This window comes from Pygocentrus nattereri, chromosome 1, assembly GCF_015220715.1.
Source record: "Pygocentrus nattereri isolate fPygNat1 chromosome 1, fPygNat1.pri, whole genome shotgun sequence".
Taxonomy (NCBI): Eukaryota; Metazoa; Chordata; class Actinopteri; order Characiformes; family Serrasalmidae; genus Pygocentrus; species Pygocentrus nattereri.
This window is the reverse complement of record NC_051211.1, coordinates 45,746,446-45,818,534: the sequence shown is the minus strand read 5'-3', so window position 1 is coordinate 45,818,534 and position 72,089 is coordinate 45,746,446. Positions and strand designations below refer to the sequence as shown.

General features: G+C 39.5%; 2 protein-coding genes across 2 annotated transcripts; both read left to right on the top strand.

Annotated features, from left to right (window-relative positions):
* Window positions 1-16,214: 16,214 nt before the first annotated feature.
* LOC119263745 (deleted in malignant brain tumors 1 protein-like) lies at window positions 16,215-45,462 on the top strand (the record flags this gene model as incomplete). Its single annotated transcript, XM_037540262.1, has 7 exons — window positions 16,215-16,331; window positions 25,695-26,003; window positions 32,969-33,271; window positions 33,399-33,712; window positions 33,816-34,149; window positions 38,050-38,358; window positions 45,401-45,462. Coding segments are annotated over exons 2-7 (1,533 nt in total), but the record flags the coding sequence as incomplete, so codon positions are not given.
* Window positions 45,463-45,586: 124 nt separating this feature from the next.
* LOC119263735 (scavenger receptor cysteine-rich type 1 protein M130-like) lies at window positions 45,587-66,264 on the top strand. Its single transcript, XM_037540245.1, has 18 exons — window positions 45,587-45,703; window positions 45,970-46,269; window positions 47,480-47,794; window positions 47,915-48,229; window positions 48,424-48,747; window positions 49,349-49,654; window positions 49,784-49,855; window positions 50,134-50,448; window positions 52,495-52,554; window positions 52,649-52,792; window positions 52,920-53,009; window positions 58,376-58,438; window positions 60,909-60,971; window positions 61,077-61,154; window positions 62,080-62,142; window positions 62,243-62,305; window positions 62,384-62,446; window positions 65,043-66,264. Exons 2-17 carry the CDS (start codon window positions 46,068-46,070, stop codon window positions 62,425-62,427), a joined length of 2,517 nt encoding a protein of 838 aa, XP_037396142.1. The 5' UTR covers window positions 45,587-45,703; window positions 45,970-46,067; the 3' UTR covers window positions 62,428-62,446; window positions 65,043-66,264.
* The last annotated feature ends 5,825 nt before the right edge of the window (window positions 66,265-72,089 follow it).

Below are 72,089 nucleotides of genomic sequence, written 5' to 3'. Positions count from 1 at the left end.
TTTTGATACTTTCAGTGAAACAATTCATAGCAAAGTTTTGTTTTAATGAACAGGCACAATATTTTACATCAATTCAAACCTCAAAATACTTCAAGCCCACTTTTGCCTGGTTCCACTTTTTACGGCTTACATAGTAAGAAGAGAGTTTGATACATTCTCTCTTATGCTTTTTGCATTTTATAATGATCAGTGATTATTACGCTGGTAATGTGAGATTATTTCCACAGAGGAATAATAATGACTAAATGTTGAATTCTGTATCTTGAGTTTTATATGATTGAAGTGTGAGTGGAATTTATTACTGTGGAGTGAGAGATGATTCTGTACTCCTCTCTTCTCTGATCTGATCATTATGCACATCAAGATACATCGAGTGTAATGATACACTGTATGAAGATGAGATTGTTTTATTAATATGTAAGATTTTTTCCCCTTTTTTCCTTTTTCATTTATTTGCTATTTGTAATGTTAACTGTTCTTTGACTAAATTAGATACAGACTATTAGACTCTGTAGATTTTAATTACAAAATCATTTCTACATCGCATAATTAGTCATAAGCAATGTTTAGAAACACAGAAACAAAATGCTGTGTATAAAAGTGATTTGTTGATCTTTTTAAGTTTCTTTCATAATATAAACACATCTGAGACTAAGTCTGAGACAAACTGCTTCATAAGCTTGTTTGAGTCATTTTATCATAAGAAGCCAGCGGTCCACACACAGGTAATGTCATGTTTAGATCATGTGACTGCAGGGTAGCAGCTCACTGTAGAAGAAAAACATTTGTATGCTCATTGGTGAAAGCTGTGCTATAGTCACTTTACCAAAGGTAACAAAGCAGCACCCGCCTGGTGTGTTGTGTGTTGCTGAATATCGGCCTTGTGTGGTAACACTTTACAATAAGGGTACATTAATTAACCGTACTTAAGATAATAAACATTACTAAATCATTAAGTAATGGTAGGAAAAAAAGTGTCATTTCAGATTTTATTAAACAGTTCATAATTACTTCTAAAGGGTTAAACAATATCTAAATTAATCATTAATATTATTAATGATAAATAGCATACTCTTATTTTTAGTATTTTATGATCATTACTAAATGGTTAAGTAATGTCTTAATCATTAATTAATGCTGTTAGTGGAAAATTGCATACGCTTAGATTTTAAGCATTTTATAATCATTAATTAATGACTAAAAATGTCCTAATTAAACATTACCTAATGTTATTAATGATAAATAACATGATTATGTTTTATAATCATTACTAAATGATTAAGTAGTGTCTTAATTAGTCACTAAACAATGACAGAAATGTGAAGGAACATTATTTTAGATCATATTAAGTGGTTTTCTAACCATAACAAAAATGCTTAAATAATGTGTCTATTAATCATTTACTAATCATACTAATGATGGCAAACACTAATTCAGATATTATTAAGTAGTTTATTAATGTGTTAATTGTGACTGAAGAATTGGGACACTGAGAACTAATCACTACAGAACTATTTTTATGTACAAACTATATTTGTATCAAAATATCAAATAAATTATGTGTCAATAACTTTTCATCATTTAACATTTTACGCAATGTTACTCGATCTTTGATCAAAAAATTATTAGGACAAACATTAGCATTAAAACATTACATAGTCATTCACTAAATTACTTAAATATTAATAAAGATGGGTGTCAGATGTAGAATTCTTCAGTTGCCAAAACTGCTCTTAAAGTATTCTTGCCCTGTTCTAACTAATCAGTGCCCAGTTTCCCAAAAGAATCTTAATGTTAAGGTCACATAACTGGTAGAGGGAGTGTGCCATGTGATGCATTCAACAAACATCATTTAACAAAAATTCATGTGCACAATTCAGCTCATTAATAAGCTCATCCTGATGAAGGTATGGTGGAGCAGGAAGTTTCCACAGTCTGCAGGACCAGGACCAGGGCTGGGAACTACTGGCATAAGACAATGACCATCCACTTACTTGACCATCCTCCAAATGAAGACTTCTTGGTAAAGGCTGAGATCTGTGGACTGACTCTATGGTCTTCATGTAGAGGCTTGCCTTTTCTGTTCTCACTGTGTAATGTTGATGTAATGTTACCACATTACTTTTAATGTGATAGTTTTCAATTTTGTACATAACAAAGCCTGAATTAATTCTCTTTAAATGCATTACTTAAGCATTGTTAATAATTATTTAATGTTCTTAAAGATGAAAACATAGCTACCTTTACTAACACTTAAGAACTGCATAAAAGCATTACGCAATGGATAGTTAACCCTTAGTTAATGTGCTACATAATCCTCACTGTAAACAAAAAAAGTGTGAAATAACACTTCATTAATGCCTAAGAGTGCTTAATAAATATTACTTAAGATTAGTTAGTTTTGCTTAACAAAACTAACTAACAAGCCTTCAGAGGTGTGCTCACCAATTATGGCTACACCCACTTCCCTGTCAACCACAGCCTGTAACAAGCAGGCATACACAGAACTTGGAGAAAGTGTGGCCCATACACAGAGGGATGGTTTGGCGGCTGAGAGGGAACAGGACAGAGGCCCTACTGAAAGAGCATCTCTCTGTAATCGAATTGACCTATTGGCTAAACCACCACAAAGATGGGCCTTTCAGGAGACTCATGAAGGACAATCGGAAAATGTACCCACTGCAAAAAGCAATACTCTATAGCATATGTGTCAAACTCAATTATATTGCAATTATATCTGGCCCGCGAGATCATTTTATATTATTGTTACTAATGGCCCGGCAATATGAAGCGCTGGTAACACAATAAACTACATATCCCATAAAGGCAGCTGAAGCGCTGCATTCGGAAAAAGTTGATTCTGAAAACAGAGCCTTTCAAACAATGGGAGGCTGAGTATCTGTTTACTGACATTGCTGGTAAACCTGTTTGTCTCATTTGTGGCGCTATTGTGGCTGTATCCAAAGAATTTAATCCAAGACGGCACTATGAGACAAAACATCAGGATAACCTGAAAGACCAGAATGCAGAGCAAAAGATACAGAAAGTAGAAGAGTTAAAAAAGAAGCTGACATTTCAGCAGACGTTTTTTTACCCGTGCAAAATCACAAAGTGAAGCTGCTGTGAAAGCAAGTTTTGAATTTTGGCCCCCTGTGCAATTGAGTTTGACACCCCTGCTCTATAGCCATTGTGAATATCTCCTGAAATTGTCTTCAGTTGCATAATTTCAGTAAAAGGACTAAATTTTGCTGTGTATTACTATCAAAAAGGTGAAGATGTTAAAATATTCTGAACTAATTAATGATATCCAACCTAGCCTAATGATAACAGTTACACTGTTATGATAACATTATGATGAATTGCACAGAATTTAAAAAATGCTCAATAGCTCTGATGTTGTTTCAGCTTAATAATAGTTAAGTAATACTTGTTCAACATTGTTAACCATGTCTGAAGTCTTTCTTAAGAAATAGATAATATATGAATAAAAATAAGCAATGCTCACTCTGGTTCTTAAGCCATTGAGTGTTAAGATGAATATGTTGCAAACTTTACACAAAGGGTAACAAATACAAATAATTGTTGCGGTCTATGCAATATTAATTTTATTATTGCTCAAACCTTTAGATGAGGGTATGAGGTAACCTGGATTTATGTGAAGTCCACAGACCAGGGCAAGAAAGAAAGACGCTCGCATCGAGGATGCTTCGATAAAATGGAGTTTATTGGCTAAATATTAAACTACCTTGGACTACATTCAATGATAGATGAAAGAAAATAGAACAAAACACAACAAAAAGGATAAAAGTTAAAAGGACAACATAGCTCGCGTGAAGTGGTTCATTTAAATGATATGAGGCAGGGTGGTTCTCGGGAAGACGCGGGAAACTTAAACTTGAAAGAGTCTCTGTAAAGAACTAACCTAAGTCTGGACAGGAGTAACTACCTATGCCTGAGTTAGATGTACCTGTCAAACGCTGTCTTATTAAATAAATTCGCGTCAGAGCTCTGACTGTCAATTGATGGAACCGGCTTACATGAGAATCAGCTGACTTCCAAAGGGCCATCTTTGAGGCCCGGAGCTCAAGCGTTGCTTTGTCTCCTCGCTGGTCGCAGATGCTGTGTCGCCGTGCGGGCACGCGCCTTCCCGTCAGTGATTGGTGAAGGTGTCTTGTGGCCATCTGAGGGTGGCATCTAGTGGCTAACTTAACTAACTACCTCTCTTTAGCAGACAAGAAACATCTACCTTCCTTCTCTGAGGGTGGTCTAAACTTAAGGTCTGTAGACGGACTGATCTAAGCATATCTGATCTTGGAGCATCCCAATTCTGGCCTGCCTCTCTGACTAAGGAATTCAGCTATCTTCTGGTTGAGAACGTTGACTCCTGCTCAGTCTGTCTCTCTGTCTCTTTTTCTGTCTCTCTGTCTCTCAAAAGTTCTGTGCCCTGGATTTTGCTTCAACTGCTGACCCTTCCCCTTGGGGTGGAATCAGAGTGCTGATAGGTTTTCCTAACCTAACACTTAATTACCTATTTATTGTTTCCAACCCTGATTGGTTGTGCATAATTTTAGGAATGCCTTCCCCAGAATCACTGCCTTCTTTGTTTCAGTTAGTTTAAACAAAGGAACATTCTTATATCATCAAATTGGTTTAACTTTCAGAATCAGTGAATGAACAGAATATTCAGATATGTTTGTAAGGGAGAGTTTAACCCTCAGTACCTGATACACAACACATGTTAAAGAACATGGGTAATGCTTTTCCTATACAATAGACTGTATAAATGTTGAAGAAATAAAATTGACCACGAAAGGAAAGGACCAAAGGAAATAAAAGAAAACTACATTAAGGATACATATTGGTCACTAGTCTAACTCATTACAATTAGATAGTTGTCGCTGTTGGTTATTAAAGTTGACAGTTGACACTCCGTATTTCTAGCACAATAGTAGAAAGGGATATAGGTACTATTTAGATAATACACATAATACTAATAAACAAGTATTGTTGCTTAGAGATTATATAAATGTTAATATTCAAAGCAGACAACATCCAAATCCCTTGGATTCTTTATAAGCACATAGTGGTGGTGTGGTGTGCCTCATTTTCACCACTTGGGGTGTTGTGGTTCCATATCTAAATTGTCAATGAAATCTAAAAAGGCTAGCTTTGTTATAGATTCTCATAGCAACCCATTTCATGATATTTCTGGATTGAATGGTCGAAATTCTGTATTGGTGCAGTCTAAAGAATGATTTCCGTTAATTCATAGCATAGTTAAAGTTTGGGAAGATCTGCAGCTGGATTCCAGGCCAGGATTTATGGCCTGGTATGGTATGCCATATGGAGCAAAGGGAGTTGCAGGCCTCCCACTGTGTCTATATTCCCAGGGTAACATCCTTTTAAGTCATAAAACTTGTAGGCACCCTAATCCTGTTTTGATGACATCTGCTTGACCTTTGAAAAAGTCCTGAGCTCAAAGTTCAGGAATGTGGAGTCCTCCTAAGCAGTGTGATTCTGGCTCCCCTAGATTGGGGGTGTCCGCTACATAATTAAGTGCTGTATGTGTTTAAGTAATGCTTATTAAACATTATTATCAGGTTTCTAAATGTTTTTTTTTTGTTTACAGTGAGGATTATGTAGCACATTAACTAAGGGTTAACTATCCATTGCGTAATGCTTTTATGCATTTATTAGGTGTTAGTAAAGGTAGCTATGTTTTCATCTTTAAGAACATTAAATAATTATTAACAATGCATAAGTAATGCATGTAAAGATAATTATTTCAGGCTTTGTTAGATACAAAATTCAAAACTCCATCCATCCATCCATCCATCCATTATCTTCCGATTCTCCGGGGTTCGGGTCGCGGGGGCAGCATCCTAAGCAATGAAGCCCAGACCTCCCTTTCCCCAGCCACTTCCACCAGCTCTCCAAGGGGGATTCCGAGGCGCTCCCAGGCCAGCTGGGCGATATAGTCACGCCAGTGTCCTAGGTCTTCCCCGGGGTCTCCTCCCCGGTGGACTTGCCTGTGACACCTCCCGAGGGAAGCGTCCAGGAGGCATCCTAATCAGATGCCCGAACCACTTCAGCTGGCTCCTCTCGACGTGAAGAAGCAGCGGCTCTACTCCGAGTCCCTCCCGGATGACTGAACTTCTCACCCTATCTCTAAGGGAGAGTCCAGACACCCTGCGGAGGAAACTCATTTCGGCCGCTTGTATTCGCGATCTTATTCTTTCGGTCATTACCCAAAGCTCATGACCATAGGTGAGGGTGGGAACGTAGATCGACCGGTAAATCGAGAGCCTTGCCTTATGGCTCAGCTCTTTCTTTACCACAACAGACCGGTAAAGAGCCCGCATCACTGCTGACCCAGCACCAATCCGCCTGTCAATCTCCCGCTCCCTTGTACCATCACTCGTGAACAAGACCCCGAGATACTTGAACTCCTCCACTTGAGGCAAGAGCCTATCCCCGACCCAGAGAGGGCTCTCCACCCTTTTCCGCCTGAGAAGCATGGTCTCGGATTTAGAGGTACTGATTCTCATCCCAGCCGCTTCACACTCGGCTGCAAACCGATCCAGCGAAAGCTGAAGTTCGCGGCCTGATGTCCCCAGTAGGACCACATCATCTGCAAACAGCAGCGATATGACCTTGAGGTCACCAAACCGAACATCCCTTGACTGCGCCTAGAAATTCTATCCATAAAAATTATGAATAGAATCGGTGACAAAGGGCAGCCCTGACAGAGTCCAACTCTCACTCGGAACGAGTCTGACTTACTGCCGGCTATGCGAACCAAACTCCAGCTTTGTTTGTACAAGGCCTGAATGGCTCGTAGCAAAGAGCCATGTACCCCGTACTCCCGAAGCACCTCCCACAGAATACCCCGGGGAACACAGTCGAATGCCTTCTCCAGATCCACAAAGCACATGTGGACTGGTTGGGCAAACTCCCATGAACCCTCCAGAATCCTGGAGCGGGTGAAGAGTTGGTCCAGTGATCCACGACCAGGGCGGAACCCGCACTGCTACTCCTGGATCCGAGGTTCGACTATAAGCCGGACACTCTTCTCCAGTACCCTTGCATAGACCTTGCCAGGGAGGCTGAGGAGTGTGATTCCCCTGTAGTTGGAACACACCCTCCGGTCCCCTTTTTTAAAAAGAGGCACCACCACCCCAGTCTGCCAATCCAGTTGCACCGCCCCCGATGTCCACGCAATGTTGAAAAGGCGTGTCAGCCAAGACAGCCCCACAACATCCAGAGCCTTGAGGAACTCAGGGCGGATCTCATCCACCCCTGGAGCCTTGCCACCAAGGAGCTTCTTAACTACCTTAGTGACTTCGGCCTCAGTAATGGACAAGCCTATTCCCATGTCCCCAGACTCAGCCTCCTCACTGGAGAACGTGTCGGTGGGATTGAGAAGGTCCTCAAAGTATTCCTTCCACCGCCCAATGACGTCTTTAGTCGAAGTCAGCAGCACACCATCTCCACTATATACAGTGCTAGTGGCACACTGCTTTCCCCTTCTGAGTGGCCTGATGGTTTGCCAGTATCTTTTCGGAGCCGACTTAAAGTCACTTTCCAATGCCTCACCAAACTCGTCCCATACACGAGTTTTTGCCTTGGCGACGACTGAAGCAACAGATCGCTTGGCCTGTCGATACCTGCCAGCTGCCTCTGGTGTCCCACAGGCCAACCATGCCCGGTAGGACTCCTTCTTCAGCTTGACGGCATCTCTCACCTGGGGTGTCCACCACCGGGTTCGAGGATTACCGCCCCGACAGGCACCAACTACCTTACGGCCACAGCTACAGTCAGCCGCTTCAGCAATGGAGGAACGGAACATGGCCCATTCTGAGTCAATTTCCCCCACCTCCCCCAATATCTGGTCAAAGTTCTGATGGAGGTGTGAGTTGAAGATCAATCTGACAGGTTCTTCTGCTAGACGTTCCCAGCAAACCCTCACTATACGTTTGGGCTTGCCTGGTCTGACCGGCATCTTCCCCCACCACCTGACCCAACTCACCACCAGGTGGTGATCAGTTGACAGCTCAGCTCCTCTCTTTACCCGAGTGTCCAAAACACATGGCCGCAAGTCCGATGACACGACTACAAAGTCAATCATTGAACTGCGGCCTAGGGTGTCCTGGTGCCATGTGCACTTATGGACATCCTTGTGTTCAAACATGGTGTTCGTGATGGACAAACTGTGGTTTGCACAGAAGTCCAAAAACTGAACACCACTCGGGTTCAGATCAGAGAGGCCATTCCTCCCAATCACACCCCTCCAGGTCTCACTGTCATTGCCCACGTGAGCGTTGAAGTCCCCCAGTAGGACAATAGAGTCTCCAGGAGGAGCACTTTCAAGCACCCTTCCCAAGGACTCTAAGAAGGCTGGGTACTCTGAACTGCTGTTCGGTGCATAAGCACAGACAGCAGTCAGGACCCGTTCCCCAACCCGAAGGCATAGGGAAGCTACCCTCTCGTCCACCGGAGAAAACCCCAACATACAGGCACCGAGTCGAGGGGCTATGAGAAAGCCCACACCTGCCCGCCGCCTCTCACCATGGGCAACTCCAGAAAAGAATAAAGTCCAGCCCCTCTCAAGGAGATTGGACCCAGAGCCCAAGCTGTGTGTTGAGGTGAGCCCAACTATATCTAGCCGGTATCTCTCAACCTCACGCACCAACTCAGGCTCCTTCCCCGCCAGTGAGGTAACGTTCCAAGTTCCAAAAGCCAGTTTCAGCAACTGAGGATCAGAACGCCAAGGCCCACGCCTTCGGACACTGCCCGATCCACAACGCACTGAACCCCTACTACTGCCCCTCCCATTGGTGGTGGGTCGATGGGAGGGGGGACTCATGTAACTCCTTCGGGTTGGACCCGGCCGGGCACCATGAGTAAATGCCCGGCCACCAGACGCTCGCTGGCGAGCCCCTCCCCCAGGCCTGGCTCCAGGGTGGGGCCCCGGTAACCCTGTTCCGGGCAGGGTACACGAGTCCTGTTTTTGTGTTTTCATAGGGGTTATTATGGATCACACTTTGTCTGACCTGTCACCTAGGACCAGTTTGCCATGGGAGACCCTACCAGGAGCTTTTGCTCCAGACAACATAGCTCTTAGGATCATTCAAGCACGCAAACCCCTCCACCACGATAAGGTGGTGATCCATGGAGAGGAAAATTAAAAACTAATACATTAAAATTAATGTGGTAACTTTACATCAACATTACACAGTGAGAACAGAAAAGGCAAGCCTCTACATGAAGACCATAGAGTCAGTCCACAGATCTCAGCCTTTACCAAGAAGTCTTCATTTGGAGGATGGTCAAGTAAGTGGATGGTCATTGTCTTCTGCCAGTACTTCCCAGCCCTGGTCCTGGTGTATCTCCTGTCCTGCACATTGTGGACTCTTCCTGCTCCACCATACCCTCCTCAGGATGAGCTTATTAATGAGCTGAGTTTTGTTTCGCACATGAATTAATGTTAAATGTTAGCACGAGCATCACACGCACACTCCCTCTACCAGTTATGTGACCTTAACATTAAGATTCTTTTGAGAAACTGGGCACTGATTAGCAGTTGTGGCAACTGAGAAATTCTACATCTGACAGCCATCTTTATATTACAATATTTAGGTAATTAACTGAATGACTATGTAACTATGTTTTAATGCTAAAGTTTGTCCTAATGATTTTTGATGAAAGATCGAGTAACATTACTTAAAATGTTAATTGTTGAAAAGTTATTGATAATTTATTTAATATTTTGCTAAAAATATGATTTGTACATGAAAATAGTTGATTAGTTCTTACTGTCACAATTCTTGAATCACATTAATTAACACATTAATAAACTACTTAATAATATCTGAATTAATGTCAGCTATCATTAGTATCATTAGTAAATGGTTAATTGAGACATTATTTAAGTATGACATTAGTTCATAACATTAGTTAATGATTAATTAAGACATTACTTAACCCTTTAGAAGTAATTATAAACTGTTTAGTAAAATCTGAAAAGATGCTTATTCTTTTTTCTACCATTACATAATGATTTAGTAATGTTTATTACTGTCTTAAGTACGGTTAATTAATGTATCCTTATTGTAAAGTGTTACTGGATAGACTGATTACACTGTGAGAACATACATTTTAGAGTATGATCTAAGGGGTGAATGTAGAAATGTACTGCTCTGTAATGTGTTTAGTGTTGAATAAACTTCACTTCTCCAGACATACGGCTGGTCCCCTTGTAATATTAGGGTTTGGATTCTTCAATATAATCAAGCTTTTGGCTCAGAAAGATATAGATGCACTTTGTAGTTCTATAACTCCAGACTACTCAGACTTTCACCCTGTTCTTCAGAGGTCAGGACCCCCATGGACCCTCACAGAGCAGGTACTATTAGTGTGGTGGATCGTTCTCAGTACTGCAGTAACACCGATGACTACCTTGTCAGTCCACCTTGTAGATGTAAAGTCAGAGACTTATTTCATGACTCCACCCCTGATTGTCTCGACCTGTGTTTGCACCTGTCCCTCGTTACTCTTATGTATTTAAGCCCTGCGTTTTCCCCTGTCTGGTTACTGGTCTTTGTTTGAATCTCTGTTTGCTTTGATGGTGTTATATGCTGTATTGGTTGTGTTGTTTGTGTTGTTTGTACTAGTCTTTGTATTGTTCTGCTTGTTGGATTCTGGTGTCTGTCATGTCTGTCCCCCGATCAATCCGTGTTGGCTCATTGACCTTGGACCGTTTTGACCGTGACCCTGGATTTGCCCATGATAAAAGTCACTTATCTCAGCACGAGCGTCCGCCTCCATGCTCCCCGTCACACATATTAATTGTTCAGATAGGCAGCTTGCAGTGGCTTTCAATTAATTTTGACAAGAACAGAATGTGTGGGAATGTGTTTGCTCTGGAGTGTCCACATGTATTAGCAGAATATATTTCCATCTAACAGCTAAATATAACTGAATTATTTTGACATTGAAAGATAAGGGAGATATGGGGATCTTGTGCAGCGAATCTGTCTAAAAGTGCTTCTCATATTCTCCTCATCAGAGACAGTGCTCAGGTAAGAACTCACATTTACAAAGTAATATTACTAAGTAATATTAATTACAAGTGTTAGCCCCCCTCCCCCTTTTTTTACATTTTGAGTGTTGCTTTTGTATCTACAGACATATCTGTGCCTTCTACTACTGCACCTACAATTACAAACACCATCTCCATCACCACAAGTAATATTTCGTCGTTTTGGATATTTTCTGAACAGATTGTTCAGTGCTATTCATAGCTTCTACACAGTTTTTTTCATTTGCAGTTGGTCAGCCAGCAAAGAGAAAAGTCACTCCTCCACAAATTCTTTCAACTACTGTCCTGTCCATCTATCCAGTGTCTCTCCTGGTTCTGGGAGTGGTGCTCTTCTTAACCTTAGTGCTTCTGGTTGTGCTGTTTTACCAGAACAGAGTGCTCAGGAGAGGTAGAGAGAGTCAGAGATCATCTACAATCCACTTTCTGTACATTTTCTAAACATCATTAGTTCTTCAATCTGTCATCAGTCTTCTCTTCCATTGAACAGGCTCCATGTTTCTCTCTGTCTCCCTCACAGTAGGAGGCATAAGACTATGAAGAGATCAACCGCAGACACATCAATAAAAATTACTCGGCTGAGTGATATATGGAGTGTTCTGCAAGAAGTTAACTTAAAATACACTTACATACCTATATGTAATTGAACAAACCACAATGTGTGTGTGTGTGTGTGTGTGTGTGTGGAGCATGGCAACAGTTATGTTCCCGTGTGACAGGATATATAAAAAACAGAAGGATGAAGCAGTGGCTGTGTGTTCAAGCTCCCAATTCCATTTACTTTGTTGAATACAGTCTTTAAAAGTTTTGGTCTTTCATTTGTCCTTTGTTCAATTTCACAGCTAAGCTCTTCATATAAAAGCTTACAGCTACATCTTCACATTATGAATACTCAGTAGAAAACTCCATCCATCCATCCATTTTCCAAGCCGCTTCTCCGTCAGGGTCGCGGGGGGGTGCTGGAGCCTATCCCAGCAGTCTTCGGGCGAAAGGCACGATACACCCTGGACAGGTCGCCAGTCCATCACAGGGCAGACACACAGACACAGACAGCCACTCACACACTCACACCTAGGGGCAATTTAGCATGTCCAATCGGCCTGACTGCATGTCTTTGGACTGTGGGAGGAAACCGGAGAACCCGGAGGAAACCCACGCAGACACGGGGAGAACATGCAAACTCCACACAGAGAGGACCCTGGTCACCCGGCCGGGGAATCGAACCCAGGCCCTCCTCGCTGTGAGGCGACAGCGCTACCCACCACGCCACCGTGCCGCCCCAGTAGAAAACTCATTCTAGTTCTTCACATAAGTGCAGTTAGACATGTATAATTGTAACGCGAGACCAGGGTAGAATCCAATCGCAGGTTTATTGAGGATAAGGTTAAACAAATCCAAAAAACGTACAAACAGAGGGGGATCCAATAATCGTAGTCGGGGTACACAGAAGAAAGATCATCCAGAGGCATACAAACAAAAGGGAAATCCTAAATCGTGGTCAGGTTCAAACAAGCAAGGTCATACACAAAAAATACAGAGAAAGGACAAACGCTTCGAAATGACTATGGGAAGACAAGACGTCGCGAGGTGAGTTCAGAGCAGCGTGCTTAAATACTGAGCTAATTACAGATGAGATGTAGGTGAGTGAGTGCTAGAACTGGGGCGAGAGTGACCTCCTGTGGGCAGGAGGGGTAACTGCAGGGCCAATAGTGACAATAATAAACATGTTTTGTGGATCCTTAAGCTCTGTTCAACATTCTGCTCAGACTACTTTTCCCATTGCATTAGCTCATCTCTGCGGTGACTGCACTACATTCATTGGACTTGACCAAAATGCTGAACCCACACACAGTTAAATGTAAGCAAAAAGTAAACACAATCAAAATTACTAAAATTGCTCTTTTTGTCCATAACCAGTAAGCATTACACCAATGAAGTCAAACTGCCAGTGTAAACTAGTTTACAGCTGCAAGACAGTCAGTCAATGCTAACAGTAACTTGCTGGGGCTTACTGAACAGGGCCAAATGACTAAATATTAGCGGAGACTCGAAGCTTGTCTACAGGAGCCAACAGGCTAACAGTAGCAGAGGCTATAACTTGTTTATGAGAGCCAACAGGCTAAATATGGATATATAGCTGGATATGCTAGCGGAAGTTAAAGCTAGCAGAGGCTACTGTTTATTTATAAGAGCTAACAAGCTAAAGATCTCAGTATACTTCTTGCAGAGACAATATTTGCCTGGCTTCAGTGAACGTATGATGTAATTGCAGAGAAAACAACCAGAGACATCGCACAGAGGCTTCGGTCACATGGCAGCTGGATGAACTCTTCAGACGAAGACGCTACACGGCAAAGCCTGTAATTGGTCAGTAAAAAAAGAGGCATGCCAAGAAACAAAGATGGATGACTTTGAGGAGCTTCTTTTCGCAAGACATAACACACCCTAACTAAACCCTGAGCTGGGCATAAAATATACTAAATGCATGCACACATTGTAACTGAAGAACAACAATGTAACAACATTAAATAACAACGTAAACAGTCTGTTTAGCAGGTGGGGGATGCCCAAAGCTACAACACATACAACCCCAAAAGTCCCTCTCTGAACAAAACATTTTATAAATTACATTATTTATATTTTTTATCTCAATGGTTGATCCATATGTACAATATTTTCTCTTTTTCGGACCGTTCTCTGTAAACCCTTGAGATGGTTGTGGGTGAGAATCCCAGTAGATCAGCAGTTTCTGAAATACTCAGACCAGCCCGTCTGGCAACAACAACCATGCTACATTCAAAGTCCCTTAAATCCCCTTTCTTCCCCATTCTGATGCTCGGTCTGCACTTCAGCAAGTTGTCTTGACCACCTCTACATGCCTAAATGCATGGAGTTGAGGCCAAGTGATTGGCTGATTAGCTATTTGTATTAACAAGCAATTGTACAGGTGTACCTAATGAAGTGGTCAGTGAGTGTATATCAGTGTTCATTCTATATATATCAATGTTCATTGTATATATATCAACATTCATTCAGTACATCTCAATGGAACAAAGATTGATATATATGGAATGAACACACACACACACACACACACACATATATATATATATATATATATATATATATATATACAGACAGTATATATATACAGTATATATATATATATATATATTAGTATACACATACATATAGTATAGTTTTGTCCTTCTATTAATATTAAGACTGAATCAATTAAATGAGAGTTTAGTGTATATTAGATGAAATGTGCAGTTAAAGTAGATCTACATGCAGTGTAGTGTGTTAATTCTGCTGATAAGCATCTATCAGGCAGCTGAAGCTAAACTAATTCCTGTAAAACTTCCATATTTGGACATACATAGAAACCACACAGCTGCAGGTGCATGCCTGTGTGTATGAGAGTGTGTGTGTAAATTATCAATGAGTGTGTGTGTGTGTATGTGTGTGTGTGTGTGTGTGTGTGTGTGTGTGTGTGTGTGTGTGTGTGTGTGTGTGTGTGTGTGTGTGTGTGTGTGTGTGTTAGTGTAAGCTGCTGCGAGTGTCTTTTCTCAAATACACACCTCTAGAGACGGAGGTGGAGTTCTGTTCATCAGCACTGACACTCTTTTGATAAATATGGAGAAAGAAAAAAACGCCTCCTCTGATTTGTCTCTGAAAATGTTTGATGATTTCCTCTCCTCTTTCTAATAAGGTCATAGTGAGTGTGATTGGCGGCTGTAGGGAGCCTCTCTCTCCCTCTCTCTCTCTCTCTCTCTCTCTCTCTCTCAGTTTCTTCAGTCTCTCTGGGGGAGTGGAGGTGAAGCTTGTTCTGCTGCTGAGTTGAACGGACTGTGTGCAGGTCAGAGGGAGATGGACAGCTGTGTGGCTCTCATTCTTCTGTCCTCCACAATCTCACTCACCACAGCTGGTAAGTACATGTACTTGCTTAGATGAAAACATTTCATATTTCATAAATTCACTACTAAACTACTGCGCTTAGAGAAACATTACAATAAGAAAAAATATTACAATCAGCAGCTGTCTTCAGTCAATTGTAGTGTTTATTTAGACCTTTGCTGTTTATGTTCATTTTTTTATCTTTCTATATGTTGTGCAGTGGGTATGAGGTTGGTGGATGGTGGGAGACGCTGTGCTGGGAGAGTGGAGCTTCTTGTTAGAGAACAGTGGGGAACGGTGTGTGAAAATGGCTGGGCTATGATATATTCTGAAGAAATGTGTGGAGAGCTGGGCTGTGGAGAGGCTGTAGATGCACTGGGTGATGCTCATTTTGGACCAGGATCAGGAATATTCTGGCTCATTAACAGGCCCTGTAAAACATCAGAGTCTACAGGGAATACATGTAGAACATCAGGACATAATGAATGTGATCATTCTAAAGATGTTGGAGTAATCTGTTCAGGTAATATAACTAATTATGAACATGTATTTTAACACATCTTATTCATTGCTTAACTGTAATGTATTTTTAAAATGTTTATATAATTTTTACATTTTGAACATTTTACTGACACTAATGAAACTGGACATTATTACTGGGATATGAGTGATGAGTGGTATCTAAAATACTGGAATGTGCAGAGACTGTCATGGAAGATGAAAGCATTAAAAACTGTTTAAGAGATTTACAATTTACAATTACAATTGCAGTGAAATAATTCAGAATTTAATGTGCAAATGATACAACTCAGAACACCACAGATCTCTGTTTAAAAATTATTGTAATATTAAGTATTAGTAGGCTGCTTTTTGTAAAACACAGACACTGAAACAGGAATAAAAATTGCTTCAAGAATAAAGAGTTTCATGTTCAATCAGTTATATATTTGTTATACTTGTTGCTATCTTAAAGAGTACATTATTACAATGAATTTAAATTATGCAATTCATGTTGTCTGCTTCCTTGTGTTAGAAGTCAGGCTGGTTGGTGGTTCTCGCTGCTCTGGGAGAGTGGAGGTGCTTCATGGAGAGACCTGGTCCACAGTGTGTGATGCTGACTTTGACCAGCAGGATGCAGAGGTTGTGTGTCGAGAGCTGGGCTGTGGGCCTCCTGTGGAGGTGCTGGGAGCAGCTGCTTTTGGCGGAGGGGAGGGTCAGGTGTGGTCAGAGGAGCTTCAGTGTAGAGGCAACGAATCTCAGATTTACTTCTGTCCAACATCATCTTCACTCAAACACAACTGCTCCCATGACAGTGATGTGGGACTGGAGTGTGCTGGTAAGAGCTGCATTTACTTTAACAAATATCATCTTCCTTTTTCTTCTCTAAGCTTTGACAAAGCATTTACAGTTTTTCTAAATGGCTGAACAATTTTTATTTTCTGAATTTCTGAATATTTTCTGAATTTTTTATCAATTTTTGTTGATAAAACTATAACCACAAGCCCAATATGCACACTTTCATGAAAGAATAAAATATTCAAGTCAAAAGCATTTTATCTTCCATCTAATTCAAGGATTTCTCACAGACTGTGTACAAATGCCATGGAATACACACACACACACACACACACACACACAAACTACTGAGGAATATGACACATATTAATTCACAATGCTTCTATAAAACTATATGAAAATATGGTTCCATGTTAACTAGTGTGATAAATACCAGGTATATTTCATCTTTTAATGATTTAGAATTTAGTCAAGTACAGAGTAAAAAAGTACCTTTTTCCAGTATTAATTGGTACATGCACTGGTAAGTCCTCTACCAGTAAACGTGCCAGCTAACATGGTACATACCACCAGGTATATACTGCGAAGAACTCTGTAATATGATGGAAACAGGGCTACAAAATAAAGAGTAACTTTGTACATAGTATTTACACAGTAACTAGGTAGGACTAGGTAGAAACATTTAAAACAACACACAGGAGTAAGGAAAAATAGAAATGTACTACTCGCAGTGGCCTCTAGCAGGTCATGGGGTGTGTACATCAGCATGAAAGGATTGTGAACCAGGAGGGTCATGGCAGGCGCACATCCTCTGGAACAGGGACTCATTGTCAGGGTTGAAAGTATTGAAAAACCCTACTTAAGTACAAGTACTATTATACACGTACACATTTACTAAACCACTTATCTTTCTGGGTTGCGGGGGGAGCTGGAGCCTATGACAGGTTGGAAGGCAGGATACACCCTGGACAGTTCGTCTGTCCATCACAGGGCAAACAGACAGACATATACATTCACATTCACAATCACACATACATTCACACCTATGGGCAATTTAGCATGTCCATTTGGCCTGACTGAAGGTCTGAGAAGAAACTGGAGCACCCGGAAGAACCCCATGCAGACACAGCAAGAACATGCAAAATCCACACAGAAAGGACCCTGGTTGCCCAGCCAGGAATGAAACCCAGGCCCCTCTTGCCATGAGGAGACAGCACTACCCACGTTGCCCAAGTACTGTTACCATAGTGACAATTTATTCAGGTATAGGTAAAAGTAAATAAGTAATTTACTTTTACTAATTTACATCTGAGTACCTTTAGGCAGGGAATATAATTGTACCATAACCCTTTAAAATTATATTTTCCAAGCTTTATTGACTCCACACATCGTAGAATGATAATTCCATGAACTCTCACTCTACCTCTGCCTTCACATGTATATGACCACAGAGTGAGACCCCATTCTTAATCCATAGGGTTTAATATGATGTTGGGCCACCCTTTGCAGCTATAACAGCTTCAACTTTTCTGGGAAGGCTTTCCACAAGGGAATTTTTGCCCATTTTTTCAGACGTGCATTTGTGAGGTGTGCACTGGTGTGCAGTCATGTTGGGACAGGAAGGGGCCGTCCCCAAACTGTTCCTGCAAAGTTAGAACTGACTGAAAATTGTCCAAAATCTCTTGGTCTGCTGAAGCATTAATAGTTCCTTTCACTGGAGCCCAACTCCTGAAAAACAACCCCACACCATAATCCTCCCTCCACCAAACTTTACACTTAGCACAATGCAGTCAGACAAGTACCGTTCACCGCCAAACCCAGACTCATCCATCAGATTGCCAGACGGTGAAGCGTGCTTTGTTACTCCAGAGAACAAGTCTCCAACAAGTCCAGTGGCGGCACTTTACACCACTGCATTCAACGCTTTGCATTGCACTTGGTGATGTAAGGCTTGGATGCAGCTGCTCGGCTATGGAAACCCATTCCATGAAGCTCTCAGCTTCCAGAAGCGTCCCCTGACCCCACTCTGTCAATTTACGTGGCCTACCACTTCGTGGCTGAGTTGCTGTTATTCCCAATCACTTCCACTTTGTTATAGTACCACTGTTGGTTGACAGTGGAATATTTAGTAGTCAGGAGATTTCACGACTGGACTTGTTGCACAGGTGGCATCCTATCACAGTACCACACTGGAATTCACTGATTTCCTGAGAGCGACCCATTCTTTCACTAATGTTTGTAGAAGCAGTCTACATGCCTAGGTGCTTAGTTTTATACACCTGTGGCCATGAAAGAGAATGAAACAACCAAATCCAATGATTTGGATTGGTGAATTAATACTTTTGGCAATATAATGTATATACAGAGAGATTCACTCAAAAGAGGGCACGAAAATTCTGTTGTAATTCTCGTTAGGATGAAGAAATCTGAACTAAAAACATTCACTACATACATATATGTAATTGACTGCATTACATGCGATGCTGATAGACGGTTTGGCTGATGCTAGCAGAGCTTAGTGCTAACAGTTCCAGTAACTCCAGGCAGAATTTAAACTTTATGTGGGAGAGTTTCCCTCGTTTCCCACACTCAGTCAGGATAGTCCACTCTGGGGGTACTCTGATTGACAACCTGGCTCTTGACTTGACGAGAAAATATAAATCTAACGTGTTTTACTTTACTTTTTCTACCCGTAGCTGCTGCGTTTACCTCCTTCCCCTTCCTCTCTCTTTTTCCCATCTCCCTCCACACACACACACACACACACACACACACACACACACACACACACACACACACACGCCCACTCTTCTCCCGCCCCCACACAGACAGAGCGCCAATCAACAAGCGAGGAAGAGATTGACAACTTTTTACAGCAAATGAGAACACTTAACTCCTGAGTATCATACTCGGCATATTAACATTTTTAGACAGCTTTTAAATAATTTTAAACATTTTAAAACAAGGTCACTTTATGAAATGTCAGAAAAATTAGCTACAAATTTACAAGGGGCTATCTATCTATCTATCTATCTATCTATCTATCTATCTATCTATCTATCTATCTATCTATCTATCTATCTATCTATCTATACACATATATACATACACACTGGAATTAACTAACATGCACCAATTAAACAAATTACAGAAACTTTTCCATCTTTTGTTAAACACACACTAGATTGCACTGGATTGACTATTATTGCTATATTATTAAGAATATTAAGACAAATTTAATACAGTTAATCTAGTACTTCAGTCCACATCTTTCAAAGTTCTCTTATCATCTGTGAATGACGTCATTGCTGAAACTTTTTAGAGGAAAGCTCTGTAGACACTATCTGGATTTAAACATGAGCAACTTTATTTCAAATTAATAAGATAGTGTTAAAGCCCTGTGAGAGTCACGAAGGCAGAATGTGGGATCTCTAACTTTTTCAAACTGCCTCTGCTCTTATATGGTGAATGGACGCACATACATAACATGGTTAGGGACACACACATCCATACATTCCCATAAGGAAACATCTGGAAAAGCTTAAATCTCTCATATCATTGGAATGCTATTCTATACATTAGCTCCCTCTCTTGAAGGAGGGGGCGAGAGAGGCCCTCAACAGAACACACACACATTAACAGAGGAAAAGAAAGCTTAACAGTCTGTAAATGTAACAGATATAAAAAAATATAAAGAAAAACATGAATATTACAATATACAAGATGAGTGTAAAGACACCTCCATTGTTTGATATATTGTTGTATATTATGTAGATAACACATATCTGTATTAAAAGTCTAGTTTCACTGGTGTGCTTGTATTTATACATTTCCATGTATTGCCTTAATCATGACCATGGCCTGTGTTGCTTTTGCATATTTCACATACAATACTGATACCACATTCTATTTACTGGTACTGCTTTATAATATTTTATTTATTTATTCATTGATTTATATATATTTTTTATTTAACGTCATAGCCAATTGTTGCATTTTAAAAGAAGGCATGTATGGATTGCAGAATTACAACTCCAATTAAAAAAGTAAAATAATTACAATATTCATTTGTGACCTAGTAACCACAAGTGATCTGGTCATTGCTAGAATAATTTTAGGGGGGACTTGTTCTGTCTTACAATCTTCCTCAGTTCTGAGTTCTTCCTCAGAAATGGAATTAAAGTTGCTCATAATTGCTGTCCTATTACAGGGCAGATTATATGAGTTACTGTTGTTTCTGAGTATACCCTTTCTAATATTTGTTATTAGAAACTAGGCTAAAAATGTCAAAGGCTGGAGCTGAGCTTAATAATCTGTTAGTAGTTGAGAACAGTACCCTAGAGTTGTCACAATTCTTTTCAATAATATTTGAAAAATAGGCTCTTCTTTCAGTGTGGATAGCATTGTTAGAGGTGGAGAGCATGGTAAATATTAAGAACACAATACGTGTTGATGAATGAATAATGCAAATAAACTGAAAGAAAACTAATGAATACTTTTATTGGAGTAAATGAAAGATTAACCAATACCAGTCAGGAGCCATGTGCTTCAAGAGTGGCCTAATATGCAGAGAACATGTTTTCACTGTTGGAGGAGATACAAGGTAAATACACTTATATTATAATGTAATTATAATTTAAAATTATTTAAAAACAATAAATACGTAGATAAATCCAACCCCAATTCCAAAAAAGTTGCAATGCTGTGTAAAATGTAAATGACTGTAAATAAAAACAGAATTTAATGATTTGCAAAGCTCATAGACCCATATTTTATTCACAGTAGAATATAGAACACATATCACATGTTGAAAATATGACATTTAATTTTAATAAAACAAAAATTTGTGATAGGGTGATATCTGCCATTGTGTAGCATCCCTTCTTCTTTTAACAATAGTCTGTTAACGACTGGGAAGTGATGAGACCAATTGCTGGAGTTTTGGGAGAGGAATGTTGTTCCATTCTTGTCTGATGTAGGATTCTAGCTGCTAGGCATTAATGTGATCCCATACCATCAGAGATGCAAGCTTTTGAACTGTGTGCTAATAACAAGCTGGGAGGTCTTTAGTCTGGAGGTTGCAGTGTCCATTGTTTTTAAAAAGAATTTCAAATTTTAATTCATTGGACAACAGGATACTTTTCCACTTCGCCTCAGTCCATTTTAAATTAGCTTGGGCCCAGAGAAGATACAGAGATACAGAGATTTTTTGTGGATTGCATGGTAAACTGTGTTCACAGACAATGATTTCTGGAAGTGTTCCTGAGCCCACGCAGTGATTTCCAGTACAGAATCAGGCCTGTTTTCAACGCAGTGCTGCCTAAGGGCCTGAAGATCACAAGCATCCAATATTGACTGTCGGCCTTGTGCCTTGCGTACAGGGATTTCTCCAGATTCCCTGAATCTTTTGATGACAGTATGTACTGTAGATGGTGGAATATCCAAGTCTTTGCCATTTTACATTGAGACACTTTTTTCTGAAATTGTTTGACAATTTTTAGATGCTTTATTCTTTGCAGATTGGTGGATCTCTGCCCATCTTTGCTTCTGAGAGACTCTGCCTCTCTAAAATACTCTTTTTATACCCAGTCATGTGAGTTAGTTGCATATTGCTCCTATGGCTATTTTTATTTTTACCACTTACTTTTCCAGCCTTTTGTTGCCCCTGTCCCAAATTTAGTCTCCCTAGTTAAATCTATTTCCTTCATATTTCCCCCTTGTTTCAGTCCCTTTCTGTCCCTTTCATATACTTTTTTTCTCTCTCACCATTTAATTTTAGTTTATTTCTCACTGCAATCTCAGTCCTTGCTAGCTTGACCTTACATCATGATACTAGCAGCAGGTTTAGAACATACATAACATACATGAATTGCAGTGCTTTCTGGTCTGGGAAAAGGCCCACGCTTAGTTTGAGCTGTTCTAAAATAATGCCTGGGCAAAATTCAGACATGTTCAGTACAACCCTGTTGGAGTGATCCACTTAGAGGGGGGTTCATATAGTTTGAAATGTTGTTTTTCTCATTTGATCTTGTTCATTTTGTGTGATTTTAGCTTCAAGGATCCATTGTGAAAAAGCTTTTCTTTGATTTTGTATTTATTTCATAAGTTATTATTGCTGGTTATTATTGTTTCCCCCTGCAGAGGTAAAGGACTGGTATGTGCTGGGCTGGGTAGAGCAGTGGATGTCTATTTAAGGAGCAATGCATTTCTATAGAGGAAGGAGATCGTTGGTTGATTGTTGAGCCAATGTATTTTGAGGAGATACTGTACCTCAAAGTTTCTAATATATTCTGTAAATAGTTTTTTGTTTATTTGTTTATTTTTCTCATCATTTTGTTAATTTCTGGGCACTTTCACTAAATATACACCCTTGCACTGAATGTACTATTGTGGTTTGCCATTGCGTTGTCTTGCAACTCACAACCTTGTCAGAGCATATCTACCCTCACTTGCAAGCAAGGTGTGATATATGTTTTCTTTGTTCTACTTTGAATAAAATATGGGTTTATGAGATTTGCAAATTCATTCATTATGTTTTTATTTACATTTTATCCAGCGTCCCAACTTTTTTCAAATTGGGGTTGTAAAAAAAGTACTTTTACTAATAAACTGAGCTCAGCAGGTTGCAGTAGCCTTCGAATAGTATTGATCTTTTGAGCAGTGTTTATGACCTCCTATAGGGTTCTCCTATCAGCTATTGAGCAGCCAGCATGCTAGTACACTCTATCGTGGAGTGGTAGAAGGCCACCAGTAGCTCCTTCCTCAGTTTTTTCGAAGAACTCTCCTAAAGTGCAGTTGCTGTTGAATGTTTTTCACCACTGCTGTTGTATTAGCAGACCAGAAGAGATTCTCTGCAAAGTGGGTTCCCAGGTAGTTGAAGGTGGAAACCCTCTCCACACAGTCCCCAGTGCTTCCTAAAGTCAATAACAATTTTTTGGTTTTACTACTCTTAAGTATCAATTGTTCATAGAACACGACTCTGACAGATTCTGTACCTCATCTCTGTATGCTGACTCATCTCCTCCTGTTATGAGTCCAACCACAGTAGTGTTATCAGTGAATTTAATAAAGGTGTTGATGAAATGGATGGGAGTGCAGTCTTAGGTATACAGAACATAAAGAAGGGGACTTAGCACACAGCCCTCCAGAGAGCCAGTGCATGAGAGTGGAGGAGGAGTAGGGACTGAATCTTACTGTCTGTGGGCAATTTGTGAGAAAATCTTTTATCCAGGCACAAATGAGAGGAGGAAAGACTAAGACAGACAGTTTGTTGACCAATATATCAGGGATATTTGTATTGAAGACCGAGCTGTAGTCAACAAAAAGAATCCTTATGTAGTTTCCTGGGTTTTCAAAATGGCTCAGCAAAGTATGGAGTGCTGTAGCAATGGCATCCTCTGCAGATCTGTTTGCTCTATATGCAAACTGATGTGGATCAAAGTTCAGAGGAAGGCTGGCTTTGATATAATGTGAAATTAGCCTTTAAAAACATTTCATAAGTACATAGAAATTAAATTAGCTACATTCAGAGATATAATTTGAGTAACATTGTAAGGCCTGGGAGCGAGGAGGTGGATGCATATGTGGAGATAAGCAAGTTTTATTTTGGGCAAATCCAGGTTCATGGTCAGAACAGTCCAGGTTCATATAGCCAACACGAAGAGATCATAGGACAGACATCACAAACAGAACACAGGCTAAACACAGACAACAAATTGCAAACATACAACTCAAACATTCAGCACATACATCAAACAAAGACCAGCAAACACAAGGGGCATACACAGGGCTTAAATACACAAGGGATAACAGGACACAGGTGGAAACACAGGTGGGAACAATCAGGGGCGGAGTTACAAAACAAGGTGCCGGACTTGGGATCAAAGCAAAGAAATCAGGTGGACTATACTAAAACACAACTTGAACACATGGACAGGACTGGGAGGGGCCAATTGTGACAAACATTTACTTATTACCTATAAGTAATATCAACTTAATTGTATTTTGCAGGATGTATTTCAATAGTGTAATTGTAACCAAAATGAATCATGTTCTTTATACTTAAGCAAATTATGTAGTTTTTTTTAGATAAAACAATTCGAATTTGATGCCTTTCTGATGAGATTTACTCATTGCTTGTAAGTTTTGTCAATTTAATTATATTTTGTAATTTCCTTGCTGTGTACTTTTAACTAAATTTAATCATGTTCATGCTATTTCATTAAATTTTGTAGATGGTAAATTGGTAAACTTTTTAGTAAAACTACACTGTAAAAAGTGGCTCATCAGAGCTATCAAAAAATCTTACTTCATGTGGTAACAAGCAACTGAAATAGTTTTATTCAACTTTTAAAAACTACTTTGAAAGAATCATTCATTCAAAGAATTTATTTAGGTTGAATAAAATTAGTTAATTTACTTATTACCACAAGAAGTAATTTTTTAAGTAGACCTGACAAGCCACTTTTTACAGTGTACTAAATTCTGATGTATTACCAAATAGCTACTCATTGTTAATTAGATACATCAACTTAAATTATATCACAGCACATTTATTCATGTACAATTTTAAATATTAATTTTCACAAATTAAACTTCAACTACACCTATTGATGTTCCATATATTTAAACACATGGTCAAGGCAATGACTATCATGACAATAAAAATTACACTGACTCCATCCTAGATCAGTGCCATGTTTAAAGTCACCAAGCCCTTCAGTAAGATTCATTCTACTGCCAGTGTTTGTCTGTGGAAATTGCATCACTATATACTTGATTTTATACACAATACCAATGGGTGTGGCTAAAACACCTAAACTCTGTCATTAAGAGTGATGTCCTGTGGTGCCTGTGGTGCCAGCCAAAACCTGTCATGCTGAATTAGTTACACTAATCATTGAAGGCTGATATTAGCTTCCCATTAGAATTTATGTTCCACCTTACTGCAGTGATACACGCTTGAGTCCCCACAGGCATTTGAGTGTAACTGATACATCATTTAGGCTGTAGGAGGAAATGAGAATATGAAGATAACAGCTTCCTCTAATCTCTATCCGCTGTACCAGACTCAATCAGCAAACTGGGGCTGCACTACTTGAAATGAGGGCTTCTGTTTTAAACTAATCTATTTGCTAAAATGTCTTGAAATAGAAAGAATAAACCCATTATGAATGAACTCAAAATTTTAAGTTGACATGGTTAATTACTTTAAGTTAAAAAGTATTAATATTATTATTTAAAAAAATATATATATTTTTACGAACTCTGATTATAGTCCATGGTGTGTAATTTACATGTTTAATTTTATAATATAAACCAAATGTGGTTAAAAAAAAGTCTCTCTCTGTCTGTCTGTCTGTCTGTCTGTCTGTCTGTCTGTCTGTCTGTCTCTCTTTTATAGGCAGTGTGAGGTTGCTTGATGGTGGCAGTCGCTGTGCTGGGAGAGTGGAGGTTCTTCATAGAGGACAGTGGGGAACAGTGTGTGGTGATGACTGGGATATGACTGCTGCTGCAGTGGTGTGTAGAGAGCTGCGCTGTGGAGAAGCTGTAGCTGCGCTGAGTGATGCTCACTTTGGACCAGGATCAGGACCAATCTGGATGGATGATGTGTACTGTGCAGGATCAGAATCCACTTTGAAACACTGTACATCACCAGGATGGGGTAAACATGACTGTGATCATTCTAAAGATGCTGGAGTCATCTGTTCAGGTAAATTGCATCATCTTCATACAACTGTAGAATGTATTTAATGGTTGAAAGCTTCCTATTTTCTTTTTTGCAAAAACAACAGGGATGGAAATAGTACTGAAAAGTCATACATAAGTAAGAGGGACTGCAGTGGTAATTTGTTTGAGTACTGTTTTACCAGAATATCCTGTCTTCTGTCGGGGTTGTCGAGCTTCCAACTGATTTGCTCATGATTCCTCTGGTTGTGTCAGTCCATCTTGTTTGCTGGCTGTCCTCTTCCTCTTTTATCATCAACTCTTCCAAGCAAAATGAATTCAAATGAATTGGTTCAGTAGCAGTTTCTATGAATACCATATTTATAAGAATATATGAACACATTCACAACATGTTATAATGCATTAATCAATTGCATTCATTATAAATATGACTGTTACACTTTACAGAGATGCCTGTATAATTCAGTGTTAACTAAGAATGAGTAAGTGAATAAATAGGTTTTCATGGCATTTTACAGTAAGGGTTTCAAAATAATTGGTAATTATATGTTGATAAGTAATTACTAATTGAATATGTTGTTACTAACAGCTGTTTTTTATACTTAAAAGTGTGTTACTCACAAATAAGTAACATAAGAACTAACTAGTGGTTACATATTAGTCCCGTTAATTATTCTAATTGTCTTGTTAATTAATCCACTGATTTGTTGTAACAAATACATTAGCACTTTGTGTCCCTCCCAGTAAAGTGATCATTTTTTTACAAATTATACTGAGAACTCATGATTAAGACTTGACGAGTTATGTAAATCTTAATTTTGTTACTTGTTTTTGTGTGCCCTTGAGTAAAATGGAAATATACATATAACCTTTATTGTAAATTATTCTCCACAATACACCACATAATTAATTACATAGTTGTTAAACTAAAATGAATCTTTCACACTTGCACATGTAAGCCAATGACAAGTTGTTTAGGAATCCAAGAGTTGGTTTCTATGTTATTAATCATTAGTTTTGGATATGCCCTCCACTGAGAGGGTGTTTATAGGATGCTCTTAATTATGTACTTGCAGTATAATTAGTATATTAGTAGTGAAGATCTTCACTGTACTTGTGCAGATTGTGAAGGGGTGGGGTGGTCTTACATAATTGGTGAAGAAGAATGAAGCAAGCAGTAATACATGTTGAAAATGAAAAAGCAGCTCTGATGATAGTGAGTCAGATAGTGAATAAGTGGGGGTGAAGAAAAGTGTCCAGTGAAGTTCAAGAACTGTGTTCCATGCAAAACTGCACAGTGGAAGAAAAATATAATGATGAATTAGTAGATAAATTAACAGATGATTAATGGGACCAACAGATAAGTACTCATTAGTTTGCATGTTAATTCTACCTTAAATAAGCAAACACACATCACTTTATTAGCAGTGTACTAAGCATTAGTTAGTTCACAGCTAATGACTAATTAAGTTATGAACTAATGGCAGACCAAACTAATCAGTGAATAGTTTGCAGTCAAATCACACACAAATGATTTACTAGACCTAGAAAATAATACAGCTTCAATAGGGCTTTAAAGTTGCATTTAAAAGTATTTTTGGGACATATTTTAGACTAAAGGAAAGTGGGTCCCTTACTTAAACTCACCACAGCATTTCTAATATCCCAAAGCAAACTAATATTAAAACTGAGGCTTGACCTTACACAGCAACCCAACTACCAATTATTTTCTTCCCCTCTCTGCCCATACTAAACACTCCCTACATAAGAACACAGGTTTGTTTAACTGGCCCCTCCTATAATATTAAGAATTAGGCTTTATTAAATAATAGTATTTACTGGAGGACTCAGTGAAGAACTGTACACTACAAAGTAAAGTATGTCTTATATCAATATCAATAAACTTCAAATTTCACTTTTTCACTATCACTCTATTAGCTTTGTGCTAATTTAACATTGCAAATCAAGATTAGAACCTATATTAACCAGTTATTTGAATACTTATTAATAATAATCTATACCCATTAAGACACATATATACATTCTGTCACTTGAAACTTGCCAAGATATGTTACAATACATGAAAAATCAAAGCAAAAATCATAAGAAAAAAACAAAGGAAATCATGGCATGGCTCAGCATGTGTTTATGACAAGGCATGTCATAATGCACTATACAAGCTGGGACTGGGAGTTTCTTTGGCACTCACAATGTAATGTGTTATTAGCACTATTTTAATGTATTATATTACCAATTCATAATGAATAATAAACACAGTGTAATGTACTTCTATAAATATTTACAGCCACATTTATAAGGACTTATGACTGCATTATAATTATTATGGGGCATGAGCACATCAAGTCCTGCACAGCTAGGGGTGGGTGCAGGAACAGCTGTACTCTCACTGCTGCCCACCACATCAGCAATGCTGTCCCAAATGTTGCTTGTGCCTGCTTGGACTCCACCTCTACTGCTGGTGACTGACCTGAGTTGGATGATGGTCTCCTTCCAGCTGTGTGATTTGCCCTTTTCACTGTGTGAGCATGCCCGTCGCAATAGAGATCTAAGCAAGCTCATTGTGACAAGCTAGATGGGCCATCTGTAGTGTTGCACTTGACCCACTGTCCTCAGTGGCCACCAAACCTCCTTGTCCAGCATCAGTCTACCCACCAGCGCACACTGCTGAAAAAACCCATAGAAGCAATTTAAGTCTTGACTTTTTCACTACAGAAATCTTCCAGTAGCCATAGGGTTCACAGGCTAACTTCCCTCAGTCAAGGAAATTCAGAGATTCATCAACTCTAGGGAGTGGACATGAATCTTTGACTGTTAGCTGGTTAATGCTATGGTAATCTACACAAAATCTAGGTTCTCAGCTGGGACAATTGACAATAACCCCCAGTGATTTGAACTGTAGGTTCAAACCTTTACTCCAACCTGGATAGCAGAGGACTTGTGAAGAGAACCAAGTTGATGAAACACGAAGCACACTGAGCAAATACAAACCAGTGACTCACACCACACCCATATTGGTGGTATTCCACTAGTCAGATTTACTAACCAACCACACAAGCCAAATGTCATGACTTTACTTGTCTGTTCATGTATGAATAAAGAATCAGATCCAAAGCCCCATAATGGTATTACTTAAAGAAATAAAAGTAAAATAAAAGTAAATACAAATAAAAGAAAAGCATGGTCCAGTGGTCTGTCATGTTACAGCACAACCTTTACAGATCACAATGCACTGCACCACTGAGAGTTCACTTAAAATACTATGTGAGATTTGTTTACTTTTAACTGAATGTTGGTTTCACTTCTTTTTTTTTAATTCATGCATTATTCTGAGTCCAGTATGTGTTTACTGTGTTGGACACACCCCTATATTTTATGTAAAGCTAAAACAGTTCCAGTGGGAGCTGCTGATTTTGACGAATTTCATTTGTTGAAATGAAATTAGACAACATAAAGAATCTAATTGTAATTAGTTGGATCAGGTGTGTTGGGAGCAGGAAAACACTAAAATGTTCAGGGCTGGGGGTTCTCCAGGACCAGGATTGAGAACAACTGAGTTGATCCCATCCTATTATTAACAAACATAGTCATTAAAGTGCATTTATTAAAAGGCAGAGTGTAATACAGTGTATAAGTTGGTATGCTAAGCATGTATTTGAGTACTTTGTAGTATGACTAAGCACAAAAAAACAGTTCTGCAAAAATACTAGATTATACAGCATTTGTAAATATTTTAATTATATACAGGGATATAATGGGTATATGGGTAGCCCTACGAAAAAAAATTGAGAAAAATTGTAATGTATTTTTCAGAGTTCAGTTTGGCAGCACAGACTAGTATACATAAAGCATGACTTAAATATGTATCAAGTATCAACTTAAATTAAATATGTATCAAGTAAAGTAAATATGTATCAACTTAGTAGTGACTTAGTAAGAAGTAGTGGTTCAAAAATAAAATATTTTCACTAATTAAGCACTACTTAAGAGTATATTTTCCAGTTGTATTTTTTTCAGGTTAAACCTATTACCTTGAATAATAGCACATTACAGAGGAATTCTATTTGGTGTAAGTGTACCCTTACATCCTATTGATGTGCTATAATTTTCCCCCCACTGTTAGATCTATATTCTTCCTACTGTATGAGAGAATCTGTAATCTGTTACTTTCCATTGCTAAAATACAGTAGAATTTTTAATTATGTTTTTTTCTTCTGAGTGGTAGTAAATAACAAATTGGAACATACTTTTCAGCTACACCTGACTTCCTCATACAGTACCACAGTTACTGTCTTGGCACCCTATCATATGCCTTCTCTAGATCCACAAAGACACAATGTAGCTCCTTCTGACCTTCTCTGTACTTCTCTACCAACACTCTCAAAGCAAAAATTGCATCTGTGGTACTCTTTCTGGGCATGAAATCAAACTGCTGCTCACTGATCTGAACCTCTCGCCTTAGCCTTGCTTCAATAACTCTTTCCCACACGTTCATGGTGTGGCTCATCAACTTTATACTTCTGTAGTTACTGCAGCTCTGCACATCACACGTGTTCTTAAAAATGGGGACCAGTACACTGCTTCTCCACTCATCAGGCATGCTCTCACTCTCCAGGATTTTGTTAAACAACCTGGTTAAAAAGTCCACTGCCTTCTCTCCTAAACATCTCCATACCTCCACAGGTATGTCATCTGGACCAACTGCCTTTCCATTCTTCATCCTTTTTAAAGCTGCCCTCACTTCCACTTTACTAATTCTCTGCACTTCCTGATCCACTGTCTCTTCCCCCGTTGTCCTCCTCTCTCTCTCGTTTTCCTCATTCATTAGTTCTTCAAAGTACTCCTTCCATCTACTCAACACTCTCTGTTCACTCACTAGTACATTTCCCTCTCTATCCTTTATCAGCCTAACCTGCTGTACATCCTTTCCAGCTCTATCTCTCTGTTTAGCCAAACGATACAAGTCCTTTACTCCTTCTTTACTGTCCAGCCTCTCATACAGCTCATCATAGGCCTGAGCCTTTGCCACCATTCTTTTTGCTATGTGACTAGCCTCACAGTACTCCTGCCTACTTCCTTCATCTCTCTGGTTATCCCACTTTTTCTTAGCTGCCTTCTTCTTCTGAATACTCTCCTGGACTTCCTCATTCCACCACCAACTTTCATTGTCTTCTATCCTCTGACCAGACGAAACACCCAACACATTCTTGCCAGTCAACACTCTCACCACCTTAGCTGTAGTTTCCCAGTCCTCAGGTAGCTCCTCACTACCCCCAAGGGCCTGTTGCAATTTTTCCTTGAACTGCCTGCAACCATCCTCCTCCTTCAGCTTCCACCATCTAATCTTTGGCTCTGTCTTCACTCTCTTCCTCTTCTTTGTTTCTAATCTCATTCTGCAGACAACCACCCTATGCTGCCTTGCTACACTTTCTCCTGGTACCACTTTACAATCTCCAATCTCCTTTAGGTGGCATCTCCTGTGTGCACCTCTTTCCACTCTTGTATGTCACCCTGTGTTCTTCCCTCTTCTGAAAATACGTGTTCACCACAGCCATTTCCATTCTCTTTGCAAAATCTACAACCATCTGACCTTCCGCATTTCTGTCTTTCACACCATACATACCCAGCACCTCTTCATCCCTTCTGTTCCCTTCACCAACATGTCCATTGAAGTCTGCACCAATCACCAATCTCTCCTCTCTAGGGACACCATCTACCACTTCATCCATCTTACTCCAAAATTCCTCTTTCTCCTCTAACTGACAACCAACCTGTGGTGCATATGACCATATTCAAAATTATATCATCAACCTCCAACTTCAGGCTCATGATCCTGTCTGACATTCTCTTTACATCCAGAACACTTTTCACAAGCTGTTCCTTTAGGATTATCCCTACTCCATTTCTCTTCCTCTCTACACCATGATAGAACAGTTTGAATCCACCTCCAATGTTCCTGGCCTTGCTTCCTTTCCATCTGGTCTCCTGAACACACAGAATATCTACCTTCCTTCTCTCCATCATGTCTGCAAACTCTCTGCCTTTATCAGTCATTGTCCCTATGTTCAGAGTCCCTACTCTAACCTCCACACTCCTGCCTTTCCTTCTCTCGCTGCCTTCTAACCCGCCTTCCTCCTCTCCTCTTTGATGGTCTTCGACCTACAGTAGTCCAATTTCCACCGGCACAACGCTGGTCAACAGCACCGGAGGCGGTCGTTGTTAACCCAGGCCTCAACCGATCCGGTATGGCAATAATATTTGTCATCCGCATGATCGTTTTGGCACAAGTTTTACGCCGGATGCACTTCCTGACGCAACCCTCACCATTTATCCGGGCTTGGGACCGGCACCAGAAGTACACAAAGTACACCCCTAATGGCTGGTTTGAAAGCACCACCAACATTCTAAAGTGACCAAAACATCAGCCAGAAAGCATAGGTACTGAGAAGTGGTCTGTGGTCCCCACCTGCAGAACCACTCCTTTATTGATTGTGTCTTGCTAATTGCCAATAATTTCCACCTGTTGTCTATTCCATTTGCACAACAGCTGTGAAACTGATTGTCCGTCAGTGTTGCTTCCTAACTGGACAGTTTGATTTCACAGAAGTTTGATTTACTTGGAGTTATATTGTGTTGTTTGTGTTCCCTTTATTTTTTTGATCAGGCATAACATAATGACGATATCCTTGTTTCTATGCTCATTGCCCATTTTATCAGCTCCACTTACTATATAGGTGCACTTTGTAGTTCTACAATTACAGACTGTAGTCCATCTGTTTCTCTGTATACTTTGTTACCCCCTTTTACTCTCTCTCTGTCTCTCTCTCTCTCTCTCTCTCTATCTCTCTCTCTCTCTCTCTCTCTCTCTCTCTCTCTCTCTCTATATATATATATATATATATATATATATATATATATATTAATAAACATTTACTTAACTACATGATCTATGCTTTCTTATTAACATATTAGGAGTCAGGCTGGTTGGTGGTTCTGACTGTTCTGGAAGAGTGGAGGTGCTTCATGGAGAGACCTGGTCCACAGTGTGTGACGCTGACTTTGACCAGCAGGATGCAGAGGTTGTGTGTCGAGAGCTGGGCTGTGGGCTTCCTGTGGAGGTGCTGGGAGCAGCTGCGTTTGGCAGAGGGGAGGGTCAGGTGTGGTCAGAGGAGCTTCAGTGTAGAGGCAATGAATCTCAGATTTACTTCTGTCCAACAACATCTTCACTCAAACACAACTGCTCCCATGACAATGATGTGAGCCTTGTGTGTGCAGGTAAATTTATTTAGAAGGTTAACAGTTCATCTATATCTTGCTCTGTGTCTGCTCCTGCATGTATACTTGTCAGCATACCCCTTTTCTCGGTTTTTTTGTCATTCAGATTTTTTTTTTTCTTGCACAGGTGGTGTGAGGTTGGTGGATGGAGGCAGTCGCTGTACCGGGAGAGTTGAGGTTCTTAATAGAGGACAGTGGGGAACAGTTTGTGATGATAACTGGGATTTGAGTGATGCTGCAGTTGTGTGTAGAGAGCTGGACTGTGGAGAGCCTGTAGATGCACTGAGTGATGCTTACTTTGGATCAGGATCAGGACCAATCTGGATGGATGATGTGGACTGTAGTGGATCAGAGTCTACACTGAAGAAATGTCAATTAACAGGACTTGTCAAACACACCTGTAATCATACTAAAGATGCTGGAGTCATCTGCTCAGGTACTGTTCTAAACAATAATATGAAAATCACTGAATCTGGTTTGCTGATTAATAATATATTTTTCCATTTTTTTAAATAGTGTTTCTTTACAACATATTTAATGTCAGTTTACATGTTCTTCTTTCTCTCCTAATATTTTAGATGTCAGGCTTATTAATAGTTCTCGCTGCTCTGGGAGAGTGGAGGTGCTTCATGGAGAGACCTGGTCCACAGTGTGTGATGCTGACTTTGACCAGCAGGATGCAGAGGTTGTTTGTCGAGAGCTGGGCTGTGGGCTTCCTGTGGAGGTGCTGGGAGCAGCTGCTTTTGGCAGAGGGGAGGGTCAGGTGTGGTCAGAGGAGCTCCAGTGTAGAGGCAATGAATCTCAGATTCACTTCTGTCCATCATCTTCACTCAAACACAACTGCACCCATGACAGTGATGTGGGACTGGTGTGTGCTGGTACATGCTTCTTATTTGATTTCTTCTTTGATCTCTTATTTCACTGAAATGCAGTAATGAAAAATCTGATAAAAACACATGTCAGATCCTCCACCGGTGCTTGAATGTGGGGAGGGGACTACCCTGAGAAGACGCTATTTAAATTGAGTGCAACTGCTCTTTGGCTCAGTTCGAATTAAAGTGTAGTAACATGGCTCCTCCAGCCTGCACTCTGTCAAGTGATTAAATTAAGAGCTTGTTGTATTTATCTTAAACGTATCTTTTTCTAGAAAAATGTATAGTGTATATAAAAAGTCTACACAATTTACAGAAATGACAGGTTTTTGTTACGTGCAGTCAGAAATCTAATAATGTCGGCCATTTTGCTTTAAAATAAACTTACAACTGACAAAATTCAAGAAAACCAAATAGACAATTATTAGTAAAAATAATAGAAAACTAATTTATAATACCCTGGATGTACATTAATGAGCACATCCCACAACTGATACTTTTTTGCATTTGTTACAGCAGGGAGTTTTTAATTAATAAATTATTGATTAAATCAGCCCCCTTAAAATATCAAGCATGTTTATGATGCAATGACGCTTCACACCAGACCTACTGAATACTGAATAAAAAAAATGTTATTCACAAGTGCACAGTGGTCCATATGACGGCACATATACATGTACGAGACAATTTGTGGCTGTAAAATTAACACTGAATGACAAAATATTCACTAAAACTCCACAAATCACATTCAGCACAGTAACATCACCTGCTTAGTAAGCCAACAATCACCCTAAATAACCACTATAGCCACTACAACCTTTAATGTGTTAAAGTGCACTTTTCAAACATTTCTGTCTGTGTTTTGATGTTCTGGGCCTCAGCAAAATATACCAAAGAATGCTTCTGAAATATAACTGGTTGTAGTTTGTTCTCTGTAATCCCAGAAGTGAGAAAATGTGTGTAATTATTTATCATGTTATTTAATGAGAAATCAAAGAGAAAAATCTCCAGTGAAAGTCCAATTTAAAACCAACTTCACTACAATCGTTTAAACAGCCAAACAGCTCGACAAGCTCCAGAAACACAACCAAAATACTAACGGCTAAGCATTAATCACAGCAGCTACAGACTAATATCTCACTACAACTACAAACTGAACAAGGTCTGTGAAAGTTGCGAAAGTGAAGCTCACTTGCAAACACAACTAACAAGAATCATGCAGGCTTTAACAACACTTGGTACATGATACTCACTTCATTCTCTCAGTAGAGGCTAAACTAACAAGTGGATATCAGGATGAAATTAATATTTCTCCCATGCAATCTATTATGCAAATAATAAAAAAGAGCAAAATTAATTTTAGAGCATGCGTTTGTGATGTACTAGACGTTTTGTAATGGCGGAGATGAAATTAGACGCTTGTAGTAAAAATGAACAAGGAAGTCTTTATTAATGAAGAGCGTAATCAGAGCTCTTAGCCACAAAAAGGGCATGGGTCAAAACCAAACAATCCAAAGGGCGAGGCAAAAGATCAAAGTCCAGAGAACAGTCCAAAAGGTCAGAACACAAAGATATAACCACAGGCAGATAATCCACAGGGAATAGCAAAAGAAGTCATCGGAAAACAGGCAAAAGGGTCAGAAACAATCAGGCAGCTATACAAAGAAAACTCTTCGCACTGATCTTATGCTAAGCCCGGGTTTATAAGCTAAAGGTAATTAGTACAACACAGGTGAACCAAATCAGTATTCAGGAGAATGAGACAGGTGATTGGAGTGTGAAGGCAGGTCAGAGGCGGCAGGAGACGTGATTTCCCAGAGGAGCATGGGGAATGGAGTCCAAGTGAGTGTCAGAGCCTGAGGGGTGCGTGAAAGTTTTAAGTATCTCATTCCCTCATCACTTACTCATATACAAGCTGCTGGTTTGAAAGCACCACCAACATTCAAAAGTGACCAAAACATCAGCCAGAAAGCAGAAAGGTACTGAGAAGTGATCTGTGGTCCCCACCTGCAGAACCACTCCTTTATTGATTGTGTCTTGCTAATTGCCAATCATTTCCACCTGTTGTCTATTCCATTTGCACAACAGCCGAGCTGCTGTCCAGAAATCTGTTCAGTATTCAGTATTCCACCCACTGCAGTTTTAGTGAGGATCCCTTGTGTTGTCTGCAGCTGGGAAGTACCTGTGTAAATGTTCAGCAGGCAAATGGAATGCACATTTAATGATGTTTAAAGGTCAACATTTTTTTTTTGTAATGTGGCCCCAGCGCCACACAAAAATACTATATAAGCATTTATTACAGCAAATACAACTCCTGAATTAAATTGCCTTTGTTAGTAATTGTTCAGGGCAGCTGAAAAAAAATTCAGAACAAAAGAAACAGGTTTCCCTGTTAAATCACAAGTGCTGTACCATTTAAGATGGAATGGAAAAATTCAAACAAGAAGCTGACAAAAAAATAAAAAAAGCTCAATGCAGCCTTGTAGTTTTAACGCTAGTAGCACATGAGGAGTTTTAGGCTATCAAAATACCCTATCTAGAGGTTTTATGTATAGAACTACAAATATGCGCTATGGTAGGACATTTCAATAAGGTAACATAACTTATCGGAACACCACCATAGCCTGCCTTACTTTCATGTAGCTTAGTGACATCAAATTGATACACAATTGCTTTACCTTGCATTTAGAGACAAGAAGGTTAACTGCAACTTAGGCCAGTACTTTTGCACACCTAGAGGCAAGAATGGTATACTGCAACTTAGGCCAGACCACCAGGGCCAGTGTAAAACACTGATGTTCCTTTTTGAAACCATTCCTTGGTTGACTTGGTGATGTGGGGTTTGGATCATAATCACATTTTATTCACAATATTTTATGATATCAATATATTATGATATTTGAAGCTTGCCAATCTTTGTTTCTTCAGATGGTTTTGAGTGATGTAATGTATTTTTGCAAACGTTAGTTTGGCTTTGATGATCTTTTTTTGTGAAAAAAAAAAACAGTCCAACATATGTAGAACATGGGGGATTGTTGTCACATGTAAGTAGTGGTCAGTACCTGCCAGAAATTCTTTCAGCTTTTTAATGTTGCTGTAGACATCTTGGTAGCCTGCCTGATAAGTTATCTTCTTGTCCCGTCATGAAATATTGAGGATTTTCCTGACCTTGGCAATGTCCCTGTGGTGCCACATTCTTCCCTCCTATTAATGAGAGACTTCGCAGTAGTCTGCGGCATGTCAGCAAAATTTTGTAAATGTTTTGTCAGCTCATCATAGAATATAAATATTCCAGAACGATGCAATCATGAAAATGTCAGGAATTGCTACAGCATTATCAACCCTGGTCCTAGACATCTAATATCCAGAAGAGTCTAATTGCAATCACAATATGCCACACCTGCTTCAGGTGTCGTTGATTGGCTGTATCAGATGCATTAGTGTTAGGTAAGATGAGGGGGCAGCATGTTAGATGCAAGTTGGACATAAAATCAGCAGGAATGTAAATCTCCAGAAGGAGGTTTTGCTGCTACTGAACTATAGGAACAGCTGATTTATATTTCAGGTTAATCAGAATTACATTCCTTGATGGAAGGGGAATGCTACTTATCTTTGGACATGATTTTAAAATGATTTGTTAACAGGGACAGTTCCTATTATAAAAGGATGTGCACACTTTTTTTTTTCTTCAAATATTTTCTCTATTATCTATTTCTTCTTCTCTTGAATTTTGTTGCTCACAAGATCCTGTTAAAGAAAATTGTCTGACATAATGTATTTAAATTTCAGACTTTACATTATAAACAATTGTAATTACGCTGTGTAAGCTTTTTACGTTCACTATATAAAAAATTTACATTTTCTCTCTTTTGCCACCCTGACCCCCCACCCCGCTCTATTATACAGGCAGTGTGAGGTTGGTGGATGGTGGCAGTCGCTGTGCTGGGAGAGTGGAGGTTCTTCATAGAGGACAGTGGGGAACAGTGTGTGGTCATGGCTGGGATATGAGAGATGCTGCAGTTGTGTGTAGAGAGCTGCGCTGTGGAGAGGCTGTAGATGCACTGAGTAAAACTCCTTTTGGACCAGGATCAGGACCAATTTGGATGGATAATGTGGACTGTAGTGGATCAGAGTCTACACTGAAGAATTGTGGATCAAAAGGGTGGGGTAAACATAACTGTGATCACAGTTCAGATTCTGGAGTCATCTGCTCAGGTAAGCTATATAGAAATTCAATTCCTTTTGAAGGTTTATCACATTCACTCTGTCCTTTAATAATAATAATAATAATAATAATAATAATTAATTATACCTTACTTAATTAGCATTCCACCTTAACAGAACTCATGGCCAACGGCGAATAAAAACGTACTAAAACCTCATAAAACAGAGTGTTAACTGCACAACAGCATAACCAGTGTGTGCTATAATGTTTTTGTGATTGAATGAACTCGTTTTATGTCAAAAACTGGAAAATACAAAGTGTGTTTTCACTTAAAATAACGGAGCTGCGCCAGCACATACCTTCTCTCACAGTGGCGTTTTCCAAAGAGGACAAAAGGTGGGGCTACAGCTTTCTTTCGTGCTGCACTCAAGTAAAGGCTACTAAAACTCCACCCATATTGATCTTGCTCTAGTAAATCAAAGTTCTCTTTTATATATTTCTAAATTATTTGCAGTAGCCAAAAGAAACTATAAAATAATTAGAACTAAGAGTTTTACAGATAGAATTTTAAATTTCATAGTCCCCCTTTCTCTCCTCAATGAATTGCTCCAACAATTAAAAGCCCTTGCTGATTTCAAAATAAAATCCCTGAAGTGAATAGTGTAACAACATCACACTGCCACACAGGAACAAATTGATATATTTTAATTAAGCATGCATAAAAAATAATGCACATAAGCTTACTGCTAAAAGCTCCATTTAGGTTATCCTGATAATGCAGTTCAAAGAATTGTTTGACAAAAAAAAACAACACTTTACTCAGGCATATAAGTAGAACATTAAACAGGAACACTACCCTCTAATTGAAAATAACAGTGCAATTACAAATAGGCAAAATGAGCCATAATACTTAAAACATGCTGATATGTTTTAATCTAGATTCTTACTGTTCTCTGGAATGCTATTCCAGAGTTACAGGGCTATATAATGATCTTTCACCAGATGAGCGGTAACTGCAGAAGCCCTGAAGTGTAAGGTTAAGGAGAAAATTTGTCTTCCTCAATCAATGTTCCATTTTATTTATTTTTTTATGCTTGTGTAACACACCAAAAACAATTGAAAAGCATTTACAGCATTACTATTTATTCTTGGGCCCAGGATGCGGCATCAGTCAGAAGTGTGCATGCGTTAACTCATTTGTTCATGAAAAAAATAATGAATTACACTGCCATACAGCGTAATATAATTTCATGAGCAATATGTGGTGTATCACAGTATGTTTTGAGTGTCCTGTGAAATTACCATGTCAATGTTATTCATGCAAAATGTATTTTAGGTAAAGGTGATGTTTGTAATTTTTCCATTGAGGAATTTGTGGTACCCTTGCAGCAATCTTTGTATTATGGCTGTGGAATATGATTGTTTTTAAAGGGTGAGATGGCCTAGATTCTTTTTATGATGCTTTCAGAAGAAGTCTGACCTGGAAAATACTGTGTGATATACAGAGGTATATTGACTCTCCATCAAGTATTGATATGCTCAGAATACTGACCATATTCAGAGTATTTCTGTATTTTCTCTACCATGACTAATATCCTAAAAAAAAAAAAATGATTCGGTTTATGTAATATATAATATATGGCCAACATCCTGGGATAAAAATAGGTCAAGACATACAGATGCTCATCAAGGTATATCTTACTACATTCCTTACCTTTACTATATACAGTGCCCTCCTCAAATATTAGCAAACATAACATGAGGTGTATTTGGATCAGTGTCCTGCTGGAAGATCCAACCATGGCCCAGTTTAAGCTTTTTGGCTGATGCAATCAGGTCTTGATTTAATTTGTTTGATTGATGGAGTCCATTATACCATGTAACACAAAGATTTATCCAGCGCCAGGACAAGTTGGCCAGTCACAGATCTACAGAACCATAGCCATACTTCACAGCCGAGATGAGGTACTTTTCTCCATGGCTATCTTTCTATCAACACCAAACCACTTATGGTGTTTGTTGCCAAAAAGCTGTAGTGTGGTCTCATTTGACCATATAAAGTTTCAGTACCATCTGGCACATTGTAGGTGCTTGAGTTTGTTGATCCATGACAACAGTGGTGTCTTCTGGCAACCCTTCAAACAGCTTGTGGTCATGTAGGTAACATCTGATTGTAGTTTGGGGGAAGCTTTGACCCTAAGACCTAACTAGTGTCTGCAATTACCCAGCTTTGATCCTTGGAAGTTGACATACATCTGCTTCCAAGAAGATTCTTAACCTCTTCAGTTAATTATTGCCCTGATAGTGGAAATGGCCATTTTCAACTCTAACTGGTTTTTGCCTTTAACTAGCCATTTTCTGATCTGTGCAGATCAACAACCTTGTCGTACATCACTGCTGTTTTCATTCATCTTTCTCATAGTGATCGATGACTAAGGGAATGTGGCCTGTGTGTCACCTCATATTTATATTTCAGGGTATATAATATTTATAAAAGAACAACAACAAGTCATGGGTATTCTTTTGCCAAGTGCTGTTGTTCATTAGTAGAAGCTATAGAGGTCAGGAAACTAAATATAATCAATCAAAGAGTATTCCATGAAAGACACTTTAGTAATATGCAGGTATCCTGCTGATAAATAGGTGTCAGTACCACCATGCCCATAATAAGCTCCCATCAAATAAGAAAAAGAGGTGTGTTCAGAATCTCACATCAATCAGGTGTTTAAAAACAAACAAACAAAAAAAATTCTCTAAACTATTCTTTTTCCTCTCTGGCCTCTCCTTCACCAAGGGTTAAACCTCTAAGGCAGAGTCCTTCTTTTGGTCGACTGTTCTCCATTCTCTGCCCTCACATGGGCAATGGGACAGAAGAAGGGCATCAATAACCAGTAGACCTATCTTGAACTATTGTAAGCTGTTCAAAAAATGTATACATGTTAATTCTGGGTAATGTGTCTGCACCATTTGCAGAGTTTATTCTATAAGGACTCTTAATGTGAAGACAGGGTTAGCCTGCTTTGTTCTGTGTTTCTGTTTGTACAACGGGAAGACCTGGTTAGTTGGGGCCATTGTTCTCAAGTCTCACGCTTTGAGCGTGTGACACACGCACCTCAGCGAGTTCACACGCCACACATGCTATTTCTCACTCTTCATTTTTTTTTTTCTAAAAAAAAATCCAATCAAAAATTTATTCGCCCTGTCTACAAACGAGTCACAGCCCTGGTCACAGCGCTTCTGTGCTCAAAGAAGTTACCCAGTTACCACACCCTATTCAGTCAATCCATCGGTTGCATATTATAAAGTCCTCTCGTTGAGCCAATCAGAATATAGATCACTCTGTCGTTTGGCAGATCTAGTCAAAGAAGGTGGAGTTTCAGCCAGAGTGTCAGGCATGAAGAACTGTCCGATTCGATTCTGACTAACACACGTCGGTGAACAACTGAAGGAGAAATTTGATCAAATCTCAAAACTTGTTCTCTTTTAAGTTGAACACACTTGGAGGGTTGATGGGTGACCCCCCGCCCCCAAAAAATCTCACTCCCACCAAACTTAAAAACCTGAGAGCCCTGGTTGGGGCTCAGATGCAAGTGAGTGCAGATCTGAGCTAATGCTAGGGCTGTTTGCCTAAAGTTTTGCTTTATGTACGGTGAGGCTAGGGTAGACTACAGCCTTAAATAAAGTACAACAACATGTGCATAAGTTGCATGTCCTCTTTCCTAGCAGTAAACGTTACATTTGGTGTCAGAATAAAAAAGGTTACATGTTGTCTGGGGAAACGCTTCAGCTGCTAGCTTAGATACAGAGCTCAGAAAAGAAATGGAGCACTCTGTTTATGTGATAATTGAAGAAGATGACACTGAATTTGTGTCTTCAGGAGCATCATAGCCAAGAGGAGTGGGCCATTCTGCCTGGGAGAGATGTGAGATAAAAGTAGGGGTGGAAGAAGAAGCTGAGCTTGGCAGCACTGGCCAGCTCAAAGGCTGTTCACCATAACGCAGCATTTTCCATGTCCACTACATCTGCAGAAAATCCATGTGCAGATTTAAACAAAGACGACAGCTCATATGAATAGCATTTAGTTGGCCATTCTGCAGTCAGAGCTGTGAAGGAAACAAGTGTGTCACCGCTGCCAGCATGTGTGGAGGAGACCGATCTGATCTGCAGGGTGGTCGTATCCGCAGCCATACACCCAGTGGCATAGGACATTTAGTTAGAGCTAGGGGGTGAGGTCCACAAAAGGAATGCTGGCCAAGCCAAAAGAACAGTTAGTGTGGTGGGGCGAATATCTATATTTGACTTCTGCTACATTTCCATTGACACTAAAGGAATTCTATGCATTGCTCTGGTGAACATGTGGTTGTCAGTCACAGTGCCTTGACCAGAAGAGGTACCTGCTGGGTCCTGCTGCAGCAGTTACACACCATGTCTAGTTTAAAAACGCAGGGAACAAGCAAGGGTCTTCTGCATTGATTTAACTTGCAGAAACGATCTCTATCAGTTACGGCGTAATCCAATCACAACAAAACAATTATAAACAAACCTATAACAACCTCTCTCCGTACACACACACTCGCACATACTGTCCCCACTTCTTGTATGCCATGTTGTCCTTACAATATGCACAAACAATGATTACAATATTTTTACACAACTTGTTTTTGCACCAGATCATTAATCTAGGATTTTGTTGAAAGAAGCTAAGTGCATCCTTCATGTCTTCATATGTTTCAAGTGGTCATTGCCCTTTGAAGAGCAGAGATCATTTTAACTTGATAAAAGACTTTCAGAGGCAACTGTTAGTGACATAGTGAAACATATTTCAAATTTTTTACAGGCCCAGCAGCAGTAATGCAACATGGCCAGTAAAGCCCCAGATAATTTCGATTAGAATCCTCATTTTAATTGATGCTGAAACTCCATTGCCAACAATGTATTGGATCATGCAAAAGCACTAATGAAAGTTACCAGTTCCTCCTGATTATGCACTGATTTGTAGTCAAAAAAACATTGTAACACCCAGTGGTAAAATTAAGAATTGTTGTTAAATGCACAAACCACCGCTACATGTACCAGTAGTCATTTATGCCTAGGCATTGTTTTGTTTGATGTGTTTATTGATTGATTGATCTATTTTAATATATTGATATTTATTGCTCCAAACAATTACTTGTGCCTTCCATTGTTCTTGATCTCTAAAGAAATAGGCTGGTAACAGACAATTGCAGGCCTACCTGGAAGCTGGAGCATGCAACTGCTCTCTGCAAATGTCTCTCCAACAGACACTTTTGCTGATGTGCGACTATTCATCACTCAATCATTAGGAGATGCAAGCCATGCAACAACTGGTAGAACCTATAGTAAATTTATGACTAAATGCTAAAGACACTTCTCTCAACCGCATCTGCTCTCACCTCAGAACAACCCTACTTTTGACCCATATGTCTGGAGACCTGTTTTTGACCAACATTTTAAGTGTGATGATGAATTCTGGATGCAAAACAAGTTATGATTTTTTGGAAATTCGTTTACCCCTCTGACACACACATCTCATCTTTCCCACAAAGAGAAAGACATCTGTCCAGAAACTGGGCTCTTAAGAGCCCAACTCCACTGCTTTCTGGCAAATTATTCACAATATATTAGATCAAATGCAAAATCAAATGACTGTACTTTATCAAACAGGGGAAAAAATACTTCTGTGCCTGTTAAAATGCTAAATTATCAAAATGAGTTAACTAATCCTTGCCAAAGGTGAGTTAATACTAAACTCCCTATGCCTAATAGTTATTTTGATTCTTGAATTGTTACCCAAGCAAAGAAATTGAGCTCAGCAGACAAATTGCATATTCATTAGAATGAATATGTGATAACCCTTTGCCCCCACTAGCTCCACCTTAACTCCACATTAGTTCTGCCTAACTTTCCTTAAAACCAGCAAACAAAGTTCTAAGAAGTAGGTCAGAGAGGGTGAGACAGACAACACATAACCCCAGAGAAATGACAAGAAAGAATCCCTTTCTCCTCCTCTCTTTTTGCACTTTAAATCTGATGTTTTTTTATTTTATTTTATTTTTATTTCATGTCTCAGTTCATTGTGTCCTAGATCAGTTTGTTTTGTTTTCATTTACCATTACTCTGTAATCTTGAAGTGTTGGTAACTGCTAGAATAGCGACTCTGGCTGCATTTGTTTTCAAGTTTTGTCAATTCTAATTGGCAATGATGGGTCACTACGAACACAGTTTAAGAACAGAAACAGAAGTAAACACAGTGCTGACTGAAATCCGTCTGAAGATTCTACTTCAGTGACCAGTGCATAAAGCTATTGCTGACTTCACCAGTTAACCCCTGCAAGGAAGTTGAAGAGTCACCTTCACCACAGGCTGGCACAAGCCAGCTGGAAGCCTGCCTCAGCAATTTGGTCCGGTCAGAAGTGTCACCTTGGGGTTCACATCTTCATTGGCTCCTCCTTTGACCTTTCTTCAGCCCCCAGGAGCAGTAGCTTCTCTTCCTCAATGTGGTACGCGCAGGTCTCTGTCTGAGGTGTTCAGGTCATAGACTCACCCACACTGCTATTTCTTGTGATTTCAGTCTCACTGTGACTCTGTTTTCAATTTTCCCAAACTTAGGTCAGTTTTACACTAGCGTTTGTATATTGTTCTGCTTGCTGCTCAAAAGCAATATGATAATTTCGAGTCTCAGCTAATTAACGTCTGTTTTTCCAGTGAAGCTCATATTTCTAGTTCCTTTGCATAATTTTAATTTAATAGCCAGTGCCTGTATCCTTTCAGTAACCTATCATTTAATGCTTATACACCTTTATCAATAAATAACACTTTAATAAAGCTATCACTTGTGTTTCTGTGGGTGTAACTGGTTAAAACAATCGTTCCACTGGTCCTTGTCCACGGGTAAACCCTAACCTGAGATTAACCTACCTATCTTAGTTTTTAGGGTAAGTAGGAAAATTATTCCTTAGTAAATGCCTTGATTATTGTCAGTTCATGTACCCTTATTATGAGGTGTTACTCACCAAACTTGGTAAGTAGGCAGGCATGAACAGTATTAACTCTCTCTTAATAACATTTTAGGAGTCAGGCTGGTTGGTGGTTCTCACTGCTCTGGGAGAGTGGAGGTGCTTCATGGAGAGACCTGGTCCACAGTGTGTGATGTTGGTTTTGACCAGCAGGATGCAGAGGTTGTGTGCCGAGAGCTGGGCTGTGGGCTTCCTGTGGAGGTGCTGGGAGCAGCTGCTTTTGGCAGAGGGGAGGGTCAGGTGTGGTCAGAGGAGCTTCAGTGTAGAGGCAATGAATCTCAGATTTACTTCTGTCCAACATCATCTTCACTCAAGCACAACTGCACCCATGATAACATTGTGGGACTGGTGTGTGCTGGTAAGAGTTTTACAATTGATTTTTACAATTGATAGAATATTTCAACATAATAACATATTTTGCATTTTTAAAAAATGTTCTATGATGATTTCAGATTCTACCATTGATCATTTGCCCATAGGTCTGTCCTTTTTAAACTCTCTCTCTCTCTCTCTCTCTCTCTCTCTCTCTCTCTCTCACACACTCTCTCTCTCTCTCTCTCTCTCTCTCTCTCTCTCTCTCTCTCTCTCTCTCTCTCTCACACTCTCTCTCTCTCTCTTGTACAGACAGTGTGAGGTTGGTGGATGGCGGCAGTCGCTGCGCTGGGAGAGTGGAGGTTCTTCATAGAGGACAGTGGGGAACAGTGTGTTATCGTGGCTGGGATATGAGAGCTGCTGCAGTGGTGTGTAGAGAGCTGGGCTGTGGAGAGCCGAAGAGTGATGATTATGCTCTACCTGGGTCTGGGCCAATCTGGCTGAGTAATGTAAACTGCAGTGGATCAGAGTCTACACTGAAACATTGTGGATCACTAGGTTGGGGTGAACAAAGCTGTAGTCATGGAAATGATTTCAAAATCATCTGTTCAGGTATGCTTTAATCAGTGTTAATAATTTACAGTCTGATTTTTTTTTTCCTAAAGCTTCAAATCATACAAATTCATGTTCAAAATTTGAAAATTGTTGAAAAAATGGTTGAATTCAAATAAAAAAAGGATTTATACATAGATTTTCTTATGTATATAAACTAGAATAGTACAAAGACTAGAAATGATAAAATTGGATTGAAAACGTGCAACCAAACTACATCACTGTTTTTCCCTGTCAACTTATTTTTGGTAATATGTGCTCATTCTGAAATTTATACCTGCAAAGTTGGGAAGGGGGAATATAAAACTAAGGACATTGTAATACAATAATGCTGGGGTATGAAGGGAAATATCCAGGAGAGGCCTAGTCTTCTATAAGCAAGGATGGGTCAAGGCACACCTCTTAGTGAAAAATGCATCAGCAAATTATGCCACAATTTAAGAATGATGTTCCTCAATGAGTGATTGCAATGATTTTAGGCATTTCACCCTCCTCAGTGCATAATATTATCAAAAGATTCTTGGAACCTTGAGAAATGTCTGTGTGTAACAGACGAAGCTGAGAACTTTAATCCCTCAGAAGCACCTGTAAAACATCTTTAATCACTGCATCCACAACAACAAGACTGTACTATGCATAGTGGAAGCCATATGTCAACAGCATCCAGAAATGCTGCTGACTTCTCTGAGGCCAAGCTCTTCTGAAATGGACTGATGCACAGTGAAAACAAGTGTTGTAGTCTGATGACTTGATGGCAAAAAATATTCCACTTTCAAAACTGGATCTGTTTTCAGTCCCCAAAAGTGCTGTTAAAAGGAAAGATGACTTAAGTGTTCTGTCCCAACTTTTTTTGGAAAGTGTTGCAAGCATAATGTTTATAACAAACAATAAAGTTTATAAGGTAAAACATCAAACATGAGGCAAAAAATAAAAAACTGATTTTGTATGGGTTCCAGCTTAATACAGGTCAAACAGAACTGACCAGTCACTGCATTGTTTTTTTAGCATTTCAGATTTTTTAGAATTGTGTTTGTACAGCATAGAATGTAAATTCTTATGCAGAATACACTGACTGTTAAGCTTAGAGGTTTCTGTCACCTTTTGACTTTGTGTGGCTAAGTTGCTTTTTTCTAATTACTCAATCATTTGTATGGCTATATCATTGTTTGCAGTGATGTGGACAGTTTTAATGTTATTTAAATGAACACAGGTCACAGAAAGTCCAGACTTACAGATGGTTTCCACCTGTGCTCTGGGAGAGTGGAGGTGCTTCATGGAGAGACCTGGTCCACCGTGTGTGATGCTGACTTTGACCAGCAGGATGCAGAGGTTGTGTGTCGAGAGCTGGGCTGTGGGCTTCCTGTGGAGGTGCTGGGAGCAGCTGCTTTTGGCAGAGGGGAGGGTCAGGTGTGGTCAGAGGAGCTTCAGTGTAGAGGCAATGAATATAACATTACTCTCTGTCCAATATCATCTTCTCTCAAACCCAACTGCTCCCATTACAGTGATGTGGGACTTATATGTTCAGGTTAAGTATAAAATTTGAGCATTCCAGTTTTGGACATTAGTTATTTATTGTGATAACTTAGCAATCATTTTATCTGAATTTTGTTAGTTGATGTTAATAACTTCTTAGTTGTGTGTTCAGGTCACACTCAGGCTCGGTTGGTGAACGGCTCTGACTCCTGTTCTGGTCGAGTGGAGCTCCAGTACCTCAGTGAGCGGGGCACAGTGTGTGATATAAGCTGGGATATGAGAGCTGCCAGTGTCCTCTGTGGTCAGCTGAACTGTGGGAGTGCTGTGGCTGTGTTGGGGTCAGACTGGTTTGGGGAGGGGAGTGGCCAGATCTGGGCTGATGTGTTTGATTGTCAGGGGAACGAAACACACCTGTCAAAATGTCCCATTTCATCATGGAGTCGAACTGCATGCTCTCACAAACAGGATGCTGGAGTCATCTGCAGTGGTGAGTCATGTAAAGTCATGTAAACCAGCTTCATGTATGTTCCTGTCTTTAATCTTAAAAATTATTAAAGTTGGAAAATATTTTTAAAGATTTAATCATCAGTACAAAGTCAGTACAATCAGTAAAATTAAAAAAAAATCCATAAAATTAATTTTCTAAATTAGAAATTGATTTGTGTTGAATATTTCCTTCAGGTTCCTCTCTGGCATTTCATGAGGGGCAAGTACGGTTGTCTGGAGGGATGGAGTGTGAGGGGGAGGTGGAGGTGTACTTCATGCAGGACTGGAGGAGAGTTCTGCTGGACTCCTGGAGTGAGTCTGAGGCCTCTGTGGTCTGCAGACAGCTGGGCTGTGGCTCTGTGTTCAGCTTCTCCAGCTCCTCTACATCCAGTCCTGAGCATAGTCACATGTGTGTGATGGGTTTCAATTGTTCTGGGAGTGAAGCTCATCTGGGGAACTGCAGCAGCGCACAAGCAGTCAACTGCAGCTCCAGAGAACAGCTCTCAATCACCTGCTCTGGTAAGTGTTACAACATGGCAATTACAAGAAAAATAGAATATATAGGTTACAAACACAATTTTATAACTTGAGAGAATTGTTTCTAATAAAGTATTACTAAACTTAAACAAACTGGGTAGGTAGTGGAGAACTTGGTGGAGAGTTTCAGTCTTTGTACTTTTCTCAACATGTGGCTTTGTATGTATGTACCTAAATTTTAGCTCACAGCTCCATCAGGCTGGTTGGTTCTGGGGGAGACTGTGCAGGAAGGCTGGAAATTTTCCACAGTGGCTCATGGGGGACAGTGAGTGATGACTTGTGGGATATTGAGGAAGCACAGGTGGTCTGCAGACAGCTGCAGTGTGGAGTGGCCCTCAGTGCTCTGGTAGCAGCCCAGTTTGGACCTGGAGCTGGGCGCGTATGGTTGAATGAGGTAGATTGTTTGGGGAACGAGACGTCCCTGTGGAACTGCAGATTTCAGCTGTGTGGAGAGAATGAATGTGGACACAAGGACGATGTAGGAGTCGTGTGCTCAGGTGCAGTGATATTAAGGAAGTGAAGATTTGTACGCAATTTGTATGCAACATCCTAAAATATGTTTAAACCATTCTTCTCCCACCAGAGTTTAAAGAGTTCAGACTCACTGAGGGATGTGAGGGGAATCTGGAAGTGTTCTACAATGGAACCTGGGGTAATGTGTGTGGAAATGGGATGGATGAAGAAACAGCAAGTTTGATCTGTCAGGATCTTAACTGTGAGAGATCTGGCAGTCTGAGGGCTGCCAAAGCAAGAGTGGAATCAGCTCCTAACTGGCTGGATGATGTGAAATGTAGGAAACATGATTCCACTCTTTGGCACTGTCCATCTTCTCTCTGGGGACAGAACAACTGTAATAATCACAATGAAGTGGCTCAGATTACCTGCTTAGGTAGGAAGCTCTCTTCTGCAATGCAGTGCTCTAAGATGTTACCATAAGGAATCTTTGACTTAGTTATTTACAACTAAATTTGTAAATGAACAAGTTCTATGATTAATAAAGTATTTTCCATACTCACAGGAAAGGAAAATCATCTTGCACTAGAAAACCATCTTAAATGCTCCTCATTTCTCCACCAGAGACAGTGCTCAAGTAAGTCCACTTGACAACCAATTAAATCAGTCTTTGAACAATGACAGTATTAAGTACAAGTGCTTCTGCCCCCCAAAGCTCAGTGCAAATCGTTAGCTTATGCACTCTTACGTGTTTCTCCAAGTGAACTTTATTCAGGCTTCAGTTTTGTTATTGTGTACAACAAACATGTTTTTGCTGTAGTAAAAAAATATTATGATTATTGTATTTAATGAGTTCCTGGAAAGTAATTAATTGTTTTTTTTGTTTTTTTTTTTGTATCTCCTCGTGTGATGTAGGTCACCTGCCTCTCAGGCTGAGGGGAGGAAATGGAAGCTGCTCTGGGAGGCTGGAGGTGTATCATAACAGTGAGTGGGGGTCCATCTGTGATAATCTGTGGGACATCAAGGATTCTCAGGTGGTCTGCAGGCAGCTGGGCTGTGGGCCAGCACTGAGTGCTGATGGGAGTGCTGTCTTTGGTGCTGGTGAAGGGCCTATCTGGCTGAACAGAGTGAAGTGTAGAGGGAATGAGATTCACCTGTGGGACTGTCCTCATTCCCTGAAGAACCACACAGACTGCTCCCACAGGCAGGACGCTGGAGTCACCTGTGCAGGTCAGAGGAGCTGCTGGATTTTGGAGTTCCTGATTCCAATCAAAACACTGTATTTGAGAAAAAACACAATGATATCATGGCGTTATTTATCTGCATAACAATTTTAATAATTTTTGTTAATATTCTCTTATGTTATTTTGTCATTTATGTTTTACATTGTGAGAAATAAGAATGAGAATTGCACTTTAATACTAAAAACTACATTGCAGACCATAATGTTTGGGACATAACAGCTTCACAGGTGTTTGTGATTACTCAGCTATGATTAACTACTTCATTAGTAAAAATATAAGAGAGGTTTCAGCATCTAGTCTTGATTCTACAATTTTGGCCACCATTGAAGTCGGCTTTAGCTGCTTATTGACATGAAGACCTGAGATAAAAAAGTAAGCATTAGTGATCTTATTAACCATAAAGGGAGTGGTACGCCAAGGAAGACTTTCACAGCTGATGACAGAAGAATTCTCACCATAATAAGGAAAAATCCCCATAAACCATTTTGACAGATCAAAAAAATACTTGAGGAGCAGGTGTGAATTAATCAATGACTACTGTCCTTAGAAGACTTCATGATTAGATATGCAGAGGCTACAATGCAAGATGCAAACCATTATTTAGCCACAAAAACAGGATGGCCTCTTGGTTATATTTTGCTAAAAGGTACATAAAAGAGCCTGTAGAGTTCTAGAAAGGTCTTGTAGAAAGATGAGACCATGATTAATGTGTGTCAGAGCCATGGTAATAGAAAAGTGAAGAGGCACAAAGGAACTGCTGAAGATACAGAGCGCACCACCTCATCTATAAAACGCGGTGAGAGCGTTATAGCCTGGGCCTGTATGACTGCCACAGATACTGGCTCACTCCTCTTCATTTAATTATATTATTATATTATATATAATTAATTATATATATATATCATTATATATAATTATATAATATATTATATTATTATTATAATAATTATAGATGGCAGAAGCAATGTTCTGAAGTGATTAGGAACATCTTATCAGCTCATGTTCAGGAATATGGCTCCATAGTCACTGGACAGCACTTCAACCTACAGCAAGACAATGATCCCAAACATATTGCCAAACAACAAAGGAGTTTTTCACAGCTAATAACTGGAAAATGTTTGACTGTCTAAGTCAGTCACTTGGTCTGAATTTTATTAAGCATGGCTTTTGTGTGCTGAATAGCCCCCAAAACAAGCAGGATCTGAGCAGTACAAGCCTAATAAAGCATTGCCAGTGAAGATGCTCATCTTCATGTGTGCGAGTCATAGATAACAAGCATTCTTTACATGCAAGGGAAATGCATCAAAGAATTTATCAATTGACCACTGCTGTCCCAGATATGAAGGTGCATTGAAATGCTGTCACGCTTCCCTCTGGCTCCCAAGCTGAACAGGACTCCATTTCCCATAACGCTACAGACGCTCACATGACTCCAACCTAGAGTCACATGACTTGCCCCCCCTTCACTCTAAATCTCCTGATTATTGAGTGTTTTCACCTGCGCCTCCATATACTGTGCCTAAATATTCTCACCCTGATGTTTAGTTCTTTGACAAGTTTTGACAAGCCCTCTACCATGACGAAGTGTTCCTTGTTTGTTTCATTCTCGTGTATGACCTTTGCTTTTCTTTGACTCTGTGTTTTCCCTCTCACTTCGGACTCCGTTTACCGGTTTTGGATTTTGCTTGTTTATCTACTTCGTCTTTTGGCATGCCCCCTTGCTACTTCTGTTTTTTGCTGTTGCTGACTCTTGACTGTTTTTGACTACCCCTTTGTGTATAAGCCCTATATTAAAGCCTCTCTTCTTAATCTGCGAGTATCTGATTTCGGTCCAGTCCTGACAAATTCCCTATATTAAAATCTGAGAATGTGCACCCTTAACCACTTATGAACTGTTTATGTACAGATTTAATTTTGTGGACAGCAGAGGTAAAAAAAAAAGCAAAATAATGCCAACACGTTATGGCATGGGATACTTGTACTTTGTGTGTGTTGTTGACTATTAATTGGTTGTTGTTTTCTGTATTTTCAGAGATATCTGCACCTACCTCTACTGCACCCACAACAGCAATCACCACCTTCACCACCTCAGGTATAATTTTTGTCTCTTTGGTTTTCTATTTTTTTTTTTTTGAGTAAATTGTCCAATGCTTTACACAGTTTCTGTTCTGTATTTTTATTTGCAGTTGTTCAGCCATTGGAGAGAACAAACACTCCTTCACAAACTCCGTCCATCTATCCAGTCTCTCTCCTGGTTCTGGGAGTGCTGCTTTTCCTGACCTTAGTGCTTCTGGTTGTGTTGTTTTACCAGAACAGAGTGCTCAGGAGAGGTAGAGAGAGTCAGAGATCATCTACAATCCACTTTCTATACATTCTCTAAACATCATTAGTCCTTCAGTCTGTCATCAGTCTTCTCTTCTACTGAACTGACTCCATGTTTCTCTGTCTTCCTCACAGTGCTCTCTAAGAGGAGGCGCAAGACTGTGACTGAGGCAGTCTATGAGGAGATCGACCGCGTCACTAAAAGAAATGACTTGACACAAAGGAGTGAGTGATATATGGTGTGCTTTGTGAGAATTATTGTATTAAATTATACTTATATTAGACATAATGCTAGCTCACTTCTAGTGATATATTGTATCACAATATATAGTGTTTTTAAAAACTGTGAATTAAGAGCTTAACATGATCAATAATTTGAACTTTTTTCCGGTAGTTCTTTCTTAATGTATGAAAAGGGTAAATCAGCTAAATTAGAGTTTAGTGTATATTAGAGTAGGTCTACATGTAGTGTGCTAGTTCTGCTGATAATAATATATTAGGCAGCTTTGTGTGTGTGTGTGTGTGTGTGTGTGTGTGTGTGTGTGTGTGTGTGTGTGTTTAAAAAGGACAGAGGGAAGAGGGAGAGTGTGTGACCAACTACAACCCCAATTCCAATGAAGTTAGGACATTGTGTAAAACATAAATAAAAACAGAATACGATGATTTGCAAATCCTTTTCAGTCTATATTCAACTGAATACACTACTAAAATAAAATATATTTTGGTTTCAAATGGACAAACTTTATAGTTTTTTGCAAATATTCACTCATTTTGAATTTGATGCCTGCAACACATTCCAAAGAAGTTGGGATAGGACAACAAAAGACTGGGAAAGTTGAGGAATGCTCAAAAAACACCTGTTTGGAACATTCCACAGGTGAGCAGGTTAATTGGAAACAGGTGAGTGTCATGATTGGGTATAAAGGGAGCATCCCTGAAAGGCTCAGTCGTTCACAGGCAAGGATGGGGCGAGGATCACCACTTTGTGAACAACATTGTTGAGAACAACGTTTCTCAATGTGCAATTGCAAGGAATTTAGTGATTTCATCATCTACAGAACATAATATCATCAAAAGATTCAGAGAATCTGGAGAAATCTCTGCAAGTAAGCAGCAAGGCAGAAAACCAACATTGAATGCCCGTGAACTTCAATCCCTCAGGCAGCACTGCATTAAAAACCAACATCATGCTGTAACTGATATTACCACATGGGCTCAGGAACACTTCAGAAAACCACTGTCAGTGAAAACAGTTCGTCGCTCCATCTACAAATGCAAGTTAAAACTTGAAAGCCATATATCAACAACGCCCAGAGAAGCCGGCGGCGTTTCTGGGTGTTGTTGATATATGGTTGTAGATATATGGTTGTTGATATATAGCTCATCTGAGATGGACTGACGCAAAGTGGAAAAGTGTCCTGTGGTCTGACGAGTCCACATTTCAAATTGGTTTTGGAAATCATGGACGTCTTGTCCTCCGGGCCAGAGAGGAAAAAGACTGTCTGGATTGTTAACAGCACAAAGTTCAAAAGCCAGCATCTCTGATGGTATGGGGGTGTGTTAGTGCCCATGGCATGGGTAACTTGCACATCTGTAAAGGCATCATTAATGCTGAAAGGTACATACAGGTTTTGAGGCAACATATGCTGCCATCCAAGCAACGTCTTTTTCAGGGACATCCCTGCTTATTTCAGCAAGACAATGCCAAGCCACATTCTGCACATGTTACAACAGCGTGGCTTTGTAGTAAAAGAGTGCGGGTACTAGACTGGCCTGCCTGCAGTCCAGACCTGTCTCCCATTGAAAATGTGTGGTGCATTATGAAGCGCAAAATACGACAATGGAGACCCCGGACTGTTGAGCAGCTGAAGTTGTACATCAAGCAAGAATGGTAAAGAATTCCACCTACAAAGCTTCAACAATTAGTGTCCTCAGTTCCCAAACGCTTATTGAGTGTTGTTAAAAGGAAAGGTGATGTAACACAGTGGTAAACATGCCCCTGTCCCAAATTCTTTGGAATGTGTTGCAGGTATCAAATTCAAAATGAGTGAATATTTGCAAAAAACAATAAAGTTTATCCATTTTAACATTAAATATATTGTCTTTGTAGTGTATTCAAGTGAATATAGATTGAAAAGGATTTACAAATCATCATATTCTGTTTTTATTTACATTTTACACAACATCCCAACTTCATTGGAATTGGGGTTGTAAATGAATGGAAGAATGACCAAATGAGAAAGTGATAAAGGGAGTCAGCAAGAAAAGCCAAGTGAGTAATAGGGTGAATTATGTAGTTTGTGACTAATTGTAAAAGTAGCCAACAGATTGACTGAGTGAGTAAGTGATGGGCTGAGGGAGTAAGTGACCAAGTGATTAAGTTACCAAGTGACAGAAAATGTGAGTTACAGAGTAAGTAACAAAGTTGGTGACCAAATGAGCAGCAAAGTGACTGAATGTCCAAGAGAGTGAGTGACCAAGGTAACCAAGTGGCTGAATGAGTGACCAAGGCAAAAAGTCAGTGACCATTTGAGCGACTGATACAGATAGTGGAAAATCGGAGATCCAAAATTGAGCAAAGGGACAAGAAAAAAAGCAAGAAAATAGGTCATGCATGTAAACATGTTAACTGATGGTATTCACAACAAGGTGACAATACTTTGCAAAGTGCCTGTACAAACTGACTGGTTACACAGAGGAACAGGTAAAAGTGATTTAGAAGTACAGAGAACTTGAGGGTTGATATGTGGATCTGGATGAGTCCTGAGTCGTGTAATGGGGTAAAGGGTCCTGGGAAGTGTAGTCCATGGAGTCTGAGTTGGCTGTATTCTCAGCTGGGCCAGAGGGAGGTGTGAGAGTATCCAAGGAATCCAGAATGGCCAAGGAACTAGGGCGACCACGTTGACTAACCCAACTGGAGGCACTGGTATGCAAAACCCCGGAGCTGTCCTGGTGCTGAATGGAAGAGAGCCTACTGGATCGCATACTGAGTCAGACCGGAGAAGAACAGGAAATGGTCTTCCAAAGACGTCCTTGAGGACGGGAAACTGGTTTCTTAAGGTGTATAGAGTGGAAATCTGCCACCAACCCAGGGTCCAGAACGTCTTTCGTTGGTACACAGCTTCAGTGAGATACAGAACCGAGGTGGTAGATTAAGTCTGTTTATGACATTGATTTTCTTAACAATCTGGAAAGGACCGATGTACTTAGGTTGCAACTTACAGCTACTCTCCCTAACCCTGATGTCCTGGGTGGATAACTGAAGTTTGTCTACGAGCTGAAAGGAGGGGGTCTCCCCATGACAACTGTCAGCTTGTTCTTTTGTGCGTTGATTGGCCGCCTCAATGCTGGAATTAACCCCTTCACGTAGCCTGTTAGGTTGTGGGTGATGATCAGAGGTGAGACTGACCTTGATACTAATGTGTTCACAGAAACCAGACCGTACTCTAGAGGTTAATTAAGAACCTCTGAGCACTAATGATGTTGCCTAAGAATTAAACTCTTTATAAATGAAATTCACACATTTCTCCTTTAACAAATAAATCATAATCTAACAGCCATTTCAGAACTTGATGGACTTGCTGGATGTGAGTGTTGTAGTCAGGTGAGTAAATCACTTCAGAATGTAGAAAATTCCCATTGGCTCCTGAGTCTATTAATGTTGAAACATTAGTTTTACCAGGGTTGGCACCTGAGGTCTATGCGGGAGAGCCTGACAGTGTGACCAGAAGTGCCACAATACATGCACAATCCTCCATAAAAACGATGGAGCCTGTCTTCATTTGACAGCCTTGACGAATCACACTGCATGGGTTCTGGAGCCGAGCTGGAACTGGAATTAGCACAGGAATGAGAACTGAAACTGGAGCTGGACCTGGAACAGGAACTTGAAAGCATGCGAGTGCAAGGAGAATGTTGGAGGCTGTTTCTGAAGAAGCTGATCTAGCTTTATAGAGAATAAAGAGGTTAATAAATTAATCCAAGGTCAAATTATGATCTTTGCATGCCAGCTCATTAAGTACATCTGGATTTAGTCCATTATGAAATGCTACTAAAAGAGCAGGCTTATTCCAACTGCTACCAGCAGCTAATATGCAGAATTCAAGAGCAGAGATTGAAACATTGCAATTGCCTTGCTTAAGCTTACACAAATCTGGTCAAGTCTTGAATACAGGACCATCCCACAGTAGCCCACTTTACAGCTTTATCCGATAGGCGTGATATAACCAGTGCTACTTTGGACTGATCAGTACTAGGTGGAGAATTTTTGAAAAACAAAAAGCATTAGAGAAGGAAACCCCAAAAATTGTCAAGGGATCCATCAAATTCATCTAATTTACTCACAGGAAATGCCAGGCTATTACTCACTGAAGCGGTCTCACTAGGTGTAGAAACCAGAGCAGGGGAGGCAACAGAGAGATTTCATGGTTGTGATGTGATATCTGTGATTCTCATTAGCTGAGCGACTTGGGCTTGCTGTTTGGCTTGTTTTGTGAGGTCTTCAGCCAAATTAGTAATAATAGTATTATTATACTAAAAGTAGTAATCTACCAACACTTCTTGGTGATGTCCTAGAAGCTGACCTTGGTTGGTCAGGACCTCCTGAACAGCCTCTATGTCCACTGTCTGCATGATGGCAAAGTGTGGATCAGAAAGAGTCCTTAGTCATGTGATGGGGTGAGGGGTCCTGGGAAGTGTAGTCTGAGGTGGTCCAAGGTTGGCTTTAATCTCAGCTGGGCCGGAGGGAGGTGTGACACCAAATGAATGAGCGAGAAACTGAGGAAGTGAAAGTCTAACTGAGTGATCTAGTTAGTTAGTGTTCCAATGAGTGATCAAGTGAATAACAGTTAATGAATTAATGAGTTAATGAATGAGTGAGTGGATAAGTGAGTGGCTGAGTGACCAAGTGAAGGAGTAAGTAAATAACAAATTGAGTCAGCGACCGAGTGAATAAGTGACAAAGTGACAGAATGAGTGAGTGATGAAGTGACTGAATGGGTGACCATGTTAACAGGTGAGTGAGTGAACGACCGACTGGGTGAAGGATCAAGTGACTAAATGTCTGCATACATTTGATGCCAAGTGATTGAATGGGTGATCTAGAAACAAATTGAATGACTGAGTGAATAAGTGACTAAATGAAAGTATTCAAATGCGTGACCAAGTAAGTGATAAAGGGACTGAATGAGTGACCAAATGATCAAGATAGTCAGTGAATGAGTGACTGAGGGAGAGACCAAGAGACTGAGTGCCTGAGTTGACAATGTCGAAGAAGCGGCATGAGAGACCAAATACATGGCCAAGTGAGTGGCCAAGAGACAGAATGATTGACTAAATGAGTGAGTAACCTAAAGACAGAGCAAGTGGGTGATCTAGTGAGTGACCAAGTGAGTGGCCAAGTGAGTTATTGACCATGTAAATGACTGGGTTATTGAGTTTTATGTTGGTTGTTGTGTCTGAGAGCTCCCTCTACTCGGTGTGCTGCTATTTTTTCTTGAAACAATCCAGTTCAAAATGATTACCAGCACTCAGAGGAATGTGGGAAGCTGTGCATTCTGAACGTGTTTGACTGTTCTGCTCTTCTCCAACAGGAAGTATCCTCTCTGAAGAGCAGCACTCAGGATATGAAGATGTAGATGAGGAGCTTCTCTCAGGTTACCTTTTATCTAGTTACATTTTAGTCATTAATATTTGGTTCCTAATTTGTGTGTTTAATTTCATTTGTGTTTATTTATTTATTTATTTTTGGGAGGGAGTGGAACATCTGTACTGCTTTGTGAATGATCACTCCTCTGGTTGTTGGGGTTTGTTAATCTATTTTAAAATGATACAAAAAAGAATAGACCCTAACAAACTATTGTTCTTAAGGTAATAGATGCTGAATACATTAAGAAGCATCACTGCAGTTCAACCAGTTACTCAGTACTTAAGTATTTTTATCTAGGTTGTGCTCTTAACAATAATTTCTTGAAACATTTATTGTTCTTTGGTATTTCAGAATGAAATTCTCTTTAATGCTAAGTCTAGTTTGTTTCTCCAGTTGAATATTTGATTAGAAGTGTCTGTCAAAAATTTACATGTACAGCATTTAGTAGACGCTCTTATCCAGAGCGACTTACAAAAAGTGCTTTGTCTATCTAGTGAAAGTATCTTTGCTAGTTACAAATAGGTTAGAGAGAATGCCTGTCCTAAGCTCAGATACTGCTAGAAACATAAGTCCATGTTGATACCTAGAGAAAATTAACACAGAGTTAAACACAGCGCAGTGCAATATAATACAATACATTACAGTACAAAATGCAGTACAATACATTACAATTAGTTACTTAAATCAGTGCTCATTTAAGTGCCGTATAAAGAGAAGTCTTCAGTCTGCGTTTGAAGACATCAAGACACTGCTGTTTGGATAGCCAGTTGGGGTTAGTTCTACCACCTGGGTGCCAGTACAGAGAAAAGTCTTAATGCTTGTCTTCCGCGCATCTTGAAGGATGGCAGGTCAAGCCAAGCTGTACTCGAAACTCGAAGGGCTTGAGGTAGAGTTCAAGTTTTGAACATTGCCATCAGGTAGGGAGGGGCTGGTCCATTTTTGGCTTTGTAGGCAAGCATCAAGGTTTTAAATCTGATGCGTGCCGCTACAGGAAGCCAGTGAAGAGAGTGCAGCAGCGGAGTGACATGACTGAACTTGAAGACAAGCAGTGCTGCTGCATTCTGGATGAGTGGCAGAGGCTTGATGGCCTGCATAGGAAGACCAGTTAAGAACAAGTTGCAGTAGTTAAGCCCTGAGATTGAGAAGAGACTGAATTAGCACCTGGGTGGCCTCTGAGTGAATTCTCTGGATGTTGTACAGGAGAAATCTGCATAACCGAGTTAGGTTCACAATGTGCATCGAGAACGATAACTGGCCATCCAGAATCACACCAACACTTCTTGCATCTTCAGACATAAAAATCAGAGTTCTCAAATGAGATGGCAAGATCATGATGAAGACCAGTAGTTGCAGGGATGAATAGCAGCTCACTCCTGCTAGGATTGAGCTTCAAGTGGTGAGCTGCCATACATGAAGAGATGTCAGTGAGACATGCCGAGATGTGACTGGAAACCTGTGTGTTAGAAAGTGAGAAAGAAAGCATTAGTTCAGTGTCATCAGCATAGCAGTGATGAGAAAAGCCATGAGAGGATATTACCTCAACAAGAGAGCTAGTGTAAAGAAAAGAGGACCCAGCACAGAGCCTTGTGGGACACCAGTGAATAGCCTACATGGAGAGGATGTGGACCCTCTTCATGTTACCTGATAGGAGTGACCCTCCAGATAGTACTTCCACGCAGAGCCAGTGATTCTAAGGTTGGTGAGGACATCCAAATGGATTGTATGGTTGACCATGTCAAAAGCTGCTGAGATGTCAAGAAGAATGAGGACAGATGATAGTTTGGCTGATTTTTCTGACTGGAGCTTCTCGGTCATTGCTATAAGGTGCGCCAGTTTGAAACCAGACTGGTTGGGGTCCTGGAGCTTATTCTGCATGAGGAAGAGACACAGTTGATTATAGACTGCACGCTCAAGAATTTTTGAAAGGAAAGAAAGGAGTGATCCTGGTCTGTAGTTGTTCACATTGGAGCGGTCAAGCATGGGCTTCTTCAGGACGGGAAGTACTCTTGCAGTCTTGAAAGTTGATGGAACTTCACCTGATTACAAGGACTTGTTCATGAAAAAAGTGATGAAGGGCAATAGATCCATGGAGATTGATTGGAGCAATGTGAATGGGATGGGATCCAGTGGGCAGGAGGTTGGATTACTGTATTTGATCAGTTTTAGGACATCATCTGTGGAAAGCGAATAAAAACAATCTAGTGGAAATAGAGAAGACAGAGGAAAAAGACTGGTGGGTTTTATCAACCTTCTCCTCAAAGAAAGTGACAAAATCCACAGGAGTGAGAGAAGAGGGTGGAGGGAGAGGAAGTTTGAGGAGAGAGAAGAAAATGATTTCTTCCATAATCTTAAAGAAGTCACACCCGGTAGCTCAAAAAAAACGGAATTTTCATTAAAGCATCTCTGAGTATTTTATTTGTATTAAATTTTTTTTGTTAAGTATTTTTATTAAGTATTAAATGTTGCTCTTTTTCCAGAAAAGTCTCTGACTGGAGTAAAGGCAGAATATTATGATGATGTCACAACCAGAGGTCTGAAAAGTGAGTTCCCTTATTAATCAATCACCTGATTTTGTTTTTAAACATTAAACCACAGTGTAAAAATATGCACTGTTTGTAAAGTCAGTCTGCTTTTATTTGATTTAGGTGAATCAGAAAAAGAAGAAACAGCAGAGACCTATGACGATGTCTTCACTGCTGGACAGATCTCTGATAGTGTAGCAGGTGTGTTTCTGTTTTGGGGTTTTAGTTTTAGAAACATGTAGAAATTGAGTAGAGATTAAAAATAATTAAAAATGTTATGAGAATAGAATAATTATAATAGTCTATATTTATAATGATTTCTGAATCTGTTGTGGGGCTTTACTCTCCCCTACTGTCCACAAGCATGTACAGGCAGGTTTTTTAGTTTTTGCAAGGTATGTTATCCTGTTTTGTCCTTTTCTTCCTTCATTTTGGAAGTGCAGGGTTTGTCCTGGCAGCGTCTATATCACTGCTGCCAGATCAAAACCTTGTATCTCAAAAAAGCTACATATTTGTAAGATAATGACAAATCTTTAGTATTTTTAATGGAAGTTAAAAGAAATTATTTATTTTGGATCATTTCTATTGGTCCATTCATTATTATATTTTGAGACAATGTAAACAGAAGTTGGTGATTTAAAATATGAAAAATGACAAAATTGGATAACATTTTGCGCAGACAGTGGCAATATATACTTTTTTTTTTTTAACCAAAACAACTTACACCCCACATTCAGTGATTACAGTGAAACACTTGACAAATACCTATGGCAGACAACGGTTAAAAATCATGTTATATATCCTAACCTCCAGTAGTTATGGGCTAGAGGTTAGGGAACCAGCCAGGTGACTGGAAGTCTGCCAGTTCGATCCCAAGCGCCAACAGTATGTGACTGAGGTGCCCTTGAGCAAGGCATCTAACCCCGAACTGCTCCCCGGGCACTGTGGATAGAGCTGCCCTCCACTCCGGGCAAGTGTGCTCACTGCCCCCTAGTGTGCATGTGTGCTCTCACTAGTGTGTATGTAGTGTTTCACTTAATGGATGGGTTAAATGCAGAGGTGAAATTTCCCCATTGTGGGACTGATAAGGGTTAATCTTAACTTAAATATCTCTGTTTTGTTGTAGAGGACATAGCAGAGCATTATGATGATGTCATCACTGCTGATCAGAGCTCAGCTGTTGTAACAGGTTTGACTTGTAATGTAACAACACTGTAATCTCAAACATGAACACAGTCACTGATGATACTGAAGCTGATTTAATGACATTTATCTCTACATTGTGACAGAAGACATAACAGATAACTATGATGATGCTGTTACTGCTGGACCAAACTCCAACATTATGACAGGTAGGTTTTTCTTAATGCAACGCAGTACAATGTCAGTTTTCTTTCTTATTGTTAACATTGATTTCTCTGTTTGTGTAGTGGACACACAAAAGAGCTATGATGATGTAATCCCTGCTAAATAGGATGTAGGAGGGGTAAAAGGTGAGTGGCTAATCTTATTGTGTACACTGCTATGTTGCAGATTTACACATGTGGAGGGGGAGTAAATAATTTAAATCTAGCACACAGAAAGCCTGCTAAAAACATGTTTACATTATCTATGGCAGGAGTGCCCAGTCCTGGTCCTGGAGATCTACCACTTTGCAGAGTTTACCTAATCAAGCCTAATCAAAGACACTTGATACAGAAAATGAAGGCCTTTAGAGGCATCTGAATATTAGAGCCAGACAGGTTGGATCTGAACTGTCTAGGGGTGGTAGATCTCTAGGACCAGGATTTGGCACACCTGATTTATGGCATATAAAAAATAAACAGTGTCCTCAATATGTTGATGTGGGGCAGAAGGTCACTTTTTACTGCACTGTCCATTCAAACATGAAGTTCTGCCATATTTATTCATGTGGAGAATTATTCAGTGAGTCTGTCCATAACACTGAAAATCACTAGTGCAACACTAAAATTTAGCAAGATCAAATTAGCAATGTAAGTAATCAATCCTGTCTGTATCAGTCTGGTTCTTAACATGGTGAGTTTGGTATGAGAGATCACTAAGATACTTAAGAGAAAACAAAAAAAACAAGTTGTCATAAATCAGACGTTTTATGCAGACACATTATTACAGCTTTATAGATTATACTCTTCCATTCTGGAGAATCTCTTTAAGGTAAAACTGATTCAGTATTCTCTTAGAGCACTATAGCTTCTTATACACATTACACATCTGAGCATAAAGTTGGTTAGTTCTGTAAATATTGAATACTTCATCTGATAAAATTTCTTTCTGTTCCTATTTTTTCTTTAAAAGAGAATTGTCAATTAAAGCCCCAGGAAATGTAAATATGCATTGCACTCTAAGTAGATTAATTTTGCTCTTGATGTAACACAATTACATGTACAAAATATGTCCAAGTAATTACTTTCCAATGTTAAATAACTAATTTTCCCAGAATTGGTTTCCTTTCTGGCGTAAATTTGTTCGTCCTAATCTTGTCTGACCAATCACAAGGCTGATGTTGCTTGTCACTTCAACACAGCTGTAATAAAACTATATGTTCCCCACCATCTCACTCTCATCAAGCAACTTAGTAAACAGAGGCTAACCTGGTAAACACAGCTCATTTGTACAGCTGTCTGTCTGAAATACTCACATAGAAGCATTTTTAGTATTTTACACTGGATACTAAAATGCCCATTAGAAATTTTAAGTCACTGTGAATTGGACATCATAAAACTTTATTTTCTCCACATAGTTATGTATATTATGTTAAGTGAAACATGGTATCAAAGAAAATCTCTGAGCTAACTCAGCATTTTCTCTTGATATGTGGGAATGTTTGAAGGAGGAGGTGAAACGTAATATTAGTGGTTTATATTATTTTCCCATCAGTAGTGGACAGTAACTAAAGTAAATTTAATTCTTCACTGTGCTTAAGTAGTTTTTTTTGTGTATCTGTACACAATTTCTTTCCATTTTGGGCAACTTTTTACTTTCACTCCACCACATTTCAAAGTCAAATATCTGACTTTTTACTCCACTACATTATGCAGAATCTGTTGTTCCTTTTGTCTTATGTGTGTATAAAACGTAACATGACAAAATGAAAGAAGCGCAAAGCAAGACCACCAATCAGGGCACATCGGTCACTTTGTTTTGAGCTTGTTTTGACCTGTAGGTCATACCGACCCAGTGCAAGCACACGGTTCAATGTCAGTGCAGCAGCAAGAAGAGGGAGAGTCTATTCAACATAAATGATGGAACTAACCTAACTTTAAGTAAATAGACCACAATATAGAAATATGTGCACATATACAGTTGTGACGCGTCTTTTTTCTGAATTTATACAGTTTCATATTATAGTAAATTTGTTTTGGCTAGTTTGTTTATGAAGCGAGACCTACAGATGCAGTATAGTAAAGGTAAACTCATTTGTGAACCGGAGTTTAAAGCAAGTTGCAAATAAATCTTAAACTAAAACTTTGCTTGTTTGCAAAAAGTTATTTCGGAGCCACTCAGTTCTACTTAATGGAAATTGTTTGCCTTCAGTGTTTTGTGATAAGAGAACATTAGAGTCATGATCAATCTTTCAGTACTTTTACTTTTGATACTTAAGTACACTTGAAGGTAAATACTTTTGTACTTTTTACTCAAGTGGATGTCTAAAGGGAGGACTTCTAGTTTTACTGGAATAATATATTACCTTGGGTATCTCTACTTTAACTCAAGTGCCTGATTTGCGTACTTCGTCCACCATTGTTTCCCATTGGTGCACAGTGATGTAATCAGAAATCAGACAATGATTTACAGGCAAGCAAAAGTCAGTATATTTGGATGGAGATTACTGAAACACACTTTTGTCTTTTTAAATGATGAAATGGGCTTAATATGATCAAACATATGAAAATGTAATATGGCAAAAATGTCCATTATGATATTAAGCTAACTTTAATTAACAATTTTAACTATTTGTATTTGTACTAAACAGATCCTACATCACTCTCTATTTGCTGATTTTGGAAACAGTTGGAATAAAGTGTGCTATAAAATGTGTTATTTGAGTTAAATGTACTTATTTTCCAGACTTTTATGACGTGGAGGAGGAGCCTCAGACAGAGATGAATCATGTTACTGAAAGATCATGGCCAGTGTCTTTCCTCTGGAACCTACATTCAAACCTCTTCAAACGCAACAAGTGATTTTGTTATAGACCATAATACATTTTTTTAAGGAGCATAAACATTGGGCTTCATTCACCAATATCTTCCTAGGCTTTTGCTTAAATTTGTTCTTGAGAAAGGTCTTAAGAAGAAGTTTGTCAGATTCATGACTGAAGAATTTCTGCGCCTTTGTGCTTGTGTGTGTGTGCGTGTGTGTTCTGTTTTACCTAAGAACGAATCCCATTTACGAAAGCATTGGTGAATGTCAGAATCTTTGTGAAAACTGTTTGTGTTCTTAAGAATGGTTGGTGAGGCCCATTGTTTATTCTAGCTTTACATGTGGTGTAAACACCCACAGAGGTAAAACAACTCTTAAAGTTTACCAATCCAAATGTCACAAACTGTCCTTTCACTTTTCATCGCTTTCTTTGAAAACGATAAGCCTTAGTGAACTACACTCTCAATACAGATGTGTTAAAAGTATGAAGTGTTATTTTTTTAACACAGCTGCAGAAAAGTAGAACACATTTTGTTACTATTAATGCTACCAGTGTGTTATCATATTTAACATAGGCAGTTACAGTCTGTGTTGTGTCTATTTAGCACATCAAATTTTATTAGATGTATGTTAGTAGAAATAATCCATTTGCTACTAAAATGTTTAATTATAGTTTAAGTTTAAGAATGGTTTGGGCTGAAGACCTTAAATAAAAGGGCTGTTCATTTTCATCATATATTATTAAAAAGAGTGAAGCTACAAAAAATGTAGAGACAAGAAGTGAACTTTAAGTGCTGTTTTACTGTAGTACATTTCTATGACTGAGTTATTTAACCCATTGCTGTATTAGAGACAGTTGTACTGTTGGCACCTAGAAACTGGACAGACTGTTATAAATGTTTAAAAATAGATCATAAAAAAGATCAATTGCCTAATATTGCATTACAGTGTAGACATGTTTCCGAGCTTTTTATCTCTTATTATTTGCAAGTTTGTAATGTTTGTGATTATTATGATGTGATATGCACACAACCTTAATCACAGCTTCAAGTTCAGTTCTGTATATCACTGTTTTTGCTGGAAGAAAACCTTGTATCTCCAAGATGACAACTTTACAGGGAAAGGAAAAAAACTACTTTTATGTAAATCAATGGAAACAGACTTTTCTACAAGTCATTTTGGGCCGTTTCTTTTGGTCCATTCATCATAAAATTTACAGACAATGTAAGGAGCAACAGACGTTTTCAAATTATGTGGAAAACTGAAAAACATCAAAAGTGGTGAAACAAGGTATTTTTCCAACAGCAGCGATATTGAGTTTATTATTTACATGTGTAATGTACTGAATCTCCTGCTGTGGTATAATTATAGACTGTCCTCTCTCTATGTGTACTAGCAGTACACTTGTGCACTGTGGACACTGATAAGTGGTAATCTGTCACTCTGACTCTGTATGTCTCAGAAATTATGTGTTAGTATTTGCAGAACAAAAGATTTTAGGAGAGAAAAGCTGTTTTAACTCTTTTTGCTGTCTGAGTCAGAACTGAAATTAAGATTCCTTTTTGTATTTGATGACGTTCTTATACTGAGGTATAACGATTTTTTTTTTCTGGGGTTAAAGATGGAATTTGGAAGAGAGGACGTGTGGCATCTCAAAAATAAGAGAGACTGATAGAATGTTTAGATGCTACACTGAGGGTGGGTTGTACTAACAAGGATTAACTGAGTTTAAATCAAAGTTTATGTATTATTCATGTAGCAGCAAACTTCCAACTTAATTTAAAAATATTCAGGTTTACATTTAAACCATCATTTAACCCTGGATTACTTTAGTTAGCTTGTGTGTGCATCACTGAAATAGAAGAAAATAAACACAGCAGGGGGATCTCACTAATGCACTTGTGCTTTACTGTTACAGTAATGTGTAAAGTAAACAGCTGAAAAAGACAATTTTGTAATTCTGAAGCTTTTACTGTTACACTGCAACTTACAGAATAACAGTATTTTTTATTTAAAATATTTCTATGCAAATTATCAACAAGTTTTGTAGATATTTTAAGCAGTCTTCCCAGTGCTGCTCAAAAGACTCCCCCTGACATTGAGACACTGTGTCTAGAAGCAGATTGTTTAAACCACTAAATGTGCTCTTTCCCTGTGAGAGCTGTGTTTAATGTAGGCCTGTGCTAGTGTCCCACTCTAAAAGAAAAAAATTAAGTATAAACAATAATTAGTTTTGAGAATAATGTTGTTACTGTTTGTTTATACTGCTGAATCCATCATGACGTAAAATCTAAATTAATGGCAGGTTCAGGTTTTAATAGCAGATTAAAGCTTTAACCACAAATTTGTTGATCCACTTAATGTATGAGTTTAATGTTTCAGAATTCATGGTGCAACACGATTCAGTTTAAATTAAAACCTTGTTTGGCTCTGATTGGCTCTCTTTAATTCAATCCATGTTGGTGCAACCCAACTTGATACTCAGTATCAATTAAGATAAATAATCAGGAACAGTGCAAGTGCAGAACATAGAGGGGACACAGAACTCCCAGACCAGAGGTTGAACCAGTTATTGTAAGAAGTGTTCATTTCTTTTTGTCATTTCGCTGATTTTCCTTTTTTTTCTCTCTCTTTATTTTTGCATTATAATGTTTTATGAATCTTCATTCATTCATTCATTCATTCATTCCTGTGCAGCAAAAAATAAATACAATAAAGGCAGTTTGACATTATTGCACTCTTTTTAAGTGTTAAAAAACAAACAAACAAAAAAAAAACTTTACCTTTGGTTTTAGACATTTATCGTACACTGAAGATCTTTGTTGTTTATGAGGACACAATCCCCATTTGCAGTAACAGTTTATGTAATTTACTTTGCACTGAAGCTGCAGTAGGTTGCCATTATAAAAATAATGGTAACACTTTACTGTAGCGCAGGGTAACGAAGGCTACATGACACCAACATAAGCACTTCATGACAACTGACACAAACATACATAAACATTTAGAAACACTTATTCCAAAAGGCATCAGCTGTCATAAAGACTGCTTTTGTCAAGTTGACATAACAACTATGTTGCTATGGGGAGAACATGCAAACTCCACACAGAGGACCCTGGTCGCCCGGCTGGGGAATCGAACCCAGGCCCTCTTTGCTGTGTGGCGACGGCGCTACCCACCACGTCACCGTGCCGCCTACAGGTAGGTAGATACACTTATTTCTCAGTGCTTCTAGAGTTGAGGCCTCCTCTCAAGACAGCAGTGGAGGAAGTTAGGCCAGAAACATAACTACTCAAGTACGCAAACGCAAAAGCCAATGCACAGTCCTGCTGTACACGCTCAACATGCGTTCCTGTGGCGGTTAAAACACCCAGTACTCGGGGGGGGCATAGAGGACAAATTATACCATCTGTAAACAGAATAGGGTTAAACGTGAACAGTAGAGAAGTGTGTGTTGCTGTACCTGTTGCACAGAAGAAAAGACTCAGTAGAAGGTGGGGCGTGTGGCCTCTGAATCGCTCTCGGTGGAAAGATAGAGAATGTGTTTCTCTTGTTCGGCCTATGCGTGGATTAGACGTGGAAAGGCACTTCCAGTATTTCAGAATGACAGCAGCAAAATATGATGCTCTTCTGCATCGTGTCCATGCATACATCACCCGAGGGAAAAGCCACTGTTCTCCCTTGAGTGCATCGGAGCGCCTAGCGGTTACAGTCCGTTACCTGGCAACGGGTATGAGCCATCCTGCCCTGTCTACAAGCTATAAGCTAGGGTCATCAACTCTAGGCCAGGCGATCTGGGTTGCCTTAGATGGGGATTTTGTGCCTTACCCATCTGAGTGGAGAGGAACTGCCCACGATTTCTGGAAGCTCTGGAATTTTCCACAGTGCTTGGGCACGGTTGATGGCAAACACGTGCGAATCACTGCGCCGCCAAATTCGGGAAGTCATTTTTTTCAATTACAAAAGTCACTTTTCAGTTGTTTTCATGGCAGCATGTGGTGCCCCCTACCGATTTCGATACGTCGACATCGGTGCTTTCAGGCGGGAAAGTGATGGAGGAATTTTCTCCAGACTCCTAGAAGGGAAACTTCCTCTACCTGCGCCGGATTTTTTCCGCGGAACTGACCGACAAAGCCCATATGTATTCGCGGGTGATGAAGCTTTTCCGCTGAAGGAAAATCTCCTGAGACCTTATCCAGGTAGGCAGGGGTGCAACTACATACTTTCTGAGGTGGATGCAAACATATTATCGGCGCCCCCCCCCCAACCCCGCCCCTTAACTGAAAGTGACTGAAAAAAATTAAAATTAAAATCAAATATTTAAGCAGGCAAGCTAAAATAAGGAACTTTATAAACAGAATACAAATTAAATGGTAAGAGCAAAAAACAAGCAATGAGGATTTAATTAAGAAGAAATAAAATAATTCAGAATAAATTGATAAGTGGACAGGCTAAAATGTAACGCAATAAAATAGAGATTAATAATTAGAATAATAAAATATAAGCACAAAGAAAGAGGGTTAAAACACCAACTTTATATAAAAAAGTAAATTATGGAAATAAAATAAACAGTAAAACAGAAGACAGAATAAATAAAAGGAAGAAATAAATGAAATAAAAAGGTAAAAGGCGAAAAGTATGGAATAAAATAAATAAAAATGTAAAACAGAAAATTAAATAAATAAAAGGACAAAATAAATAAAAATGTAAAGGAGAACTCAACTAAAACAGTTACAGGCTGAATGTGTCTGAATGTGGCTAGAAACTAAGAGTTTAAGATGATTTAGTGCCACCAGCGAGCTGAGCTTTAGACCAGGCTACCACGGTTAGGATATTAACTAGAATGTTGACTAGCTAGGTTAGCTAGCTAAACAGGCTACTATAAAGAGCTATGGCTTGACTAATGTCACTCGTTTTGAAGTTAACCCGAGAAAATAACCAGTTCAGGGTTAATCAGGTCGTAGCTGGAGAACCAAGTTTAGCTTTAACATTAGCTTGCTGCCTCACTGCTATCATTCATCTGGCTGGCTGGGTAATATTAATATGGCTAGCCTTAGCTAGCACAGTAACATACATCTTAAACTGAAAAGGCGATCTCTTCTGATTGTGTGAATCTATTCACGGTGAAGTACGGGATCTTTGGGGAAACTATGGAAGGTTTGACCTGTGGACGAAACCAGTCCTGCGTGTTCGTTGATGCAAAAAAATGAGACAAGTATATCAGACTGAAGTGAAACAAACAAAGTTTTATTACAGAATTCTGGAGAGGTTACAAACAGAGAACATGCATCATGTATCTCCCAAGTAAGCTCTGACCTCCCAATGTGTTCTGACTCCTTTTATACCCTGAAGCTGAATATGTGTGTGCGTATAAGCTAAACCTAAATGTGTACATGTTCCTGTTTAGTGGGTGCAATGGACATATGGTTTACCATATATGGATGTGAAAACCTCATGTTCTAACGAAAACCTCACGTTTTAACGGTTAAGCGCAGACCTACTTCAGTTTGTGGCCTTGGCCAGTTTCCTGTTGTGTACATCTCTGCATGTTTGTCACATACTGCCTATTGTCGCCTGCCCTGCCATGCGAATGTCATAACTCTTTAACGCTAAGCACGAGTTAATGCCTTCTGATATTAATGCTTAAATGTATGCTACTATAAACATTAATACTCAAAAGTATACTACTACAAATATTAATGCTCAAAAGTATTCTACTAAAGATGTAAATATCCACAGACCTCTATTAGATTCCTTTATTTTTGAATAAGTGCATTTGGGAACGCAGCAGTGAGGCAGCTTTGCTAGAACCCAGTGGTCCAACGCTACTTTCGTACCCTACAGTCTCGTTTTGGTAGACAAAGGTGACGTAGGTGAATAAAGCGTATAAACTGACCAACCGGCTCTCTTTCAACCACTTTGAGAAGCTTTTCTTCATCCCTACAACATCTTTTTCTCTCTCCCTCTTCCGTTCCCTATGGGGTGCGTTCTCAAGTGCCTGTGTTTGGGAGCAAATGACAGGAGGGTAGGGGACGGAGTGGATGGGCGCCTGATTAGTGCTGTGCTGTTTTTTGATGTGTATTATTATACTTGAACAAACAGCTCTTACAGAAAATGGAGACTAGAAATAATTTTCCGGCATCGTTTTGGCGCCCCTCTAGTGCAGCGCCCATATGCGCCGCATACGCTGCATACCCCCTTTTTGCGCCACTGCAGGTAGGTGTTTAGTAGAGAACCTACATTTTACATGGGATGGGAAGAATCCAATAAGAATCTGGTGAACGACAAACTATTCTCAGCTTCGTGTTTCTGTTAAGATTAAACGCATGAAGAAACCAGCTGGAGTGCAGATACGCCTGTTAATTCGTCTCAAATTATTATTATTCGTCTTAAATCTTTTTCTTTGGCTTTTCATTAGCTGTCAGACTGTTGTTATTGCTATGGTGACCAGCATCTGCGCACCAACCTTCAGTGTTAAAGGATGAATTATGTGTAGTTCTAAAACAGGTCTAACAGCGCAAGGTCTCCAACGCTGGAGGTAATCAGAGAACTTGTAGAGTGTATGAACATGGGACTTTCTGCAACTTGTCTTCTCACTCACGTACGTTCGGGGGGGGGTTTCAGAATTTTGTCACATGCACACAGAGATTTGCAAGAGGCCCTGATTTTCTTTTGCTTTTTTGGAGTGTTTTACAAAGAGATCTCAGACAGTGAACACAGAGAGCAGAGCGTTTTACAAAGAGATCTCAGACAGTGAACACAGAGAGCAGAGCATTTAACAAAGAGATCTCAGACAGTGAACACAGAGAGCAGAGCGTTTTACAAAGAGATCTCAGACAGTGAACACAGAGAGCAGAGCGTTTTACAAAGAGATCTCAGACAGTGAACACAGAGAGCAGAGCGTTTTACAAAGAGATCTCAGACAGTGAACACAGAGAGCAGAGCGTTTTACAAAGAGATCTCAGACAGTGA

What these genes read in the sequence shown, in the direction of transcription:
- LOC119263735 (XM_037540245.1), top strand. Translation starts at nt 46,068, where the DNA reads ATGAGAGCTGCTGCAGTGGTGTGTAGAGAGCTGGGCTGTGGAGAGCCG. An exon ending in TGCTGGAGTCATCTGCAGTG is followed by an intron (nt 48,230 to 48,423) that starts GTGAGTCATGTA and finishes TATTTCCTTCAG; the next exon opens with GTTCCTCTCTGGCATTTCAT. An exon ending in GAGCTCAGCTGTTGTAACAG is followed by an intron (nt 62,143 to 62,242) that starts GTTTGACTTGTA and finishes ACATTGTGACAG; the next exon opens with AAGACATAACAGATAACTAT.